Here is a 72,089-nt window from a genome sequence, read left to right on the forward strand (position 1 = left end):
TGCAAATATATAATAGTAGATTTTGTACTATGGATCTTAAGAGTCAAGATTCAATTCTTTCACTCCATGTATTATTACAAAAAGGGGGAAAAAAACTATATAACATTGCTTTAGAGTTTCGAGTGAAAGAAAAGAGTTTAGTTTTACTAATTAATTAGAGAGTTACAATTCCAATTGAGTAAGTACGATTTCAAATATGAGCAATTTGGTTCTAATATTTTAGCAATTTTAAGCATAGATTAATGAATAAGAAATGAATTGTCATCTCAAATGCGTATAGTTTCGAACCCCACCATCTTTGCTATTATTAAACTAAAAAAAATCCTAATGTTTTAAAATAATTCTAATTCATCTTTATGTTTAGGCTTCATTCCAATTTGATTCTTATAATTAAACACAAGAGTTTCAAATTTGATCCCAACAATAATTTAGTTGAACCCCACAACTAAATCACTAACCATTCTTCACTCACCCAAAAACCCATCCATCTTCCCTTAATTTTGTACTAACTCAACCCCTCATACAATGAGATTATCATAGTCAACAATATATATAATGACAGTCTCCTCTTCCAAAAACATTTTTTTTTTCTCTCTAACACTCAAAACACCAAACTCTTGTACAATCAATAACAAATATAAAAAAAAAGTTCAATTGGCATACAAGATGATACATAAACTTTTGACGAGTATATCACATGTTTAAACTTCCATTCTTAAATTAAAAAGAAAAAAAAAAAACCCAATATGGGTCTAGGACTAGGTAAAAACAAAACACTAAAAAAGGAGAGAATTTTTGGAAATAGCAATCAAAGTTTTCCTCTTTCAAAAAATAGGATTCTTTTTGACCAATTTGTTTTAATGGCTCATATCTCGGCCATGATCGATACAACAAAAATTGAACTTTATCGGACATTCAAACCATTGATTATTTTGGAGTTTCTCGATGTAATTCCGGCCCAGATGAAGATGTAAAAAGAGAATTAGAGAAGAGGAATTACCGTATTTGTGGATGGTGGTATGAGAAGTAGGGGTGGTGCGTGGAGCAATATCATGGGAGAAGGACATGGAGTGCGATCTCGCTTGGTGGACGGCCGCCGCAATCTCCTTTGTATCCCCAAAGAGAAGGCGATAAGAGTTGCCGGCGAGGCCTTGGTGTCTCAAGCACTTCTCAAGTCTTTTAGGCCTAAACCAGACCCAATTCACAACTCTCCATCCCCATAATCCCAATAACCATAATAAACCCACCGCCCATATCCAATTCCACTCCATCTTTACTTTCCCCACTTTCTCTTCCTAACACAGACTACACACACACATTTATATATATATTTTTCCCAGTTGTCTCAAATTTCTAGGCATGGACTTGAACGCCCATCACAAGATAAAGATAAAAGTCTACAACTTTTAAGATCCCCTTTTTCATTTAATATTAATTGTTTAATAATCAGTAAAATTTACCCTCTAAAGAGTTTAAACCAACGGTAATAATTTTGAGAACAAAAATACAATTTCAAAACATCGTGGAACGCACACTAAGAATAACTTTGAAACGGTTGAAATGTCTTAAATTTATTTGTTGGCACCTTTGAATAATCAAGTACGAAAGTCTCGTCGTGGTGAGGGTTTGGGGGCTACACCTCCAAAACTGATTCAAAATTCGTATTTAGCATATTTACTTATTTATAGTTATTTACGATTATGATTCTAAGATTTAGAGTAGTGCGTTATATAAACTCTTTAAATCTAAATGTATTGTTTGTATATTCAAAAAACATTATCTCTAATACTATTGTTCTCCTTCTACCTAATGGACGTAACTAATACATCATTAGTGAACCACATTTATCTGTGGGTTGATTTTTTTTAATATGTTTTATTATATTTTTTAATTGACAATTTTGCAGTAGAAATCAACAAATCAACCATACATTTTGTATAGTTTATTTAGATTTAAACCTCTTTTCTATGTGACAAGAGTATTTAGTTTCAACTGTCACCTAACCTCTAAGAAAATAAAATGGTAAAAAAAGTATGATAGGAATTACTAATAGAAGGTGTTGAAAATAAAATATAAATATTTTAAAACAATAGAGACAAAAATGGAATCCACCAGCAAAAAATAAATTTAATTAACCACCTATGATAATGATTCATATTTTATAAAAAAGGGTATTTTCTTAAAATGAGTAAATAATTTAGGCTCGATACAGTGGAAATGAATTTTAAAAAAAAATCAGTTATCCCTAAATTTTGAATACTATACAATAGACATGTAAAATTTGTAATTTCAGGCAAGTTATATAATTGAACGAAAAATGATGTGAAAACCCAGCTATAATCGACAGAAAAGGCCATGAGCCTCGTCTCGGAGAAAAAAATGGAGCCACCTAATTTGTCTTCATCGGTATTTAATTCAAATTGTACCGTAAAAGAAAGGGAACAGAAAAAAAGAAAAAAAAAACATATATATATATTGTCTCCAACTGCAACGTCATTGATTACGTGGATAACCTTTCTCAAAAATTAAGACGCTGATATTTTTTTTTTTGGTTAAATTAAAGCTATGCTGGCATGTTTAATATTTTCTCTATTAATTTATTATACAAAATAGTCATAAAGTTTAGATAAAGTTTTTTCGAATGTGAACAAACTTGTTAAAGTAAAAGTGTTACTTGAAAATATTTTAATAATTTTATCGTTTAAAATAATTATCCAAATTTTTTTTAGTTTCAAAACTCTTATTTTAACCCTTCAACTTCAAACTTAGCTGGTGTTAAAAACTAGCATTCTGTCGACATTTTTATTAAAATAGAGAGAGAAAAAAAAATCACATAGTGAAGTATCTAATTTTTTTCCTCATCCAATTGATAAAAGACTTATACTATTAATTTCAAAGTTAGGGATTCTATTCTCTCACCATATTTTTGTAAAAGAAAGTACTAATTTATTATTTTTCTTATAGAAAAAAATACTTAGGTACATCTTGAGTGACTCATTTTTGTATAATCCGAGAGAAATTTATCTTATTGTTCAACCATAGTTTATCAAATGACGAATTCTTTTTTTTTCTTTATCAAAAATATTTTTTTTAGTTTTTTCTACTAATTAGAGTGAGTTGGTACATAAATGGGTTGAACCAAAAATACATTCAAGCCACTACAAGAAATTTGGACTTTGATGTCGGTTGGAAAAATTACAAACTGATGTACAATATTAATTCCTTTAGAAAAAAGAATAGATCTTTAATGTTGGTTTTAAATTGACATTGTAGGTGGACCTATAATGTTGGTTTAAAAAATTGACATTAAAGATATGATTTTTTTAGTTTTCATTTTTTTGTTTCCCTCTCTTCTTCATTTTTAATTTCCCTCTCAAGTTTTGTTTCCCACCTAACATAATTATCAATTAAAAAAATGAAAATTTAAGTTTTTAGGAGAACCCTAGCCTCCACATTTGATTAGCTCTCCCTCTTCTCTCTATCTCTTTCCTTCTCTCTTTCATGATAGCAGTTGGCCCTCCAGTCTTCTTCATCCAGCCAGTAGACTAGCAACCAACAACGGCGATGCTTTCCTCCTCCTTCTCATCCCGATCAATCACAATCTTCACAATGTTTTCGTCTATGGAAGCCTTTTACTCGTTGACATCATTCGTGTTCTTCTGAAACACATTCCTTAATCGACATGAGTTGATTGAATTTGGGGTATCCATCTCTCTGTTTTTATGATTCTAACGATGAATGTGAGTTGTTGCATCTACTTTTTTATTTCTCTTTTTTATTTTATTTATTTATTTATTTATTTTGCGATTTCTGTTGATTAGAATCTCTAACTCAAGATTTTCCTCTATTCAAAGTGAAGGAACCCTTATACAAGAGTACCTCTATGAGTGGAAACGAATCTTTCCAATTTCATTGTGACAGAATTTTCACACATACATTCTAACAAACAGATATGCATTGAAAACACTAATTACTGGCATGCTTTAAAAGATAAAATAAAAGATCGAGAGAACATACCAGTTGAAGACTCTTCTTCACAAGACTCGGTCCAACCGTGAACGAACTTCTCTCGCTACTTCTTGTCCAGCAAGCAATCACCTAGCACTACCACGGTCATCTACATGAATAGCAGCACACAAACAAAAGGCAACGAGGATGACACCACCACTCAAAGCCCTCAATATTCTCGGAGTGAGAATCCAAATGGTGGACTTTGATGGAATTAGTAGAGGGGAGGAGGAAAAACTATCGTGTATTACGAACAAGCAAGTGGGAGAAAGGAAAGACTATCCTATAGTCGGGTGCTTGGTCGTTTAGATTGGGGTACATGATCGTGTAGTAATTGCTAAGTGATCGTCTATGAAAAGATGAGCGATCGTTTAATTACGCTCAGGCGCTAAGCGATTGTTTAAGAAATCGTGGGCGATCGTTTAGGAATGCATGGGTGTGTGATCATTTAATAGGTGGGCGCTATCGTATAGGCTCTCAACACTAAGCGATACAAGACTTTCACACCGTAAGCAATTTAGCATGTCTTTGCATGTCTTTTGCAAAATGAAAACAATTCTCATTTTATTCTTCAGTTACTAGAACTGAATTGAACTTCCCACTATCGCACGAATTTGGAGAAAACTTCGGCCAATTATCTCATAACCACCCAATTATTAAAATAATGAATATAATCATATTATATTCTTAACCTATAGTTTGATATCATATATCAACTATAGTGTTTTCTCCTCTACTTGATATAAATCATATTTTATCCAATTGCCTCCAAAATAATGTATCTCATATATTTAGTCAGTCATATCATATATAATTAACCAGTTCAATTATATCATATATAATCGAACTCCCTCTTGTCAATTTGAACATTTCAAACTGACCCAAAAAATGATTCTGCACTTGTATCCAAGTTACCAAGGAGACCTTATGGACCTATGGCTCGAAGCTCCAACGGTACATAAATAGCTGACTAAACTCTTTAGCCATGAGATCCACCATCTGTTAACTGTCAGACATTCTACTAAAAACTGGCAACTGAACTCTTCTTACCACAGATATATTTCTATATCCATCGAATATAACCAATCATGAGTACGATAACTCTTCACAGATGCTCGTAAGTACAGCTGGGCCAATTTGCCGTTTTGCCCCTATAGTTACATCTCACTCCTTAAGTACCACTGATCCCTCTAATGAACAATACAACATAGTCCAACTATGTGTGAACAACTCTTGGGCCATGAGAAGGTGTGTGGTGCCACATTGTTCAAGCTCTAGAATCAGCCTTTAAGGGAATTATCTATCTACTTGCCCCTGCTTTGGGGACTTGTGTAGCTAGTTCTCAACTCCAAAATCAGACGAATCCTCAAAGTGGTAGGTTTGAGTCGGCAGCTTGGCCACTCGCACCCATACAAATCAAAGGACCGCCCTCAATGGCAGCAGTTCTCAACTCACTCAGGATTGAGGTTATATTACCTATGGTCATCCTAGTGAAGTGAAGTCTCTGTTATGAACGGTGTTATATAATGAGATGTTAACATTTCGTGGTCAGGTCTTATACAAACTCTTTGTATTGGACGCCCTCGCTCGTTTGTCCCCTACACGAATGATCAGGATCGGACCATCTGTGACAAGTCACAACACTTGTAACTATTCCACAAAGCGGGCCGCATCCGTAGCATTACCAAGATAAGGTTTCCCTCCTATATCCATATACTACAGACCATTTTGGTTATCACTTAAGAAATGATCCATTTGTATGTCACCACATACATGCTTAAGTTACATAAAGACAACTGTGAATTTTAGGTTTATTGGTTTGTGGTAAAGCAAATAAAACAATCAGATGAGCAAAATCAAGAAGTGAAGTAAATATCATATAATATATATCACAAACGTTCGTACAAACTATTTACAAACTATATAGGATACGAGACTTTAGGGCATCAATCCCAACACAAAGAACATGAGCCAGGTCAAAGGTAGTTAGTTTAGTTCAATTCATTTTAAATTAGTTCAAAAGTTGGAAATTTGCATTCACTTTATCGATACTGAAGATTCCATTGGGAAGTTGTGAAAATTTTAAGCAGGAGAGAGTAGTATAGTGATATGTTTTTGTGTTAAATGCGTAATACCGTCGTTGTACAAAATAAGATCTCTTTGGTGCTTTCTTAACTATGTTTCTAAGCTTTTATAAACGATTTTAGTTCGAAACTTGAAGTTAAATGAAAAACTACACGTTTGTACTAATAATTTCGGCTTCATAGGAACCAATTTATCGTGATTAGCTTGCGGCTGATAGTAAACCGAACCACCCATCATCTAGAAAGATCGGTGCTCGCCTTGTAATTCAGTCTCAGTTTCCGGTTTTGTCGCTATGTTTTTCATGCTTTGCCATTAATTTTGAATAATCCTTTGCTTGGTGGTATCTGATGCAAGTAGAAGTGAGTTGATGAGAATTGTGTTTGTGGAAGTAGACACTGTGCATAGACCTTTTATAACAAGATAATCGATGTTGGTTTTTAACCGATATTATATTCCTATAATATCAATTTTAAACTGACATTAAAATCTAATTTTGTAGTAGTGACTGTAACTCTTTCTTAAAGCCTTCATTTTCCTTTCGACTCATCGTAGTCGAACCACTAAAACCTTTATTTATTTATTTATTTTTGCTAATCTTCCCATTTTATTTTTAACTTATGGAGAAGTCAATGAAAAGTCATTTTAAAACAAGTTTGTCCAAAATTATGGGTTAAAATAAAAGTTTTCAAACAATGAATGCATAATTGAAACTTAATCTAAAGTTTAGGAGCATAATTGAAATCCACTTTTATTATGTGAATTGGTGTTCTTTAAGTTATTAATTTATTGTTTCTTATTTTCTATTTTTTAAGGATTAAAAACAATAATATGTTTGATAATTATTTTAGTTTCTTATTTCTTGAAATAAAAAACAGAAATAGTAACTTGCTTGATAATTATTTTTGGTTTCTTTTTTCCCTTCTTTTATAATTATATAATTTAGTTATATAACATAAAAGTATATAATATGCATCAAAATGCATTAAAATGAAGTTATCAAAAGCTTATATTATCTACTACAAATCAATCCTGATGCAAAATTAACAACAATAATAAATTTGGTTTGATCCTTCAAACATCTCCTAAATTTGATCTGTAATATTATTTTTCACTTGAATCATTTGTCTCAAATGAATTCATCTTAGATCCAACTCAATTATATTATTTTGTGAATCCATGTCATAAGTTTTGAAAAACAAGTACGTACTCCCATGCCAATAGTCTAATATAAATAAAAATAGAATAAGAAAAACTACATACTTTTTGTAGTTTCTCAAATTTGACTCTTTTTTAGTAATTTTTTAAAAATTTAGAAACAAAAAACAAAAATGGTTACCAAGCAAGTTTCTAAAAAATGAAAAACAGAAATAGGAAACAATAGACAAGAATGGTTATGAATAAGTTTCTTTATTAAAAAAATGAAACACAAAAAACAAGAAACAAGAGACATGACATCATTAAAGTAGCCTTTATATGTCACCTTTTAATTTTCATTTTAATATATGTAAAGCTAATGTAAGAATTGTTTGAACAAATTAAATTTCAATAGTAAAAGTGAAATTTTCAAAAGTTTAGAACAGTACTAAAATTTACCTTAAAAGTTTAGAAGTATTTTTTTTGGATATTTATAATAGATAGTAAAATAAGAGGAAAAATCTAAAAATATATTACATCTTTTAAATATTTACAAATATGAAAGTGTTGACTAGTCAATTTTTTAATTTTTCTAATTTTCAATTTCATCTTCCCTTGCTTTGTCTTTTTGCACACCTTGTTTGTCCCTTTCTTTTTTTCTTAATTTTTTTAATTATTTTATTTTATTTTATTTTATTTCTTTTCCTCGGTTTTTGATTCTTTTCTTTTTTTTTTTAATTTTATTTTCTTTCTCCGATTTTTACGCCTTCCTTTTTAAATTTTTAAATTTTATTTTCTTTCTCTGGTTTTTGCTTTCAGTTTTTGCTTCTTCTCGTTATTTTTTATTTTTTTATTTTCTTGGTTTTTGCTTTTTCCCTTTGCTTTTTTAATTTTTACTTTTCTTTCATTTTTTCAGTTTTTGCTTCTTTTTTTTCCTCCAATTTTCTTTTATTTTCTCCAATTTTTGTTTATTCTTTTTTTTTTTCATAAGAATTATGAGGTTGAATTTCGTACTGAATTTCGTACTGAAGACTTGAAAGTATCCAATTCATAAGTGACTTAACACCAACAAGTCGATCATCAAGTTTTATTATTATAACGAAACATTAAATATAAATAGAAAATGAAAATGGATATGAAAGAAACTACTTTTTTTTACTGCACAAATTTGGACTATTTTTAGAAGCATTTCTTAAAAGTTTAAAATAAGAAACGAAAATAGTTATTAAACAAGTTTATTTATCAAAAAATGAGAAATATGAACGATATCAAAAAGGCTAATCACTTTTTTTTTTATAGGACTTTAAGAGTATGATGTCTATCAGAAATAAATTTGAAAAAATGGCATAGATGACCCAAAATGAAGTGCACAAATTGAAACATTTGTTAATTTATGTACCATAATATTTATGTACTGATAATATCAATTATTAATGACATTAGTGATAGAACTTAGATAAATATCAGTCAAATTCATGTATTAGTGACATCGAATTTAGATAGATATCAACAGTAGAAGTCTATTAGTGATAAAAGTATATTATTTATAATCATGATAAAAGTTTCTCAATAATAGTTATTGATAGATTTAAGTGTTAATCTTTCAAAATTGATATTTGTTGGCGTTTTGGCCCTTAGTCTCAAATTAATTAATTTGAATTAATTAATTAATTAGTATTTTGATGATAACAAATTTAATTTTGTTTACGGGTAATTTTATTGTTTTGAATAGTCCATAGTGGAGAGCTGAGAACAGCGATTCTGACGCATCTTGAATCACCCAAATCGGAGTTCGGATGAAAAAGATATAGCAAAAAGAAATATAATGAAGAAATATCCGAGACGATGACGTGACAAATTAATTACCAAATTGGACCAATTAGAGAGTGTCGCTTCGAATTATAGAGTGAATAACACATGGGGTTTCATATTGCAATTGGTGAATTTTAGTTTTTAATTGAAATAAAAGAGAATGAAAAGAAATTGATTTTGTAAAAAAAAATGATTTTGTTAAATAAAAAAATGAATTTAAAAAATGAATTTAATATTATTTTATGCTTGTGTCTAACAGCTAGTTTTGGACAAATGGTGGACTCTTATTTTATTTTTATTTTTATTTTGTGTTTTAATAGAAATGATTTTAAAGGATATATTATTATTATTATTATTATTGTATCCAATGGCTAGTTGAGTTTAAATCTCTACTATTCAATTTAACTTTTTAAACACTCCAATGATCCAAATTAAAATCAATTTTTTTTCCTTACTTCCCTCTCTTTTTATACTTTATATTCTCCACAATTATTTCAATTTTTTACATTTTACAACCTTCAAAATTAGCACAAAAAAAAAAAAAGAAAAGAAAAAAAAGAAAACCACCATTGTTATTCTCTCTACAAGCTTCCACTTTTCTTTCTTTTCTTCTTATTCTTGAGAGAAATTTCTATTGTATTGTGAGAACTAAAGTGTGTGAGCTCAAGCTTGTTACCCACTCTTTTTAGAGAGTTTTATTTTGTGATGGAAAGCTTAAGAAAAATTTAACGGTTGGATCCTAACCTATGGAAAGGATCGGGTTTACTCTTGAACCAGTAAAAGGTGCAAGGTAGCGGTTCGACTCTCATCCATAGAAAGAGTCGAGAAATCTCACTATAAAAATTACGGTGTCTTCTCCTCTAACTCTTTACTCTTTTTTTTTGCATTTAATTTTAATTGCATGATTTTGTTGGTTGAGATTGATTGAGTATATTGTTATATAATTTTTATCAATCTTATTTTTTAGTAAAAATTAGAGTTTTTATTAATTAATTTAAAACTATCTAATTAGATCAAATTGTGCACACTTTAAGAAAATGTTAAATTAACCCTATTCACCCCTTCTAAGATTGTCATTATCCAACAATTGGTATCAGAACAAGGTTGCTCTCTTGAAATTTAATTTTCTTGATAAATTTTACTGTTAGAGCATTATGACAAATCTAGTAGCAAATAAAATTGTTGAAGACCAATCTACTTCTAGACCTCCTTATTTTGGTGGTTTAAATTATGCATATTGGAATGTTAGAATAAAAATTTATTTGCAATCTATTGATTGTAATTTGTGGTTAATTATTGCTAAAAGTCCTTATGTAGTCATGAAAAAAGTTGATAATGTTGATAAGCCTAAATTAGAAGAAGAGTATGAAGAAAATGAAATGAAAAAAATGTTCTTTTAATGAGCTATTAATTGTTTGTGTTGCACTTTGAACAAAGATGAATTTAATATAATACCCATGTGTTCTTAGCTCAAGAAATTTGGAATACTCTTGAAATTACTCATGAAGGAACAAATAGAGTTAACGAGTCTAAAATTAGTATGCTTGTTCAGAATTATGAATTATTTAAGAAAGATGCTAATGAATTTATAACAGATATGTTTACTAGATTTACTAACATTATCAATGCTTTGAAAGGAGTTGGTAAGGTCTATAAAACATCCGAAAATATTAGGAATATTCTTAGGTCTCTACCTAAGACTTGGGAAGCAGAGGTAACAACAATCCAAGAAGCAAAAGATCTCACCAAACTTCCATTGGAGGAACTCTTTGGTTGACTAATAATTACAAACTTTAAGCAAAGACAAATATCATAAACATTTTAAAAAATTAAAAAATCACAAATTAATCAATACAAAGTAATTAAGCTTTAAACAAAGACATATATATATATATATATATATATATATATATATATATATACGGGTCGGGTTGGGTCAACCCAATTTTTTTTAACTAACCCGCAAACCCAACCCAACTTAACAAAAATAGAAAAAGTTTAATCAAACTCAACCGAAGAACAAAACTAACCCAATCCAACGCTTACATTTGGGTTGGATAATCTAGGTTGTTCGGGTTGTTAGGTTATTTGAATACCTCTACTCAATAGATTAACTCATTTAATACATATTACAATTGTCTTCTACGAGTTTTTATGTTTTGAAATCGATCCAAATTTCTTGAATGGAAAAATATGATTATGAGGCTGACAAAGACTTTGTTGTCAGTATGCTCTATGAATTTGATCTTAAATAATCATTATATTTAAAAAATCTAGTTCTTAGATCAGGATCTACAAGTAGTTCTCCTAAATTTATTTCTATATAAAATCTATTAGAATCAGGGGTATGTTTTCTTGTTGAAGATGATGACTCTATGGTCTATTGTTAATTTTATTTTAAAATATCTCTCCACATTGATATAGAGTTAACTCTACAAAACTATTATCAATAAAAGCATTATGATTTATTACATAGATTTAAAAGTAATAAAATTAAAAAGATTGAGAAAAATTTGGAACTTACTTGTTAATGGTACGATACTTATATCCAGACAGGAATGGGAAAATTATCTTATAACTTTAACTCTTAATTAAAATAAATATATGCTAATTAATAAAAATCTAAAAGTTCAGATTTAAAAAAAGTTAAAATACCTTATCAATAGAATGTTGTTGAGACTTGAGCGTGGAACTTTGGGTTGAAAAAAATATCTATAATAAAAAAAATTTGTTGCTGATTTTTTCTTAGATTTTTGTTGAGGTGATGGCTAGAAAATTTAAGTTAAGTATTATTTTTTTTCCGGTTAAGAAAACCTAAATTCCTTTTTCAATATTGTCTTTTTTTAAGAAAATATAGTCTTTTTTTTATTATCCTAAATTCCCTTTTTAGGCAGACTACAACAATAGGATAGCCCTACTAGAATTCGATTTTAAAAGAAGCATCATCATGTACCTCATTACCACAACACCACCTTTTTGGTTTTAGCAAAAATGTTGGTTCTTTTATGCATATATTGTTAAATATTATAAAATATTTATATACATAATAATATCAAATATTGGTAATTAATTATAAAATTAAAAGGAGACATGAAATATTTATATACATAATAATTATAAATTTTGTATTAAATTCTTTATTCTAACATGTAAATGTATAATACCAAGAAAGGACAATAATCCTCCACACTAACTTAAATAATGAACCTTAAAGTAAATTAGAAACAAAAACTTCTAGGAAGACCATTTTAATGTTTTTATTATAAATATTATATAAACCCATTAGATGTTCATGCTTAGTGTCTATTGATCATGTGTCATGTCTTCATTTTTCAAAGTGTTGTCCATGTGTCCCAACATTACACATTATCGGTGTTCATGTAATCCACCCCTACTTGCCAAATTGCCTATAAATAGTGGCATTTGGTAGGTTTTGAAAGACATACATTGGGTAAATTCCATGAAAATTAGAGAAACCGAAGAATTTAGAGAAATTTTTTATTTTTTATTTTACTAATTTATTTTATTTTGTTTATTTATATATTTTGTTTAATTTATTTTATTATTATATTATATTATATTTATTTTAATATTATATTTTATTGGTATCTGTATTCCCGTTGTGCTATTCAAGTTTACAACACGTTATCAACACGAGCTTCTTTCATTTCCCCTGCTAAATGTAGGTCCTAAAGATATGTCACTTTTTCCCTCTTCGTTATAAATAATAAATTAAATGTTGTTTTGCATATTTGACATAGATAAAATTTCTAATATAAATATAATATTTTGTAGTGGTGTTACTATGAAAAATATTATAAAATTAGAATTTTTAGCATTTGATATTAATAGTAATAATTATTTTTCATTAGTGCTTGATGCCAAAATTGTTGGGGTTGATGTCCTAAATCTCGTAGGGTCCTATAGTTTGTAAACCTTGTATGAACAAACTTGTAAGTGATTTATAATATATGATATTTTATTCACTTTGTCTATGAAATATGTGATATTTTAGTTGCATCAATCATAAACCAATAAACTAACATCCAAGGTTATCGTTGTAACTTAAACATATATGTAGAGACATATAGGTGGATCATGTTTAAGTGATAACCTAAGTGGATCATGTTTAAGTGATAACCTAAATGGTCTGTAGTAATCATTCGTGTATTAAACATGCGAGCAGGAATATTCTATACAAAGTAGTTTGTATAAGACAAGACTATGAAATGCTTAATCTTATTATATAACGTTGTTCATAATAGAGACTTTCATTTCACTAGGATGACCATAAGTAACATGATCTTAATCCTGAGTGAGTTCTGAACCCCTGCCTATGAAGGCGGTCCTTGGGTTTGTATGGGTGAGAGTGGCTAGATCGCCGACTCAACAAGCCTACTATTTTGGGGATTCGTCAGATTGAGGAGCTGAGAACTCAACTACACAAGATGGAATTCACTCCTTTCCCGAAGCAGGAATAAGTAGATAAATTGCTCCCTTAATGTCACACCCCACACCAGATTACCCTCTTAACCTGGACAGAATGGTGACTGCAGCAGTTACCAACCCTTTTGCTGGCACTTACTGCCTAACTTACCTTAAAATAATATTTAAAACCCTGAATTCATACATAATAACACAGAGCTTAACACATTTACATTACAGGGTTTCACAACATTGTTTTTACATAGATAATACAACGTAGTGAGCCCTATCAACAATACTAGTCACTAGACAGACATAAGTGTATTAATTAATACAGGTCTTCGATTACGCTTCCTTCAACCTGTTTCTTCGAGTGGCAGAGCAGTTGCAGAAAAGTCTTTTGGGAACTGACCACTACCTGAAATAAAATATTTGAAAACGTGAGCTAGAAGCCCAGTGAGTGACTTAATATAAATATAAATCTCATGCTCAAAACCGAAAGCTTGGAATCATAATACTGAAACTAAAGTATACCATGCAAACATGTACATAAAACCTTTAAAACTATTGCATTTGAAACCTGAATCTCAGTTGAGAATGAACATTCATTGCTCTATTTCCCAACGCCAAACCATGGCCATATGAGACCTCTACTTTGACCTGTTCACATTAAACTATGGCTAAGAGATACCCCTATGTCGATTTCTTTCAATATATCGATGGGCATCTCAAGAAATTTCCTTAAAGCATTAGCATTGATAACCACTCTTAAACACCATTAAAGATCATTATTCTCCAGTTGAGAACGAGCATACATTGCTCTAGCTCCCAACGCCTGTTATCGGCCAAGAGACCCATATTTCAACCTTCTTTTGCTGGTGTATGGCCTAGGAGATCCATACTTGGCCTTTCCTTCAAAACTACCCACGTGTACGTGGAGGTTTCTATATACCGTCACCACCTTAGGTACATTTATCCATATACCTTTCTTACCTTCAGTACTCCTCTTCATTGTGTTTAGGAATATCAACACATGTACTTTAGCAATCTTAGGTATATAAACATAGCACACCAAGCTAAATTTTACTAACGCATGCTTCATACTCTATAAAATAAGTTGGCTTAAATCGTGTTGAATTAGCATGTAAAACTATTGGCATGTGTTAGATATGGAAAACATACTTGGAAAAACTCATATATTAGTAACATCATGCATTGATAAGCATTCATAAGCATTAGCAATTCCAAACTATCCTTCTAGTCTATAAGAAGATACGACTGTCTTTATCCTTAGTTGAGAGTGAACTACTAAATCTAACCCTCAACGTCAACCTTAGTCGGGGAGAACTCTTTTGTTCAATCCCTCGACGTCGTATTACCTACGTGCACGTGGTTATAACTGAGTACCGTCGTACTTTATGTACCAGACTAGGATACCTTCTCATTGTCCTTCAGTATCCTTAGGTACTTCTACTCAGATACCTTCTCAAACGTCCTACAGTATCGAGCTGCTAAGATACCTTCTCAAATGTTCTTCGGTATCAAGTTGGTCTGTTACCTTCTTTATTGTCCTTCGATACCAAGTTGATCAAATACCTTCTCAAATGTCCTTCAGTATCGCGTTTAAGTAAAACTAGTCATAAACATTTAGTTGAAAGGATACATTCTCATTGTCCTTCAGTATCCGTCATATAACTAGTAAAAAACATTTAGTTGAACACTAAAGCTTAGTGCTCAAATCATCATACTAATTCATCCATCATACTGGTTCATCATGAAAAATGAGTTACTTAAACATACTGAAAGTATTTGGACAAGATAACATATCTACATCAATCCCATGGAAAACATGCTTGACTTAGCATGAGAAATAGTTTCACAAATATGTTGCTTGGCACATCGTTTAAACACTTAGCATGAGAAATATTTTCAAAAAAATCATAATTTCTAAATTATTAAAACAGTAAGCCATTATGTAGTCACTCACATTCGATGGCCTCTTAACGGGTTATACGCCTCTTCTAGCTCTTCTTAGCCTGAAAGAATATAATTCCCGATTAAACTACTTAGAAATCTTAGCAAAATACCTCAAATAGTTCATTTACTAATGGAACTTTCATCGTCAAAGACTGCCTTACTAGCGAGATCCCCTAGAGCGACACCAGCGAGATCCCCATGAGCGACACCAGCAAGATCTCCTTGAGTGGCACCAGCGAGATCTTCATGAGCGACACCAGCGAGATCTCCATGAGCGACACTAGTGAGATCTTTATTACTAGCGATGCGAGCGATACCAGCCCAAATTCTAGCGAGATTTCCTTCATTAGCGAGATCCTCTTCACAAAATTAGCGAGATCTCCTTCATTAACGAGATCCTCTTCACAAAATTAGCGAGATCTTCTTCATTAGTGAGATCCTCTTCACAAAATCTCACTATAATCTCCACGGTGAGCTGTTTGTTTGTTCTTCCCAAGCAGCTGTCTGCTTATGCACAGATTCTCTATTACAAATTTAAAAATCCCTAACTCAAAATCCAGACATCTTTTGAAGAAACTTCCTTCTACAAACATGTTTAGAATTGAGTTAACTTTCTTAATTTCAGCCATAAATTTCTTATAGTTTGGCCCAGAGCTCTCAATCGTCACCTCAGATCCTGATTAACTCGAGATTTTGTCTATTCAGTAATTTCATCACTATCTATTCTTTTTCTCCTGCCATCTTTCTCCAGCAAGACAACTTTGAAAACTAGATTCTCCCAGCTTTCAAATGGCACTGATTTCACTAAATTTGCTCATGTAGATTGCTAAAACCAAACTTTTGAAGTTCCTTTTCCCTTTTAATCTTCCTGCCGCCTCCCAAATTCAAGGATTAATCACCACGTGTCAAACCAATAAGTGAGCTTCCTTATTTTGTGTTTTCCTTTTCCTTTCTCTACAACTTCTTTAAATAACATGGATTTTCACTTATATGATATTTAATATATATTCCTTTAGCTAAACTTGCTTGTTTAGGACACTTTGAATTCGAGGTTTACACTTAGCTACACAAGAGCTTATTTCTCCTTACTTCCAGCCTCTAACCTTCCTAAAACATGGCTTCATTTGACTCATTAGGAGATATCTCATTACTTACTCTTATTTAAAGTAATTAGGGTTTGGACTTTACAAATTCTTCCCCCCTAAAAGAAATTTTGTCCTCGAAATTTGCTCGAACCTACTTATAACTTAGACTTTGACAATGTCTTTTGGTCGTAAACTTTACAACCTTCTTCCTTTCTTTCTTCCTCTTCTTTTACCATGCTTTCGCTGTGTTACTCTGATATTATCTTTGTTCATATTAAATAATACTAGTATATATGAACAACTTGGTTATCATAGTTCACTGTATTTGTCACGTCCCCTAGTGACTCTTTCATTTTCCACTGAGTCATAGTTTTTATTTATTACTAAGGTGGTTGTTTTTCATTTCCCAGCACTGGAACATTCTTTTCTAGTTGTCACACCTTTGAATTACTTGCTAGTTGTGAAGTCATATTTGTGCCAACTAGACTTCTCGACCTAACCAAGAGCACTATTTTAGGATGTCCTTTCTGTCCACACTTAGGGAAACACATTCTTTGTACTATAACATTCCCAAACTATGGTTTACCATACAGTATACATAAGGTTTTCTTAACTGTACCAGTCCCTAGCTCAGTTACAATTCAAACTTCGAGCTATTACCTGGAACATAAGCAAACCTGGCCTTTTCCTTTTTGTCTTCTGCTGACCATTTGTTCCTTACTTTTATACTCAATCACAACTTTTCCCTTATTTGTACAATTTGAGTTCAAATACCATCATACCTTAGGTACTATTGCTCAGATACCTTGTAACGTCCCAGATTTGTACGCATACAGGAAATTAAATATCAAATAATAAGCAGGACGAAATTTTATTTAAAGGGGTTGAAATTTAGAAGGAAAAAAAATAAATAAATAAATTGGAAATTGGAAATTTATTCATTATCCAAAAGATAATGAATAAGGGAGCGAGCGGGAGCGAGAAAGTGGGAGAGAGCGAGAGCCACACCAGCGAGAAAACTGGAGAAAATGAGATTCTGAGAAGAGAGTTGCACGATCGAAGAAAGAATTGGAGAGCGAGAAACCCAGCGAGCGATGCTAGCGAGATTGAGGCTGGCGAGAGTAGAGAGAGCGAGATCCCTAGAGAGAGAGCGAGATTGAAGGAAAATTGGAGAGAGCAAGAATTGTAGCAAGGAAATTGGAGAGAGTGAGAGTAAAGATAGCTATTCTTAGCGAGACAGTAGGAAAGAGCGGGAGCGAGAGCGAGAAAGCTGGAGAGAGCGAGACGGAAGAGAAAATTTGAGAGCGTGAATGAAGAGAGCGGGATTACCAGCAAGAAAGCTGGACAGAGTAAATTCCTAGCAAGAAAACGGGAGAGAGCGAGATTTTAAGAGCAGAGTGAGCGAGATTTGGACAGAAGCACAAATTATGCGTTGAATTTGGCCACGATCTTATAGATTATACATCGAAAAACCCTAAAATTGAATACAAACAAAGAATGATGACGTAAGGGCAAACGTTAGCCAAGATTAGGTGTCTTATTGAGAGGAATCCATAAACCATAAGTAATTTTAAAGAAGCCACCTGTACGATGATTTGTCACACTGAGAAGAGTTGAAAACTACTATAAATAGGACCCTTTGCTAAAGATTTAACCCATTCTCAAACAAATCTCACTAACAAAGAATCGTGTGAAAGAGTAAGTGTGAGTGAGGAAGTTCTGTGAGATTAAAAGAGAAAAGCTTGGGTAAAGTGCTGTCCAAATTTCCTTCTAGTTTAGAAAGGGAAAGCTCTACTGATCAAATCATAAAGAATAATAAGGAATAATTATATCACCGTCAAGGTAAGTAGTTTATTTCACCCTCTCTTTAAATGTTCTAAGGTAGTGTACCTTTATTATGTTGCATGGTTATGTTAATTGTTATATTGCATTACATGTTTAGAGCATGTTTCTCTACAAGGGACCCCATGCATTATGTTTGTTCACGATTACGTTAAAATCAAGTTTTAATTAGGTGTAAGTTATGCTTCCAGTCTAATCTTACGTTTATGTTAATGGTTGATGTTGGATGCGATTCTGGTATTACTGACTGCATTACCCGCTAATCATCAGATGGGTTAGTTTCCGCTTAAGTCCTCATCTTCCTATCAGGGCGGAGAAAATTATGCTTCTAGGGCTGACAGGGCATGTATGGTTGCACCCTTCCAGGCCTAATCTTACGTTATGTTTATGCTAGAGACTAGCAGGGTATGTATGGTTGCACCCTTCTAGTCCAACATTATGTTTATGCTAATGGTTGATGTTGGTTGCGACTTTGGCCCTACTGACTGCATGACCCGCTAATCATCCGATGGGATAGTTTCTGCTTAGGTTCTCATCTTCCTATCAGGGCGGAGAGATTTATGTTGGAAGCATAACGTTTATGCTAATGGTTGATGTTGGATGCCACTCTGGCCCTACTGACTGCATGACCCACTGATCATCAGATGGGTTAGTTTTCGCTTGGGTCCTCATCTTCCTATCAAGGTGGAGAGATTTATGTTGGAAGCATAACCGACCACCACATGTTATTATACGTTTTCGGTTCCAATCATATGTTTTCATGACATGTTGCTTGTGATTGTGCATTTGGTCATTACCCTACGTGAGAACTACTTACTGGGTATATTATATACTCATTCTATATTTTTACAGACTTTGTAGGTAAGGACATAACGTAGATGGCAGAGTTGGACGTCGCTCAACTGGCCAACCATCAAATTCACTCAACAAGGCTTCCAACGTTCACAACGGCAAGCAAAAATTTCCCAAAACACTCAGGGCATAAGTCACAACAGGAGAGTCGAACATTCACATATTCTAAGTGTAGAAATTGTGGAAAACACCATCAGGGGCAATGTTTTCAGAACATAAGGGTGTGTTTCAACTGCGGCCAGACGGGTCACTATGCAAGGGCTTGCCCAAAATTCATTAACCAAGTATCAACTGCCCAGGCCACCCAGCCTACTAGTAACAAGGTTACCAAACAATAGAAAGGACGGGTGTTTGCTGTTACACGTCAAGAGGCAAAAAATCAAGATGTAGTGGTTACAGGTACATTACCCATCCTTGAGTATTATGCCTTCACTTTATTTGATTCGGGCTCTAGTCATTCATTCATATCTACAACATTTGCACAACATGCTCAATCAACATCAAAGCCCTTAGGCTACATTCTATCTATAGCTACTCCTGTCGGAGTATCTATGTTGGCCCACTCAGTAGTAGAAAACTGTGAATTGTCAGTATCAGGACATAAACTAGGGGTGACCCTTATCATTCTAGACATAAGTGATTTCGACATAATACTAGGTATGGACTGGTTAGCAGCAAACTATGCAAGCATAGATTGCCATAATAAAGAGGTTATATTCACCTTTCCAGCAGGAACCAAGTTTAAGTTTAAGAGTTCTAATACACAATCAGTCCCAAGAATAATTTCAGCCTTAAGAACTAAGCATTTGCTCAACCATGGAGCTTGGGCATATTTAGTAAGCGTAGTAGATTTACAAAACCAAAAGGATGAAATTAAGGCCATCCCTGTAATAAGAGAATTTGAAGATGTATTCCCAGAAGAGCTACCGGGTTTACCATCGAATCGAGAAATAGAATTTTGTATAGATCTAATTCCCGGAGTTGAACCAATATCTAAAGCACCATATAGAATGGTACCTGCGGAATTAAAAGAACTCAAAATACAATTACAAGAATTGTTAGATAAGGGATTTATACGCCCTAGCGTGTCTCTATGGGGAGCACCTGTTTTATTTGTTAAGAAAAAGGATGGATCAATGCGTTTATGTATAGATTATCGGGAGTTGAATAAGTTGACAATAAAGAATAAGTAGCCACTCCCACGCATTGATGACCTATTTGACCAATTACAAGGAGCCTCAGTATTCTCCAAAATAGACTTACGATCTGGATATCATCAACTACGAATCAAGGAGTCGGATATACCCAAGACTGCTTTCCGAACAAGATATGGGCATTATGAATTTGTTGTGATGCCCTTTGGATTAACGAATGCCCCAGCAGCCTTCATGGACTTGATGAATAGAATTTTTAAGGACCATCTTGATAACTTCGTGATCGTATTTATAGATGATATTTTGGTCTATTCCAAGTCTGAGGCAGAACATGAAAAACATCTTAGGGACGTTCTTTCCATATCAAGAAATGAAAAGTTGTATGCCAAATTCTCCAAGTGTGAGTTTTGGAAGCGATAAGTTGCCTACCTAGGGCATATTGTAAAGCAAGAAGGAATCTCAGTAGATCCTGCTAAAACTGAAACAGTTAGCAAGTGGCCTCGCCCAACAACAGTCAGCGAAGTGCGCAGCTTCCTTGGATTAGTAGGATATTATAGACAATTTGTGAAGAATTTCTCAAGTATAGCATTACCTTTAACCAACCTCACCAAGAAGAATAATCCTTTTTTTTGGAACCAAGCATGTGAGCAAAGCTTCCAGGAACTAAAGGAAAGGTTGACCACAACCCCTATTCTCACTATACCTGACGGATCAGGGGGTTTAACTGTGTACAGTGACGCATCGAAGAAGGGGCTTGGTTGTGTATTGATGCAACACGGAAAGGTAATAGCATATGCTTCAAGACAACTAAAATCTTATGAACAAAATTATTCCGTTCATGACTTGGAATTAGCTGCCGTAGTCTTTGCCTTAAAGATATGGAGACATTATTTATATGGGGAAAAGATCCAAATTTATACAGATCATAAAAGCCTTAAGTACTTCTTTACCCAAAAAGAGTTAAATATGAGGCAACGAAGATGGTTAGAATTAGTCAAAGACTATGACTGTGAGATCCTCTATCATTTAGGAAAATCTAACATTGTTGCTGATGCTCTTAGCAGAAAGCCAGCACATACAGCAGCTCTAAGTACTATCTCCAAACACATAATAGATGATCTTGAAAGAGCTGAGATCTCACTAATACCAGAAACCTTCACAACTCAAATAGCACAGTTAATTGCAAGACCTGCGTTAAGGCAAAGGATAATTGATGCACAACAAATAGACAAATACCTAAACAAACAACGACAATCAGAGAATGGAGAAACCAATCAATTCTCTACAGCCCCAGACTCTGCACTTTTCTATCGTGGACGACTATGTGTACCAGATAATGAAGAAATCAAGAAAGAACTATTGAAGGAAGCTCATGAGTCATGCTTTTCAATACATCCTGGGAGTACCAAAATGTATCGAGACTTGAAAGCACATTGCTGGTGGGGTAACATGAAAAAGGATATAGCCGACTATGTAAGTAAATGTTTGGTTTGTCAACAGGTGAAAGCTCTACGGCAATGACCACAAGGACTCCTCCAGCCTCTAAATGTTTCAGAATGGAAATGGGAACATATTTCTATGGACTTCATCTCAGGACTCCCGAGAACTGGTAAATTGCCACAACATGATTTGGGTGATTGTAGATCGACTCACCAAATCGGCCCACTTCCTACCATGCAAAACTACTCACACTACGGAAGCACTAGCTCAAATGTACTTAAAAGAGGTCATCCGGTTACATGGAATCCCAGTATCAATTATTTCAGATCGAGATACTCGTTTCGTCTCCAAGTTTTGGAAAAGTTTACAGAAAGCAATGGGCACACAACTAAATTTCAGTACAACCTTCCACCCACAAACTGATGGCCAAACAGAACGAGTTAATCAAATCCTAGAAGACATGTTGAGGGCATGTACTTTGGATTTTATTGGAGCATGGGATTCGCAGATACATCTTATAGAATTTGCTTATAATAATAGTTATTAGGCGACAATTGGTATGACTCCCTTTGAAGCCTTATATGGAAAGAAATGCAGATCCTCTGTACACTGGGATGAAATTGGGGAGCGAACACTACTAGGACCTGAATTGGTGCAATAAACATCAGAGTCAATTAAGCTAATTAAGGAAAGAATGTGAATAGCTCAAAGCAGACAGAAGAATTATGCTGATAACCGTCGAAAAAAGCTAGAATTCAAAGTAGGAGATCACGTATTTCTAAAAGTAGCACCAATGAAGGGCATTATGTGTTTCGGACGAAAAGGCAAGCTTAGCCCTCGCTTCATTGGACCCTTTGAAATATTAGAACGTATTGGCCAAGTAGCTTACCGATTGGCATTACCACCCACACTTTCTACAATACATAATGTCTTTCATGTATCGATGCTTCGAAAATACGTGTTTGACCCATCACACATAGTAAATTATGAACCTCTACAAATAAGTGAAAACTTGGAATATGAGGAGACTCCGGTTTGCATCCTGGCAAAAGAGAAGAAGTCGCTTCGTAATCGGAAAATAAGTTTAGTGAAGATTCTCTGGAGAAATCAGCAAGTGAAAGAAGCTACATGGGAATGAGAAGAAGAGATGAAAGACAAATACCCTTATCTTTTTAAGAACTAAGAAACTTTCGAGGATGAAAGTTCTTAAGAGGGGAAAAAATGTAACGACCCAAATTTGTACGCATACAGGAAATAAAATATCAAATAATAAGCAGGATGAAATTTTATTTAAAGGGGTGGAAATTTAGAAGGAAAAAAAAAATTGAAATTGGAAATTTATTCATTATCCAAAAGATAATGAATAAGGGAGCGAGTGGGAGTGAGAAAGTGGGAGAGAGCGAGAGCCACACCAGCGAGAAAACTGGAGAAAACGAGATTCTGAGAAGAGAGCTGCGCGATCGAAGAAAGAACTGAAGAGCGAGAAACCCAGCGAGCGATGCTAGCGAGATTGAGGCTGGCGAGAGTAGAGAAAGCGAGATCCCTGGAGAGAGAGCGAGATTGAAGGAAAATTGGAGAAAGCGAGAATTGTAGCAAGAAAGTTGGAGAGAGCGAGAGTAAAGAGAGCTATTCTTAGCGAGACAGTAGGAAAGAGTGGGAGCGAGAGCGAGAAAGCTGAAGAGAGCGAGACGGAAGAGAAAATTTGAGAGCGTGAATGGAGAGAGCGGGATTACCAGCAAGAAAGCTGGACAGAGTAAATTCCTAGCAAGAAAACGGGAGAGAGCGAGATTTTAAGAGCAGAGTGAGCGAGATTTGGACAGAAGCACGAATTATGCGTTGAATTTGGCCACGATCTTATAGATTATACATCGAAAAACCCTAAAATTGAATACAAACAAAGAATGATGACGTAAGGGCAAACGTTAGCCAAGATGAGGTGTCTTATTGAGAGGAATTCATAAACCATATGTAATTTTAAAGAAGCCACCTGTACGAGTATTTGTCATACTGAGAAGAGCTGAAAACTATTATAAATAGGACCCTTTGCTGAAGATTTAACCCATTCTCAAACAAATCTCAGTAACAAAGAATCGTGTGAAAGAGTAAGTGTGAGTGAGGAAGTTCTGTGAGATTAAAAGAGAAAAGCTCGGGTAAAGTGCTGTCCAAATTTCCTTCTAGTTTAGAAAGGGAAAGCTCTACTGATCAAATCATAAAGAATAATAAGGAATAATTATATCACCGTCAAGGTAAGTAGTTTATCTCACCCTCTCTTTAAATGTTCTATGGTAGTATACCTTTATTATGTTGCATGGTTATGTTAATTGTTATATTGCATTACATGTTTAGAACATGTTTCTCTACAAGGGACCCCATGCATTATGTTTGTTTACGATTACGTTAAAATCAAGTTTTAATTAGGTGTAAGTTATGCTTCCAGTCTAATCTTACGTTTATGTTAATGGTTGATGTTGGATGCGATTTTGGCCCTACTGACTGCATTACCCGCTAATCATCAGATGGGTTAGTTTCCGCTTAAGTCCTCATCTTCCTATCAGGGCAGAGAAAATTATGCTTCTAGGGCTGGCAGGGCATGTATGGTTGCACCCCTCCAGGCCTAATCTTACGTTATGTTTATGCTAGGGATTAGCAGGGTATATATGGTTGCACCCCTCTAGTCCAACATTACGTTTATGCTAATGGTTGATGTTGGATGCGACTCTGGCCCTACTGACTGCATGACCCACTAATCATCAGATGGGTTAGTTTCCGCTTAGGTCCTCATCTTCCTATCAGGGCAGAGAGATTTATGTTGGAAGCATAACGTTTATGCTAATGGTTGATGTTGGATGCGACTCTGGCCCTACTGACGGTATGACCTGCTAATCATCAGTCGGGTTAGTTTTCGCTTAGGTTCTCATCTTCCTATCAGGGCGGAGAGATTTATGTTGGAAGCATAACCGACCACCACATGTTATTTCACGTTTTCGGTTCCAATCATATGTTTTCATGACATGTTGCTTGTGATTGTGCATTTGGTCACTACCCTACGTGAGAACTACTTACTGGGTATATTATACTCATCCTATATTTTTACAGACTTTGTAGGTAAGAACACAGCGTGATGGCAGAGTTGGACGTCGCTCAACTGGCCAACCATCAAACTCACTATTATAGGCACATGCATTTTGTACCACCACGCTAATGTTTTATGGATCCTGGTGTTTTGACAAATAAATTTTTATATAGTTTTTCTACCTAATTAATAAAATTTAGATATGTTCTTTGAAATTTCAACCAAAACTCATCTCATGATAGAAAAGTCTAAGTATGCATGTTGTAGCGGTCGGATCATAAGGTGTAAGGATCCGGGCGTTACATACCTTCTATGTGTCCTTCAGTATCGAGCTATTCAAATTCTAAGGCAAAGCCTCAGTACCTTCTCTATGTACTTCAGTACTGAGTTATTCACATTCCAATCTAAGCTCCAGTACCTTCTTCGTGTATCTCAGTACTGATCTATTTATACTTACTTGCTTGCACATTCTTATCTCTTAATAACGTAGTTGCCCAAACTCATTCCTTACTAACGCATCCTCATGGTCATTTTAAGAACATAGTATAAATACAACATCAATGTGAGATGCGTTGCTTGGTAACTATTTGAGAATAGTTGTCATAAACAGCTTTTAGTAAGCATACATCGCTAAACATTCATAAGCTTCAACAATTTACTTAAAACATTTAAAGCATTTAGAGTCATTCATTCTCGCTACTGAAACCATATAACCAAGAAATACAACCTAGTCTAACCAAAAATCACATTTGCTGATCGTGGCATACAACTGTTTCTTTCACAGTGTCTGCAAAACTATCCTCAAATGGTTCCCGTGATCTTCCCTACTGCTTGAATACACCAATATGTCATCAAGGTGACACTCTGGATCTGTTGTAACCCTTATTTATTAATTCCTGTATCTGAACTTTCAACTCCTTAAATTCTTCTGGTACCATGCTTAATGGTACCTGAAAAATAGGTGTTTCTGGAATTAAATCAATAGTAACCTTCGACTTCCTTGTTAGATTGTAAATCTGATAACTTTTCCGGGAAAACATCCAGGAACTCTTGTACAACTGGTACATCCTCAGGTTCCATCTTCTCATCCTATAAAACCATCATATGGCTAAATAGACTTCACACCTTTTAGTTAGCAGCTTCTTAGCCTTCACTACTGATATGAGGCTTCCTGAAAGTATTCCTTTGCTTCCTACAAATACTGTCTTTTGTGTAATAAATCTCTCGAACATCATCTATCCTTAAAACAATTCATATGGTTGTAATATTTATTTGGAAAATCCATGCTCTAGAGTGACATCAATTCCAGAAAATCTAATGGAATCACTTCATAACTATACTTATCAACAACTACTCCAGAGCTTGTAAAACTCTTATACTATTACAACCTCTCCACAGCATAATAATAACTACTTAGGGCATGCTCTCTACAATCTTTCCTACAAACAGTGCAACATGCTAGATAAGAATAAAAGCATAGCACCATAAGCAACTATTTCGTAAATATACTGGTATATAAAGTTACTTTACCATTCACAACATTAGGTGACTACTCTGCCTCCCAGTAGGACACTTCATAAAACCCGCCCTAACGCTGAGGTCGTCCTGCTTCCTTTCTCATTTTTCTTATTTTGAATTCCTTCCTCGGCTCCTGAGCCACTAGGCTTATCTATCATCTGTAAAGTCAGGCCGTGTTCTATCTGAACTCCTCGACTTAGCTGGCCATTCTTTCTTGAAATGTCTTGCCTGTCCGTACTGGAAACATACGTTTTTCCCTTTATAACACGTCCCTCATAGATGCTTACCACAATTCGTACATAAGGGTTTTCTTATCCGTACCAGCTACCAGCTCGGTAGGATGCCAAAACCTTGATCTATCATTCATACTAATCACAAGTCTTGGCTTCTCTCTTCCTACCCTATGCTGACTTGTAGCTCTCTGTCCTTTATCAATACCTATTAGGTCATTCTCAATACCGTACTTCCTTTCCGAATCTGCCAGAATGGATTCAACACTTTCTGCCAACCTCTTGGCGATCCTGTTAAATATTATGTCCTCTAACTAAGGATCTGTTCTTGTCTGCGGAATCCTCGACTTCCCCTCTGAAATCGTTTCCTGATTTACCGGGTCTTTACCTTTTCGATCACCTACACTTGGATTCCCTCAAATCTCGGAGGTTCTAAAGATAGGGCCAGGGTTCCCGTTGTCTGTCTGCCTGCACTGTTTGCCATTTTTCTTAACATCTTCCTCTTACTTAAGTAGTACGCATGCTAAGGACTCAAGACTCAGACTTATATATATATAAACCTTTCCCCTCTCTTCCCAAAATCTTTTGCTCTAATACCAACTTGTCACACCCCACAGCAGATTACCCTCCTAACCTGGACAGAATGGTGACTGCAGCAGTTACCAACTCTTTTGCTGGAACTTACTGCCTAACTTACCTTAAAATAATATTCAAACCCTGAATTCATATATAATAACACAGAGCTTAACATACTTACATTACAGGGTTTCGCAGCATTGTTTTTACATAGACAATACAACCTAGTGAACCCTATCAAGAATACTAGTCACTAGACAGACACATGTGTACTAACTAATATAGGTCTTCGATTATGCTTCCTTCAACTTGTTTCTTCGAGTGGCAGAGCAGCAGCAGAAAAGTCTTTTGGGAACTGACCGCTACCTGAAAGAAAACATTTGAAAACGTGAGCTAGAAGCCTAATGAGTGACTTAATAAAAATATAAATCTCATGCTTAAAACCGAAAGCTTGGAATCATAATATTGAAACTAAAGTATACTAAGGAAACATGTACATAAACCTTTAGAACTATTGCATTTGAAACCTGAATCTCGGTTGAGAATGAACATTCATTGCTCTAATTCCCAATGCCAAACCATGACCGTATGAGACCTCTACTTCTACCTGTTCACATTAAACTATGGCTAAGAGATACCCCTACGTCGATTTCTTTCAATATATTGATGGGCATCTCAAGTAATTTCCTTAAAGCATTAGCATTGATAACCACTCTTAAACACCATTAAAGATCATTATTCTCTAGTTGAGAACAAGCATACATCGCTCTAGCTCCCAACGTCTGTTATCGGCCAAGAGACCTATATTTCAGCTTCTTTTTGCTGGTGTATGGCCTAGGAGATCCATACTTGGCCTCTCCTTCAAAACTACCCACGTGTACGTGGAGATTTCTATGTACTGTCAACACCTTAGGTACATTTATCCATATACCTTTCTTACCTTTAGTACTCCTCTTCATTGTGTTTAGGAATATCAACGTATGTACTTTATCAATCTTAGGTATATAAACATAACACACCAAGCTTAGTTTTAACCCTAATGCATGCTTCATACTCTATAAAATAAGTTGGCTTAAATTGTGTTGAATTAGCCTGTAAAACTATTAGCATGTGTTAGATATGGAAAACATACTTGAAAAAACTCATATATTAGTAACATCATGCGTTGATAAACATTCATAAGCATTAACAATTCTAAACTATCCTTCTAGTCTATAAGAAGATACGACTGCCTTTATCCTTAGTTGAGAGTGAACTACTAAATCTAACCTTCAACGTCAACCTTAGTCGGGGAGAACTCTTTTGTTCAATCCCTCGACGTTGTATTACCTACGTGCACGTGGTTATAACTGAGTACCGCCGTACCTTATGTACCTGACTAGGAAACCTTCTCATTGTCCTTCAGTATCCTTAGGTACTTGACTAGGATACCTTCTCATTGTCCTTCGGTATCCTTAGGTACTTCTGCTCAAATACCTTCTCAAACGTCCTTTAGTATCGAGTTGCTAAGATACCTTCTCAAATGTCTTTCGGTATCAAGTTGGTCCGGTACCTTCTCTATTGTCCTTCGGTACCGAGTTGGTCAAATACCTTCTCAAATGTCCTTCGGTATCTGGTTGGGCGAATACCTTCTTAAATGTCCTTCGGTATCACATTTTAAGTAAAACTAGTCATAAACATTTAGTTGAACACTAAAGCTTAGTGCTCAAATCATCGTACTAGTTCATCCATCATACTAGTTGATCATGAAAAATGGAGTTACTTAAACATACTGCTATTTGGACAAGATAACATATCTACATCAATCCTATGGAAAACATGCTTGACTTAGCATGAGAAACAGTTTCACAAATATGTTGCTTGGCACATCGTTTAAACACTTAGCATGAGAAATATTTTCAAAGAAATCATAAGTTCTAAATCATTAAAACAGTAAGCCATTATGTAGTCACTCATAGTTCGATGGCCTCTTAACGAGTTATACGCCTTTCCTAGCTCTTCTTATTCTGAAAGGATATAATTCCCGGTTAAACTACTTAGAATTCTTAGCAAAATACCTCAAATAGTTCATTTACTAATGGAACTTTCATCGTCAAAGACTGCCTTACTAGCAAGATCCCCATGAGCAACACCAGCGAGATCCCTTAGAACGACACCAGCGAGATCCCCATGAGCGACACCAGCAAGATCTCCATGAGTAGCACCAACAATATCTTCATGAGCGACACCAACGAGATCTCCATGAGCGACACCAGTGAAATCTCTATGAGCGACACCAGCGAGATCTTTATTACCAGTGATGCGAGCGATACCAACCCAAATTCTAGCGAGATTTCCTTCATTAGCGAGATTCTCTTCACAAAATTAGTGAGATCTTCTTCATTAGTGAGATCCTCTTTATAAAATTAGCGAGTTCCTCTTCAAAAAATCTCGCTATAATCTCCTCGGTGAGCTGTTTGCTTGTTCTTCCCAAGCAACTGTCTGCTTATGCACAAATTCTCTGTTGCAGTTTTAAAAATCCCTAACTCAAAATCCATACCTCTTTTGAAGAAAATTTACTACAAACATGTTTAGAATTGAGTTAACTTTCTTATCTTAAAATTTTAGCCGCAAATTTCTTATAGTTTGACCTAGAGCTCTCAATCGTCACCTCGGGCCCTGATTAACCCGAGATTCTATCTCTTCAGTAATTTCATCACTTTCCATTCTTTTTCTCCTGCCATCTTTCTTCAGCAAGACAACTTTGAAAACTAGATTCTCCCAGCTTTCAAATGGCACTGATTTCACTAAATTTGCTCATGTAGATTGCTAAAAGCAAACTTTCAAATTTCCTTTTCCCTTTTAATCTTCCTACCGCCTCCCAAATTCAAGGATTAATCGCCATGTGTCAAACTAATAATTGAGCTTCCTTATTTTGTGTTTTCCTTTTCCTTTCTCTACAACTTCTTTACATAACATGGATTTTCACTTATATGATATTTAATATATATTCCTTTAGCCAAACTTGCTTGTTTAGGACACTTTGAATTCGGGGTTTACACTTAGCTACACAAGAGCTTATTTCTCCTTGCTTCTAGCCTCTAACCTTCCTCAAACATGGCTTCATTTAACTCATTAGGAGACATCTCATTACTTACTCTTGCTTAAAGTAATTAGGGTTTGGGCTTTACACTTAAGGACTGATTCCGAGTCTTGAACAATATGGCGCCTGAGAAGGGTTTAGTCATAGTAGGACCATGATCTATTATTCATTAGAGGGATCAATGGTACTTAAGGGGTTAGATGTAACTATAGGGGCAAAATGATAATTTGGCCCAGTTGTACTTACGAGCAATTTGTGAAGGGTCATTGTACTATTGATTGGTTATATCCAATGGACATAGAAATATATCTATAGTACGAAGATTGTACCTCTCAGTATTTAGTGGAGTGCCCGACAATTAACGAATGGTGGATAAGGTAATTAAAGAGTTTAATTAATTATTCACGTACCATTGGAGTTTCAAGCTACAGGTCCATAAGGTCTCTTTGGTAGCTCAAAAAGATTTAGTTGAGAATCAGTTTTTGGGTTAATTTGAATTGTTCGAATTAATAAGAGAGAATTTAATTATATATGATATAATTAAATTAATTAAATTATATATGATATAATTGACATAATGTATTTGACACATTATAGTTTAATTGGAGGAATAAATATTTGAACGTGATTCAAATATATTTTCTATGTATTAGATTCATAGTTGTGAAATTTAATATAAATATGATTTATATTAAACACCATGAAATAGAGAAAAAGAATTGTAGTTTATATTGTATATGATGCAATATTAAAACTATAGATTATAAATATAATATGATAAGTTGGTTATCATATATATTTATATTATTTATTATTTTGGATGACTAATCTATTTTTATCTCTAACCACCTTAGTAGGTGGTTAGGTGGTTTTTGTGGCAAATGGAATAAATAAAATAAGATTTTATTTTTCCAAATAATAATCTACACGGAATTATAGAGTATATACGATATACTCTTTACACTACACGATTAAGTAGAAGCTATACGATAGTTCTTCCTCAATCGTCTTCCATCTCCAAACTCTCAAACTCCCTCCTAACCAAAATAGTCAGAGCCCACCACCACTCAAGCGTTCTCACCTCGAACATACCGAGGAATCCAAGTGGTAGTGTATTCAATCTTTTGGTTCAAGTTTTCTTAAAGAGGGTCTTCAAGTTTGTTGTTTATTAGAGGTTCGTGATAGTTTGAGGGATTTACGAAGAAGTGTTCTTCAAAGGTATAATCACTCGATCCCCATTTCTAGTTTAAAAGCATGCTGTAATTTTTTGCTAAAATGCATAATCTGTTGGTGTTTACTGTAAATTTATGTTTTCAATAAAAATGAAATTTGGACGATCCGCTTACGCTCATGAATCTCTTTGTAAACGAGTTGCTTAAAAAATACACCTAGATGTCATAAAAATGTGATCATCAGAAGACAATTTTACTTAAAGCTCCTCGTAAATAGATGCACTTAAGACTCCAAAATTTTAAATCAATATGTTAGAGAAGACATTTTTCTACATTTCGGATACAATAGCAATATCGAGAGAAATATTTTAAAAGTATTATGCGATGTCTTCTCGTTATTGAATGAAATAACGAATTATTGATTAAAAAAAAAATATGAATCTCAGCCAACTAAAACAACATTCCTTGAAGTGAATGTTGTAAATTTTAATAATCTTGAATGAAATATCATGAATCTCGACCAACTAGAACAACAATATTTCTTGAAGTGAATATTGTAATTTTTAATAATAATCGTAGTCGAAGTCGTGGTCGAGGTTGAGGTCGTGACCATGGTAGAGGAAAAAATAATTATTATTTTCGTTGTGGTCGTTCTAATAATTCAAATTTCAAAAGAATCACACAAAATGATGATCACAAAGGAAAATCTCCCCAAGATAAGAGTTAAAAAAGTGTTGAAAATAAATGTTTCGATGCAGAATGACTAGGCATTGGTCATGTACGTACATTAAAACATTGAGTTGAAATTTTGCATACTAGGATAACAAATTTTGTAAATATCATTAGTATCACCAAAAGAAAATAATAATAAAAACAAAGGACATATGAAACTACTATAAAATAGGGTTTGCCCATTAGCGCATTCACAAGAAACTCAGATAACTAAATTCATCAAAGGTTTCAAAAAAATGGTGAGGCAAAGAGAAATTATTTTGGTTGAGTATGTTGGCATTCATAGCAATGTGTGAGGGAGTAAATGAGTATGACTTCTTGCGAGTTGTGTTTCAATGGCAGCCAGCCACTTGTGGTGTTGCGACGAAGCCTTATCCTTATTGCTATCAAACCCCACAAAATAGATTCGGCTTAGACTATACAATGGCCAAACCCAATGTTCAGGTAGTCCCTTCGATATAAATCAGGTAATTACATTTTGGTTCCCAAAGTTTGATAATAGATTGATTAAATGGGTGGTTGATTTAATTTTATAACTCTTCCTGTTTCAACCTCCTCCTTTTGTCTCCCTCCTTCAACCCTTTCCCTCTTTCTCAGTGAAGATAATACAAAAGGAATTGATGATAAAGATAACAAGACCTCCACATATCTCCACCATAGTATGATATTGTTCACTTTGGGTGTAAACCCTCATAGCTTGCTTTTTGTACCACCCAAAAGGCTTCATAACAATGAAGATAATTGTCCTTACTTATGATCATTCTCTCTCTAACCAATGTGGGATTTTGTTAGCACTCTAACAATCTTCCCTTTGAACAAAGTACCATTTTGAACCTCCCTTCAAAAAAATCTGTCCATGCCCACCCATGAGAGCTTGCTCTAATCCCAAGACAACTCTAGTTCATTTTGGATCACTTGCTCTTCATCTTGAAACAGGCTAGTTCATCCCAAGTCAACTTGCTCTTCTATCCCAAGGCACATTTCGTTCAAACATCCAAACAACTCACACGAGCACGAGCACATATCACACTTGTTCTATTCAAAGGTAGGGAAAACTACAAGGTTACCCAGATAGAGCACGAACAAGGATCACTAAATTTCTTACCCACCCAGCTAGATTTATGCCAAGACCAATTATTGGGAATTTATACTAAAATATAAAGAAACGCAGAAACTAAATTATATCCTGAATTTTCATCTCCAGAAATTAGAGCAAAAAAAAAAAAAAAAAAAAAAAAAAGTTAACAATCATAGAATAACAAATAACTAAGAAAAGGAAAAAGGAATAACGACACCAAAAATATATAACAGGTTATACTAACCACAAATCTCTTACCAAAATAGATCAAACAGTCCAACGCAAACGATTTGGTTTTGCTACAATATGGTATATTGGGATTAACAAAAAAATAAAGAAGCCTAAAATTCAAGAGAATACATATTTAAATTCTCTCCATTATTACTGTCGCACCCAAAAATGAACGTTAAAACCCAGGAATCTGCACTTCAAAACTTGCCGCTTCAAAGTTGGTCACTCAGGGCCCTCTCTGTTTTTTTCTTCAACATGAACATATATATAAGTAACCTAAGGCCCACAATGGGCTCAAGCCCAAAAGCTTTATAAAAAAGAACCTTTAGCATGAATTGGGTCGGGGTGTTTTTCCCCCTCAATTTTGACTTTGGTCAAAATTATATATATATATATATATATATTCTATTAATATGGAGTTTTGTCACCACAATTAGATAGACTAGATGAAAGCCAACCAATTGAAGGAGATAGTAGATACATTATAGTTACAAAAAAGAGAAGATTTAATACCTGACATAGCAGGCATATAAGGGAGAATAATAATAATAATCTAGCCTATAATAACAATAACAACAACAATAGTAATAATTTAAAATTATATATATATATATATATATATATATTTGGAGTATACATCAAAGGTTGGACGAAAGATTTTGACTTTAAAGAAATGGATAGATGTTCTAATAAATAAGTTATACTCAATGTTGATATATTATATTAACTTTTTTGTTAACAACTTTTAACAGTATTTTGGGTTATAGGGCCCAACTGATCAATTCTTTTAACATATCAACAGTAAATTTGAACATTTTAGAAGATAAAGAACCAACTATATTATTACGATTTTTTTGGTTCAGCTATGCAGGAATGATATGATTCAAATATCAAACATAACGGTTATCAAAAGGAGCCTAAGAGATTAGGAACGATCCTTTGGTTCTTTAACCCAAATTAAACTCTCTCATATATATAACTTGATATATATTACTAACTCCAGGTTAAGGTTCTAGAACCCAGACTGAATGAAATGTGGGGAAACGTCATCACAGGAGACAACCAATGGCTATGGAAACCTGAATGGGATAAGCATGGAACTTGCATAGAAGACATTTTATTTGATCAATCAGGATATTTTGAATATACAATGAACACACTCTATTATTTCAATCCTGAGGAGATTCTAAAGAACGGTGGAATTTGGCCTACCCAAGAAGGATACTACACATTGGATGAAATTAAGAGTGTAATCAAAGCAAGAACTGGAAAATTACCAGCCGTTGGATGCAATTATAATCATTGGACTTCATATCAACAATTGCATGAAATAAGCTATTGCGTCACTAAAGAAGGTCAGACTTTTGTGGATTGCCCCTCCAATGCCAACAAATGCAATGGTCATTCCGCCATGTGGTATCCCCCTCCCTACTAGTTCATCATATATTGTAGCAACTTGTATAAGCTAAGGATAAATAATATGAGAATCATAAATTAAAACAAAATTATATACGTATGATTATGAAATTACATTTTGGTTTTTCAGTTCAATTATAATTATTTGACAGGCTTTAATAGTATTAAAAGAGAAGATATGGAAAGAGAGAGCGAGATATGACATGTTTGAGTGTGATTCTAAAATTTACTTTTGTCATTTTTAAAATCATTTAGAAAATGATTTTAATATGTGTCTGAAAGTGATAGTTAAAGTAGTGATTTTAGAAAAGAAGATTTACGTACAATTGATTTTGTAAAATTGATGTTGTAAAATTGATTTTTAAACGATCAAATTGAGCTTGGTTCTAAATTTTTTAAAGTGTTTCTAAATTTTTTTAAGTGATTTTCAAATATTTAAAAGTGAGTTTTAATTATTATGTTTGGTTCCAAAAGTAAATTTAGAGTTACCCAGTTATTCAAAATTGTATTTTCTATTTGAGAAATTATTATTTAACTAAATAACTATGGTAAATATTTATTTATTGTCTATTTTATTGTTAAATTCTTATATGCATGGTTGATATTTTGTGCAATGTGAATGTTTATAATAGATATTGAAAAAAATTCAAAATAAATATAATTGTTTGTTTTATTAACAATTTTGAGCAATGTGAACAATGGCCGTCATCTTTTGTTCCAATATTTAAAATAAAAAAAATCACAAATAGCTAACCAACAATATTTTAACAAAAATTGAATTAGATAACCGTTGATTCCTGGTTAATCAATTAATAAAAAACACTATGTTGAATAAGAAATTTTGGATCAATTAGAAGTTGCCACGTCATTTACTAAATTAATGATGAAATTTCAAATCATTAAATTTGGGCTCGATTAGGAGTTGACATATGATCCGAATTGAAGTTGACGACCAATTTCGATGACGCCACCTTGTTTTATCATGACCGTTGAATCAAATAAGATTAATTTGGCCCAATTTGATATTATTATTTGGGTCAAGTCCAACTAAGCCCAAAAATAGGTTGAATTTACAGGCCCAAGTACAACTAATTGGGCCCAAAGGCCAAGCCCATAGATCAACCAAGCCCAAATCCACCTGTGAACTTTATAAATAGAGAAGCTCTCCAAATGTGGAGAGGTCAGCAATTCTACACTCCAGAAAACTTAGAGGGAATTCACTCTTGAAGCTGACCACGCTTGAAGACTGAAGTCCTGGAGATACAAGCATTCTGAAAACCAAAGTTCTTTGAAGATACAAGCATTCTAACCATGCTTAAAGACTGAAGTCCTTTGAAGATACAAACATTCTGATCACGCTTGAAGATTGAAGTCCTTTGAAAATGCAAGCATTCTGAAGGCTGAAAAAGATACAAACATTCTGAACACACTTGAAGACTGAAGTCCTTTGAAGATACAAATATTCTTCCAAGACTCGAAGTTCAAGAACATCCACACGCCCCACTCCTATACATCAAGCATTCAACCGAGAGAGAATCAGAGGATCAAGTACTAGAGATTGAACCACATCGCATAAAATCAACATCAACTCCAACTAAGTTCAACTTCACGAAACAAGTTTCTCTAGAAGCCTCGTGCGGACACTAATCTTCTTGAGGCCGATCATCCAAGAAATCAACAAGTCCAAAGGCCGATCGTCCAAGAAGATCATCAAGAAAATCAACGAACCCAAAGACCGATCATTCAAGAATATCAACCAACTTAAAAACTATAGTTTATTTTAAGAGCATCAAAATATTATGTATTAGAGATTGTATTCACTTTTCACAAAATTAATACAAAAACAAAGTTCAAGTTTCACGAAATAAATTTCTCTTAAAATCTCGTGCGAACACACCTATCAACTAATTCTTCAAAAATTAATTTGAAATAATTTTAGATTTTTCTAAAATCAATTTTAGCTCATGCCAAACAACATCATTATGAGAAAATGTGATTCTGACAAGAAGAAAAAGTGACTCTGACCATCTCAAAATCACTCTTAAACATACCCTTAATCATTTAAAATCAATTTTAAATTTACAGTTTTATAATACTTTTTGCTATTATGCAACTCTCACAAAAATAATGTGTGTAGGTCCACCCCATGACTAATTAAGTATATATTCAAACTAAAAAAGGTAATAGTCATCTCAAAAGTATAATTGGAATTTCGCTTCTTAGTCCAAAATTCCCAATTTTGTTATATGTTCTTTTAAAATTTATGGATTTATTTTTAAAAGTTAAAATGCACAGTTACATTAATTTTGTTTATATATAAATTTAGTATTTTCATGTTATAAATTCATATAAATGTGAAATTTGAATGTGTATATAACATCACATATTATTATAAATTATTGTAAAGTATGTATGATGACAATTATATATATTTTATAGCATAACACTTCGTTCATAAAATTAATAATAATTGATCATAATTAATCAAATATTTTGTTGGTAAGTATAATTATCTTATGTATTACAACTGTATTAATGAACACATTTCAGGATAAACCTTTTAAATTTACTACTAATAAACACATCTTTGAAAACACTAAAAACATGAAATACAATTTTTTTTTTTTAAATTACTATATTCATTATTTTTAAATTTTTGTTATTAAATCACCGAGCAAACACACTCTAAAACTATAAGAATTAAATTAACAAAAAATTTAAACAATAAGATCAAAATTGAAAATATACTCAAACATTAGGGACAACTAAAACATACCTTAACCTTGACTATTAATTGTTTCCATTAGTGAACAACAATGACATGAAAATGTTCATGAATGGTATCAATATTCTATTATTAGTTTGTTAACATAAAGCTGAAAAATAATTAAGTAAAATAATTAAGTAGCCAAATTTTAAGTGGCAATATATAAAGTCAATTAACTTACAGAACTATCAAAAGATTCAAAACCCAAATACGAACAAAAGGTTTTCAAATTATGTTTCACACAAAACGAAAAAAAAAACATGTAAATTAGGCTTCAAATTTCTCCATCGAAAATCATATAACCATAAAATCCTCATTCAGAACCATGCTGCTCCATATCAACTCTTCCTTGATAGCGTTTTTATATACAAGTTTTTTTATTTGTTATATGTTAAAGCTTTTTTTATTAATATCAAATTATTATAAAGAACGATTATAAAATGCTATGAACTAATAAAAAAAATAAATAAATACTATGAACGGTAAACTATAGATGTCGAACAGTTGTTGCGTCGTGGAGGAACTACTATCGTAAAAGCAATGATGGCGCGACTTCAGTGACAATCGCACATTCAGTTTCAGGCGTGCTTTCACCGAAAATTGGATTGGAATGGAGGAAAAACAATGCTCATAACAGATAAAGGAAGATCAGAAATCAGATATTAAAAAACAATAAGAAAAAATGATGTTCTATTACAGATCTGTGTATGAATTTATGAAGAAGATGAAGCATATGAAATGACTAGGGCTGAGGAGAAGACAAACGAGCATGATGGGAAGAAAACAGTCAATGAAACCAAAACTCATTTAATATTAAAATGTTTAATTTTTAGGTTAAAAAATTTAAATGGATAAGTAATAAAAAGTTTTTTCTTTTTCCTGCAAGTGTGGGAACCTGAACTCACCAAATAGACGGCGGCGGCGACACGTGCGTGTGGTGAAAGGGTTATTCTTCCACCACCACCACACTTTGGAGTTACCTCTAGCGCCTTGGTATTTAAATATGGGACAACATTCTCCCATTCCTTTTAACTTTTGTGAGGGCCTAGGCCTAAGAGTCATTTCCAACAATCCCCCACAAATGATAAATGATTGTTATAGTAAAATTAAATCAAAATAAAATATTTGAAGAATATGTTTTGAGGAAAAATAAGAAAACAAACTTGAACATCAATATCTAATGATTTGAATTGATGCATAGTGAAGCGGGGCAACAACTTTATTAGAGAAAGTGAGTTACCTCTTGAACTGTCAATAACATTGGTTGAGACCCTACAACATGTTTTACTCCAAGTATTTTTCCTTGATTCCATGATCTAGGGTGTGCTAATTAAGGTCATGCACACAAACCTCGGGTCACTGTGAAATTTCTAGAAAGAGACCCTTAAACTCTTTCATAGAAGATGACCACACCTTCACTATCACATCAAATGCTTCATCAATTCAGTTAGAGACAAACCACTCAAAACTAAGCTATGAAGACTTCATCATTTAGTCCGTACTAGGACCAACTTCATCAAGTTTGTCAAAGACAAACCACTCAGATACTGAACTATGAAGATTTCATTATTATCCATCAAATTCATATCAGGACCACCTAAAGAAAGAATTATGGATCATTTAAATGTTTTAGTTTTATCCATCAAGTCCGTACTAGGACCACCCAAATAAAGAGCTATGGATCATCAAATCTATCGCAATAGATCTCCCAGAAAAAGGGTTATGGACCATCAAGTCTATCACAATAGACCACCCAGATGAAGAGCTATGCACTACTATAGGGTTTTAAGCCCCATGTTCACTGAGGATTCTAAAATTATTTTCCATGTTAGTCGTTTGTTTAGATAGTCAGCCAGATTCCTCTTAGATCTTACAAATTCCAAGGAAATAACTCTTCCATTTAATAACTGTTTCACAGCTCCATGTCTGAGACAGATATGCCTCCTTTTGCCATTATATACACTATTCTTGAAAATTCCTATGGCAGTTTATAAGTCACAATGCACTGAGACTTGTACTGATGGCCTCCACAATGGTACATGTCTTATTAGACTTCTAAGTTGCTCAGCCTCTTGTCTTGCTAACTCTAGAGTAATAAATTCAAATTCCATGATAGATCTAGCTATGCACATTTGTTTTGTAGACTTTAACGATATGGCTCCTCCTCCAAGTAAGAATACATATCCATTAGTAGAATTGACCTCGTCATTATCTGTTACCCAATTTTCATCACAATCTTCTAAACAACAGGGAATTTATTGAAATGCAAACAATAGTTTATTGTGCCCTTAAAATATTTCAACAAATGACGAAGAGCACCTCAATGATTTTTATTAGAATTATGTGTGTATTTACTCAATCCACTTATAGCGTATGCAATATCAGGTTTGGTATAGTTCATTAGAAACATAACACTACCTATGATTTTTGCATATTCAAAATGAGACACACTATCTTTTTTATTTTTTTTAAGACTTATACTAGTATCATAAGGTGTTCATACAAGAGGATCATCAAAGCAATCAAATTTCTTTAATAGTATTTCAATATAGTGTGATTGACACAGAGAAAAATCATTTTTCAGTTTTTCTTATTTTAACATCAAGTATTACTTTAGCTTCCCTTAGATCTTTCATTTAAAAATGTGACGATAATAACAACTTGGTATTATTTTTTACCGGTATGTCTATTCCAAAGATGAGCATATTATCAACATAAAAACATACATTCACACACTCTACTCTAAACAATTTTGAATAAATACACATATCAGAGGAATTCACCTTGAACCCATTATTTATTAAAGTATTATTGAATTTTTTATACCATTGTTTGGGAGCTTGTTTAAGACCATAAAGATCTTTTTTAAGTTTACATACTTCACTTTCCTGACTGGCAACTATAAAACCTTCAGGTTGTACTATATAAATTTCTTCTTCTAGATCACCAATAAAAAAAAAGCTATTTGTACATCCATTTGGTGAATTAGTGATGCGTTTTGTTATTATGATGAAATAATGGAGTAGAATGCGATGGTGGAAAATGCATTGTGCATGTAAGTTTTCTCAGCAAGACCCAAGTATAAATCCTACTGAGTTGCTTGGTAAGCCCAGGGTCGAACACAGGAACTAAGGAAACAGTATGCGATGATAATTTTTGACTACTTTGTAGTAACAAATAAAGCAATGCATTGGTTGGTAAGTTGTTTGAAGTATAAAAGCTATGCGACGGATTTGAGAAAAAAGTTAATAATACGAAAGATGCGATGAGTATGCGGGGGAACGAGTTAAGAAGGAGTTTAGCTAACACTTCCTTGGATTGCGTTCATGTTATGCGATCATGCTACATACATACAACAACAAATCATCTCTCAATGCAAATGCTATGGCTACTAGTTTTAGAATGCATGCGATGTATGCGATGGTGTCTATAGGACCTACGTTTAAGCCTCTATTCTTGTCTATACGATGACAAATGACACACACATACACAAGGCGACCGCATACTACCATAACCTATCTCTAGGGTACATGCGATGCATGTTGGCAAACAAAGTTTATCTCTAAGTCTCTATCTCTTGCTTATGCAGATCTAATCTTGCTCTTTCGAGTCTAGATTCTAACCTAGCTCTCTCAAGTCTTAGGTTCTTTCTTTAGACTCTCTCTCGTGTAGCTCTAAAGGGGTGATGGACGCAACATAAGACAAGTTGATCGCATGCAATGAAGATCCTAGGTCATGTTAGCTAAGTACTTCTCAACCCATTCGACAGTTTTAGCTACTCATGCATATTTTAAAGAGAGTGAACAGATGTAGAAATGCTTCTATATATATATATATATATAAAATCGAAGTACAGAATGACAATGTGAAATAAGGATAAAGAGCCTGGTAGCAATTTCTTGCTTCCCAAGGCTTTTACACTGTTCTGCTCTACTCTACTCAAAAGATATTCTTGCTCTCGCAAGAGTCGGGCCTCTCTCTGTTTTCCACACTCCTTGGCACTCTCTCGAGCTGACCAAGACGATCTTCTAGCTTCTTTTCCCTTCTCTCACTTCCGCCTTCTAAGTATAAGGAATGAAGAATAGAGGCTAACTATTATCGATATGGCTCAGCTGGAATGAAAAACCGAACTCTTTAATGAAGGTGGCCTTTGGTATTTATAGCGCGTCAAGGTGAAGAACTTTTCTCTCAAATGATTGCACTGATTGGATGTCATTAATTCTCTATCTGATGCACCAAATATTTGTCATCGAAAAGTTGAGTGTACTTGCTACAGTATGTTGTTAATGGCTTGTCAACTTAATTCAGAATCGACCGTCATCAGCTTTCTATCCCGTCGTGATTTATTAAGCTTTCACCTTGATGCGCCGACTTTATGCGGCCACCTTCTTGAGCAGGTTTTCACGAACACAAATGATCGTATAGCCTTGCGGTCGCAATCTTTTATGCGCTCAGACGCTAATTTTCCTTGATCGCAATTTCACTTTGCGTGAACGCATTTTCCTGCATAAGTTGAAATTTGGCAAGCGTTTGCTCAAAAACTTTTTATTCCTTCTCCGCAACCTTGCGTTTAGCCCTTGAGAATGTGTTCATTCAAAACAATTCAAGATTATGCAATTACTTATCCAAATGCGACATTAAACCTGGTTACGCTCTTCGTTTTGGCTTACCCCCACGTGTGTCATGCGGGCATCCAACCTCGGTTGCGTTCCATATTCATCTCAACTCATGTCTTGCTTAATTTGATTTGCGCCCGATAGAGGAGTTGCGTTTATGCGTTGGTCCTGGCGACTTACCTTCATTTTGGCTTGCCCCCATGGGTGTCATGCGGACATCCAACTACGGGTAAATGCCTTTCATAACTTAACTCTAATCAACATGGGTTTCTCTATTGCGTTGACAGTGGAGTTGTTATTTTCATTTTTTTTTTTTTAAGAGAATGACCGCAATGTAATGAACGCAATTCTCCGAGACCGTTGCCACCTCCAAACTTAGAGGGTGACAGCGTTCTCACTGCAAGCTAAAAACAAACTCAACAAGAATGTGATAACAAATGTTTGAGCAAGGGTTTGCACATAATAAAACTATAGACTTTCACAATTTGAAGAAGCTATTAAAAGTATGGAGACCCTTGTGATACTAGTTAGAGGATGCAGTGAATTATTTGTACCATTATAGATGCATTGCAAAGAACCGCAATCAGACAAGGAGAATTTCAAAAGGATAATACGTAAAAGATAACAAGAACAGAACCTTAAGTAGAATAACGCATGCGATAATGAGTTGGAATTCATGCGATTGAAGCCATGCGTTGAAGGATGTGGAGGATTCTTCCGTTGTAACTGCGCACCGAGGAGAGTTATTATCGCACCTAGAAGGAGCAAACGCACTATAACCAAGGAAGCAGCTGCATATCCAAAATAACAATAAATAAAAATAATAAACTAAACTAAGAAAGCAACATAAAGATAGAGTAGAAGACGTCCCTGGAGAAATTTGAGTATTGTCACCGAAAGGAGTCTCCCATGCAGGAGATGACTCTCAACTGGTCAAGGGGCTCGCCCTGACCATTGGAGCTTCCAGCAATTGTTGGACGCATGATGGTTGACATGCGCCTAAGACTGCTTCCAACTGATACGAGAAATAGCCTTTCTATCTCAGGGTTAATATTTGACTTTCGACGCATCGCCTATACTTCAAATATTGTTTACAGCTTGGTCGCACAAGCTACAATACGCCTAAGATTGAAAGGGTGCCTGCAAAAACACAAAACTTCACAAAACATTAGCTGCCAAGTCCCCGGCAACGGCGCCAAAAACTTCTTGGAAGAAAAATTAGGGACGGATGGGATTGTACATGAAATCATGTGTTAGACATGGCTTAAGCTATGCGTCTGAGGTCATGCGTCAGAACGAAAATGTGTTAATCTAGTATGCAATGACCACGCGTTCCTATCACAAGTTTTCTTACGCTCGCAACAGGTATAACGCGAACGCAAGTTTCTCGAGTAATCCGAGGTCGAACACAAGGACTTGTCACTCAATAATGCTTGTGAAACAATGAGTTTGAGGCGATGAATAAAAATAAAAAGAAGAAGTTTAATGGATTTACACACTACTCCTACTCCTAACTAAACAGATTGAGCAATAGAAGACTTGCGATGAGAATAGGTAGATGCCCAACAACCATTAACGCATAGTAATGTTTATTATCTTAAATCGCCCGAGTAATCCCAGCTTGTCACACTAACGCATCACACACCTCTCGGTGGTCAGCCGTATGACTATATCTCTAGAGTGTATGGTTGCGTCGAGCATAAGATTGTGCTTACCTTTAGGAACAATGCATACTTTGCTTTAGTGCGTTCCATCTCTTATCTTTTCAGGCGGTTAGACGCGACTATTTAACTTATAGATAAGCATTGCAACAACCCATAGACAAGCGTTGCTATAGCCTTTCACCAAGAAAAGAGGGTCACTATACTTGCACAACGCACATCTCTCGGTGGGTTGCTACATGAGTCCTATCTCTAGGCTACACAGTTAAGTATGCGATCGTCTTTGATAAATAAAAGATGAAGGTAAACGATGATAAAGATAAAGATGATAAAGAAGATGGCATTGAAGGAATCAAGATATGCATTGATTACAAAAATGTCTTAATATCTTAAGCTAAAATGTAATACAATACAGAGGTCAGAAGAGAAATGAAGGACTCTGCATCAAGGCTGCCGGTGGTGCCATGGATGAATGGTGGAGATGTCTCTCTCGAGCTCTATCTCCGGCGAAAGCTCCAGTCGTCACTCGGTCTGGTTTGTGGAGGTGAAGAATTCTCACTGAAAATCTTGCTCAAGCTCTCATCTGTGATCACAAACCTCTTCCTTGAGCTAGAATTTCGGATGCTTTGAAATGAAGGTAGAAGGGGCTATTTATAGGGTTTAAACACCGACATCTATCATGATTGCGTTATGGCTTACTGCTGCTTTTGTCACGGTATGGGCATTGTCACACCGTCTTATCTTGTTGATACTCCCAAAGTATGCATCCGAGCTTGATTCAGCTAAAGTTATCAACGTGTTCTACCCATCTTTCGATCTTTTATTATGACTATCACTCCGTGGCCACAATCTACAAGTGATTACCGTATTCGCTTTGATCACCACAACTTCCATTTGATGGACGCATGTGATCACCGCATGCATTCGTCTATGCAATAGGTCGATTTTCAGCGCATGCGTTTGTCTTTGCGTTCGCCTGGCTTCAACGCATGCATTTGATTGTGAGTACTTATTTCCAACGCACGCGTTTAATTCCTCCGATGGCTTCAAAAATAGACATTTTGGCACAGAGTAACACATAATATTGGGTTAGTGAGGATTTAGGTGCTAATCGACGCAAAACTCAATTTTTCACAAGTTCTAAGTATTATCACCACATTTTCTACTTGTTAGCCCTCTTAATTCTAAATAAACGGCTGATAATAACTGGCATTTATGCCAGTTATCAAAAACTAAAGATTTTCTTTAGAAAGTCGATCGCCTTCTTCTTTCCTAGATTTCTCAAGGTTGCCTTATTCAAATCCTATGTACCAAAATCTCCTTAATTCTTATCCAGGTCTCTTTTTGAAATATTTCTAAAATTTAGGGACCGCAAGTTTAACCTTCAAAAAGACTTTACTTGTTTCCAGGGCATCGCATGATTTATTTCATAAAAACTTTTTCAATTGGGGTATTTCCAAATGATTTTTATCCTTGCGTATTATAGACATATATTATTTTATTATTTTATTTTATTTTTTTTATGACCTTACACTGATCCAAGTGCCTAACCTTTGTTTTGGCTTGCCCCCACGTGTGTCATGCGGACATCCAACTACGAGCAAGGTGCTCTTCCTCAGTCTAAACTCATGCCCATTTGGCAGCAGAGTTGCGATCATTTATTTATGCGTTGATCACGATTCCTACCTTCGTTTTGGCTTGCCCCCACGTGTGTCATGCGGATATCCAACTACGAGTAGGATCTGATTGCAACGTTATGATATTTTTTTTATTTATAATTTTTTTTAATGCCTAAAAATAGCAAAATAGAAAAAGAATACCGCACCCTCAAATTTAAACCCAGCAATGTCCTCATTGCTGAAAGATTGAAAGAAGTTATGTGATGCTCTTAGAAAATTCCGTAAAAAGTCGGTTTGAAAGGAAGCTGGCAAACCACTAACTGCTAGAAATATTTCATGATATGACTGTCCTAAAATTAAGTTGACTCTAGTATATACAAAGAAAATAGAGGCATGCGTTTCATCATTGAAATCATAATTGGCAAAGAAAAATAATGTGGTGACATACTAAATTAATCAATGTTAAATGATTACGCCGACTAAAGAGGATGCACTAATAAAATTTTCAAAGTTAAAATGCGACACGAGAATGCAAAATTTGGAATAGAAAAAGTCAAGGAAAGATACAACCCCTAAATTTTCTTTGTCGCCCGCATTATTTGTGGATGCATCATTCTCTGCGGCGAATTGCTCCCTTCGATTGCGGTGGTGGAATAAAGTAGTTGCGTCTTTCGTGCAGCTCCTCCACAATCGTTCACCTCGATCGTTGCAAAGAAAACATTGAGAGTGTCAAATAACAGACAGAGTTAACAAAATCATTTACCACGATCGTTCAACACGATTGCGGTGCCAATTTTTTTTTTATAGAAGAATGCAACGGATAACGAAATGATAATAACTGTAAGAAGATAGAGATACGTTCATGAATTAAAGATTTTAACAGATACTTCATAAAACTTGTGTCCCTGATGAATTTGAATCGCATGATTGTGCAGGGACCGCCCACTTCTTTTTTTAGTTAGAGTTCCTTAGGTACACGGAGGCGACCTTGCGATGTACGTCTTCTTCGCGATATATTTTGACTCTTTGTCCGTTAACTTTGAATCCGTTGGTCCTGTCTTCATTTGATAACTCAACTGCGCCATGTTCAAGAGGTTTTTTGGCATGAAGACCTTTTTCAAAAAAAAGATATTGTTGTCGTTTTTCCCTCAAGACATGATTCATATGGAGGTAGGGAGATGTCTTCTAACTGATTTAGATGACCATTTTTTTTACCAATCTCTCAATCCTGTTGAGATTAATGTGACCAAGCCTGAGGTGCAAAAGATAAGCGTTAGGGGAAATTTTCCGCTTTTTATTATGAGTTTCAGCCATTTTAAACATCTCTCTATTTAAAATAGCTTTTGCTTCCGTTGGTTATAATATGTATAAGTTATTTGCAAGTCTAGCAGAACAAATATGAACACCTCTTGAATAAACAAACACTTCATTACATTCAAAAGATACACTATATATATTCTCTAAAAGACAAGAAATGGAGATCAGATTTCTTTTCATCTTAGGTACAAAGAACACATTTTTGAGTGAGATAAAAGAATCCCCAAAAAACAACTTCACATCTCTCACTACTTCAGCTGAAATGACTTCATTTGTGCCCACCTTGAAAATCATCTCATATTTAGAAAGTCTTCTCCAAGAACTAGTTTCCTGTAGAAAAGTACAAACATGATTAGCGGCGCCTGAATATAATATCCAAGTAAGATGAGAATTTTCAACTATACATGTTTCAACAACTAGTAAATCATATTTACCTTATTGATTCTTTTCTGTTTTCTTTGTAGCCAGATATTTTGGGCAATTACGCATCCAATGCCCAACCTCTCCACAATGGAAACATTTTCCCTTGAGCGTTTTGTTTTTGTTTTTCTTCGCAACGGTTTTCTTTTTCCCTTTTCTTTTCTTCTTCATTTGAACAGTTTTATCCTTAGAAAAAGAAGGACCAACTTTCTTATCATCAATGGATTTTGTACCAGACGTGGACTCTTTGTAGAAACTTTTCGGTTTGAAAATAACATTTATTTCTTTTTCCTTGAGTTTCATCATCGATTTATAAGTTTGCAATTCATTCAAAAATGTCGTTAAGTTATGTGATTTTGTTCATGATAACATTTGTCCTGAATGATAGATAGCTCTCTAGAAGAGATTCCAGTATCATGCTCACTTGACTTGTTTCGTCTATCATAGCCCCGTGAGCCTCTGCAATGATAAAATGTACCATCATGTCGAGAATTTGTTCTCTTACGTGGGTCCCATCCTTCATACGTGTCACATACACATATTTGATGGCTTCATATCTAATAGACGATGACAGTTGCCCGAAAATCTATTGTAATAATGTCGTGATTTCACGAGCTGTGGGCATGACTTCATGTTTCTTGTTGAGTACATCAGATATACTCGCCAAGATATAGGCCCGAGCTTTTTCGTTCGCCCTCAACCACCTATCATAGAAATCCCGAAGATTTTGGGTCGACGTTGAACTAGGAACTACATGACGCTCCTTCATTAACACTAACCTTAAATCATCTACTACTAATATTCTATTGATATTCGATTTCCAATTTGAGTAACCCTCTCCATTAAATTTGCACTAGAAGAAATTTGGGACCGACATTAAAAATAGTGTTATTAAAGCCCTTGTCGGTTGCCTTTAATGTCAGTTTTAAACCGACATTAAAGGGCTTCATTAACACCAATAACACAGCCTTTAATGTCGGTTGCAACCGACATTAAAGGTCTTTAGTGATTAAAGCCTGTCGGTTGCAATCGACACTAAAGGTCTTTAATGTCGGTTGCAACCGACATTAAAGCCAGTTTTTTTTTTTTTAATTCCTAACCGACATTGAAATCCGAATCTGTCCGTTGTTTTTAAATTCCATTGTCGAATCCATTTTTTTGTCAAATAAGTTAAAAATGACATTATATGTCTCGTGTTGAGTTAGGAAATGTCCGTCATTATTTTATATTAAAAATTATAAAAAAATTTACATGGCGAGCCCATCAATATTTGTCTTCCACCTATGAATTTATCCACAAACAAGAATCAATATTTCCAATCCATTATATATACTCATCAATATTTGTCTTCCACCCATGAATTTATCCACCAAAATTTGCAAAACAATACCAGAACCAGACTTTCATAGAATACAGCTTACACTAAAGTCATCATTTCTCTCATTCACAAATATCAATTAGTACTAATTTCATGAATAAACAAGAATCACAATACCAGAATCAGAATACAAGAACCGGACTTTCATAGAATATAGCTTACACCAAAGGCATCATTTTTCTATTTCACAAATATCAATTAGTACTAATTCCATGAATAAACAAGAATCACAATACCAGAACCAGACTTTCATGGAATACAACTTACACCAAAGCCATCATTTCACTCATTCACAAATATCCATTAGTACTAATTCCATGAATAAACAAGAATCACAATACCAGAATCACAATACCATGAATACAACTTCCAATAATAAACAGATCATGTCTTCCACCTATGAATTTATCCACAAACAAGAATCATAATACCAGAGCCAGACTTTCATAGAATACTTACACCAAGCCATGATTTCTCTCATTCACAAATATCATATTATTACTAATTCCATTCACAAAGATCATAATTAGATAAATTTACATTCATTCTAAGTTACCATTTACATTCTATTGAAACAAAAAATAAAAAAAACATCCTTACACAAAACTTGCCCATTGGGTCCGAATTACGTCGATCTCTCCTTGCGTATATGCATCTTTTGTAATGAACTACAAAAAGGGAAAAAAAAAATTCAACATAAGTTTACATCCATTTATTAAATTAAAGCTAGTACTATATAAAAAAATAAATAATTTATGTATGAGGCTAGTAATGAGAGTAGTAGGATTATGCACTATTTTGTATATTTACTTTTGCACATAGTACCCGCATCCTACATAATCTAATTGATGAGGGCATTGCATATAAAAAAGTTGAAAACAATTGTTAAATTTTTATAAAGAAGTCGAATGAACATAAATTGTTAAAAAATGAATACAAATTTACATTTACAAGTTTCCATTTTGGAGAAGACCGATAGTGTAGGAGATCGTGCTTGGCTTGCCATGTTTTCAATCCACTAAATAGTTTAAAAATATTAGTTAAACATAAATACTTCAATTAAGAACTAAGAAATTTCAATTACATTTACATAGTTATAACTCCATGAAAATCCTCTTGAACCTTACTTCGAAGAGAGTCCAAAATATAAATACAATTTTCTTGTAGATTGATTACAATCAATATCCAATGATAACTATAATAAGCAACAATTTTGAAATATTAGTACGTGTATAATGCAAATTAAAAATAACTTAAGAACTTGTATCTACTTACCATGTGTTATATGGAATGAGGACTAATTAGTCTAAATTAGCAAATTCTAGTTGATTGGCTAAATTTCTGGATCAGATATCTTGAGACTTCATGTGTGGCGATATTCTTACTTGATCAATTATAAAAAACTTCTTCGTAATATCACAACCACATTCATCCCAAAGATATCTAAACAAAGTAAAAGTTTTTATTTATCAACATGAAACAAAGTATACATGAATGAATCTAGATGAATAATACTTACGCATGAACTTATATGTATGTAAATCTAGATGAGTATACATTTCGGTGAGAACATCTTCACCTTCATGAACTTCAGCCAATTTATCCTGTAAAACATATTACAATTTTCACACAATATCTATATCATCTTAAACTTATATATATGTCATCTTAAATTTTGCATAATATATACTTACAATCCGATTGGCACATTCTCGAGTAACTTCATCAAAGTATTCATTATTCTTTCCTTTTCTTGCTTCTTTCCATAAAGTCGCCCGATAAGAAGGGTCATTCAATAGGTTCTACATGAACATACATATTTAATTAGCATAAACATAATAGAATAAAAGATTTAATTTAAGTCGAATAACTCACTAAGTCTTGGGTAAGATTCGCATAGCCCTTCCGAGAAATGTGGTGGTTATATACACATTTTGCACGTCTTTCTTTTTGAACACGACTGATTTTCTGTACAACAAATCTAGTTGAAGTTACCTATCAAAACAATGATAACGTTGACATGTAATTTATTGTGAATGACTTATCTCCCATTCTTCACTCAATCGTTCATTGACAAACGATATCCAATGATCTTGCTCTATATGAGAATATTGTCGGGGTGGAAATTGCAAGACCGAGGGTTCATCCTTAAATGGAAGTATGAACTTTTGAGTCAATGTTGTCTTGAAAGTCTAAAACTTCCTAGATGCAGACATTAGTATACAATGTTTGGACTTAGAGTCCACATTGAACGACATTTGCACAATGAAAAAAGTAGTTAAACAATAAACTAATAAACTACTATGCACATGAATTAAAAGTTTAGAAAACATACCGCTACACAATAAAAAAATTTGTCTTTTAAATGGTTTGGAACTTTTTTCCAAGAATCATACGTTATAGGAATTTTTTGTCGAACACAAACTCCTATATAACTCTGCATCTTCTTTGCTCTATATCCAACCGCTTGTCCATGTTCATTATAATCGATGGTCAACCGTTGCCCAGATGTCCTTATTTATGCCAACTCAGATATTGTAGTTGGGCCACGTGGTATACTTATTCTACTATGTTTTTGTGGGATCATATTTCTATCATCCTCGCTGCTATTTGTTGAAGTTTCCATGTCAATCTGCAAAAAAAAAAAAAAAAAAAAAAAAAAAAAAAAAAAAAAAAAAAAAAAAAAAAAAAAAAAAAAAAAAAAAAAAAAAAAAAAAAAAAAAAAACAAAAAAACCAAAAAAAAAAAACAAAAAAACAAAACAAAACAAAACAACCAAAAAACAAAAAACAAAAAACATATAATCTTAATATTTAAATACATATAACCATAGTAAATGACATACGTATTTAATACATTATTTATCAACCCATCGACTCTCACAATCATGTCTAATGTATGTGGATGTTGTATCATCAATCTCAGTAAATGTATCAACATTGGGCATTCTTTACATACCTCCATAACCACACTCTTGTAGCATATCTCCTATTTCATCTTCATAAAAATCATCCTCAATTGTTCATTGTGGAGATGTTAGAATAATTGACCAACCCAAATTTGTAGGGTCTTTTACATAAAACACTTGTTTTGCTTGAGAGGCTAAAATAAATGGGTCTGATTTATGTCAAATACGATTGAGGTCCACAATAGTAAACCCAAACTCGTCTATTTTGACTTCAGTTCTATTTTCAACCCAATTAAATTTGAATAAAATAAATAATAATCCATGATAGTCAAGCTCCTATATTTCTTGTATTACACCATAAAAGGTCATATCTAACATGACCGGCCTTTTATCTTTAGCACTAGAGACTTGCATTGTAGTAGCCGTTATACTAGCTCCACTATTTTGAACCCTCCTAACATCATCACGATTCTTTGTGTGATAGTAATAACCATTGACCATATAACCAGAATATTTTACCACAGTTGGACAAGGTCCATTAGCTATCCATCTCAAAGAAGGCGATATGGAATTTTCAGGAACTTCGAGAGGTAGTGCAACCTACGATATATTTCATAATATTTTAGTAGTTAACATTTAATTATACATCAAATAGTAAGTCTCTAGAGATAACCCGTGTGGACAACCACCGGCTGAATGTACGATTATGCTCTTCTTGAAGCCACTTTCTACTTTTATTTTTACCAGAATTGAGCTTAGACAAAATATCCATATGTTGCCTATTATAAATGTCAAAGTTAGTAGATTATTGAATAATCAAGTAACCTAAAACGAGAATAAGATGGAGATCTACATACTCGACGTAAGGAAGTACATCATTTACATTTTGAATGACATAAAGATGAGCTTAATCCAATTCATTCTTACTCGATCTGCTAAAAGAAACAGCTGACAATCTCTATCAATGTTTGAATTCACTTTCTTCGTTGATGAGTTTAGCCCAATAGAATTAACACCAGATACGAATTCAGAACAAAACTCTATAGTCTCTTCAACAATATAATTTTCTCCAACACATCCTTCTGGTCGATTTCTATTTCGTACATAAGTTTTCAACACTTTTATGTATCGTTCAAAAGGATACATCCACCTCAAATAAACATGTCCACAAAACTCAACTTCTATTACGAGATGCACTACAAGGTGTACCATTATTGTGAAGAATTATGGAGCAAAATACTTTTCTAAGAGGCATAGAATGACAACGATATCCTCTTGCATACCCTTTAACTGAGATGAATCGATGGCCTTACAACTTATAGCATTAAAGAAGAAGCATAGGCGAGTAATTGCAAGTCTTACATGTTTGGGTAAAATATCATGAATGGCTACTGGTAATAATTGTTGCATAAGAACATGATGGACATGCGACTTAAGTCCATAAAGTTTCAAATCTGTGAGCGACACTAAACTTTGAATGTTCGATGGATAGCCTTTAGGTACATTAATTTCTGATAGTACCTTACAAAAGCTCAATTTCTCAGCTCATGTTAATGTATAACATGCGGGAGGTAAAAAGACTTTTTTCTCTCCTACTTGAGGGGCTAACTCTAATCTAATGTTCAGTTCCACCAAATCTAATCGAGTCTTTATTCCATCCTTTGTTTTATCAAGAAAATCAAGCAATGTGCCAATAAGATTTGCACATATATTCTTTTCAATGTGCATCACATCTAAACAATGTCGCACGTCAAGATATTCCAATATTCTAACTCAAAAAGAATAGATTTTTTCTTCCAATAAGTTGAAGTGCTATCTCCATTGTTATTTTCTTTGATACTTTTCTTATCAAATGAATATTGATACTTACGTGTTTCTGCAAGAATTTCTTCTCTACTCAATGGTTCTGGACCAAATTCTAATTCTTGTGCACCATTAAAATCTTTCTTTTGTTTCCTATATGGATGATGGTGGGGTAGAAACTTGCGATGCCCGAGATATGCCATCCTCTTCCCCTTTGGTAAATAAGTGGATGAAGTATTCTCTCCACAAATTGGACATGCATGATATCCTTTAACCGTACAACCACACAAGTTACCATACGCAGAAAAATCGTTAATGGTCCATAATAAAGTGGCTTTAAGCATGAAATGTTGTTCTTCAAATGCATCATAACATTCTACCCCATCTTTCCAAAGTTTTTTTTAAGTCATCTACTAACGGAGCTAAATAAACATCTATGTCATTTCCCGGTTGTTTAGGATCAGATATCAGTGCAGTCAACATAAAAAAATTTTGCTTCATGCACAACCATGGAGGTAGATTGTACGTCCCTAACATCACTGGCCAACAACTATATCTACTACTAAGATCTCCATGTGGATTTACCCCATCTGTCGAAAGAGCAAGACGAAGATTTCTAGGTTCTGACCCAAACTCTGGCCACAAATTGTCTATTTCTTTCCACGATAGGGCATCTTTGGGATGTTTTAATAAACCATCTGTTTCTTTTTTTTTTTAGCATGCCACGTCAATAAACTTGTTATTTCTTTATTTTTAAACATTCTTTCAAATCTTGGAATTGGGGGGAAATACCACATGACTTTTGCTGGGATATTCTTATCCTTTTCATTTAAATTTTTTTGAAGCTTCCATCTTGACGTGGAGCATACATTTGCATTAGAGAGTTCTTTTCTAAACAAACAACAATCATTTCTACATGCATGAATCTTCTTGTACTTCGTTCCAAGAGTACCCAACATCTTTTTTGCTTCATAAGTAGAAGTTGGAATTTCATTAGGACTAGGTAATATGTCATGAATTAATTCCAACAACTCAGTGAAACTCTTATCGCTCCATCAAATTTAGTTTTTAAATTATATAACTTTACCAATGTAGATATTTTGGAAAAAGTTTTACAATTTGGGTACAATGGTTTCTTCGCATCATCTAATAATTCTTCAAAATTATGGATTTTCCACTAAAATAGTTATTGTATGCAGCCTCAAAACATTCCAATTGTGTCATCAACATTAACATCATCCTCATCAACTTCGTCTCTTTCACTAGTAGACACATTTTCATTGTTTCTCTTAATCGGTAATGATTCACTGTGAAAAATCCATGTCTAATAACTTTGATCTATACCATTAAAAAATAAATGTTCTCTTATTTTATTCACATCTTGAGTCTTTGCATTAACACACTTCGAACATGGACAACTCATGATATTCGGTATATTTGAATGTTGTAGACCATTTTTAATAAACACCTCGACCCCTAAACCATACTCAGCTGACATTCTATTCATTTTCATCCCTGACTTATCCATGATTGTAAAATATGCAACTTAATCTACAAAAAAAATATAAAAAAAAACAATAACAAGGGAAAATTTAAAAGCATAAAATTATGATTGTAAAATATGCAACATCAACAAATTTAGAATAAATAGACTTTTAAGATAATCATCTTATAAATATTACCTTGTCCTTGTTATTAATGTTATTATGAAGTCCATTTTGTGTTAGGTGCACCTTCTCCACTTGTCAACCTTCTTAAAACACGTCCAATGCAATCTTCCTATCTTCCTTTCAAATCCTTAAGAATCAAAATTTAGCCTTACACGTCAAACTTGAACCTAACAAATGAAAAACTTCACTCAAAATCAAGTATTGAATCAAAACAAATATCAATCCAAACAAATATCACAATAAACCGTGTCCTTAGACCGTGTTTTGAATGAGTCAATATCAAGGACTCAGTTCCTATCGATGAAAAGAAAAGCCAAAAAACAAAATTCTAGGGTTATTCTGAATAATAAAGTAAGAAGTTGTGTTTAGAAAATACAAGTAATATCTAACTGAAAGCAACAAATGTTTAATTCTAAATATGCAGTTGAACAAGCAAACTCAAAGGCTAAAAACGTACTTCACTAACAATCCAAAGTTTGTACTCTTTAATTTTAAGCGAATTAATCATAGAGAAAACGAGATAGTGAAACCAATATCTAATTAGTTCACACATCTATTAAGCAAAATAAAAGAGGCATACCAATTAAGAGCTACATTGATAATTGTTGCATAATACATCACCTCATTTTCCATGTTTTATGAAAAGGAAAAAGAAAAATAAACTTTCATCTTTCTTACTTGTTTGGCTCTTTCAATCTCTAAAAGCTCACACCTGATAATGACTCACAAAAGCGAAACAAAGATTTAGAGTCAGTTGAATTCAAGCCTTAATATCATTAGAGTTCTCCATCATTTAGCAAAAGGAATCAAAATTATCCTACTAGTTTTGAACCATCTTATCTATAAGAACCATTAACATAATAGAATTAAGCCAATACAAACTAAATAAATAAAACCAAGGCTTCCTAATGAGGTGGAGGAGAATCCAATTCTCAACACACCACCAGCTTGACACTTAAAAAGTTTATGGAGAGAGAGAGAGAATTGGATGTCAATTTATGGATTTGATTTGGTGGTTTGCAGAACATCCCAATAGGAGAGGATTAAACCAGAAAGTAAACTAAAAAAAAAAAAAAACATGAAAGGAGAGAAAAAGAAGTACAAACAAGAAAAAATTACAACTTAGAAGTAAAAACTTGAACATGTCTCAATGACTAGAGGGCTTAATCTATAAGTTTGGGAGATGTCATTTCCTCGAGTAGGCAAGCTAAAAATGACTTCAATTATCAAGCCTAACCATCTAACAATCTCACACTCTCTCTACTAAAACTATTGGATTTTATTCAGTTAGGCATTATCACAAACAACAATTGAGAAGTCAAATTAATGCCATCAACATAATCTATAGAAATTGCGAATTTATATAAGAAAAAGTAAAATATACATCATCTGTTGAGTAATTAACACTCCTAATAAAATTTCCCCTTCTCCTTTGGTTCTATTCTTGAAAAACTATAGCAACCAAAATCAAATGAACAAAATGTTATCAACATAATAATAATAATAAAAAAAAATTAAAATCTTCTGCAATTTGGTAATTAATAAACTCATTTTACAAGCTAAACGATGAATTCAAAAGAAATTTTCTTACAAACATGTATATAGTTTACATTGTATCGAAATTTTCACTTGCTGCTTTTATCATTTGAATTCAAAGATTATTCAGAATAACCCTGTAAATGGTTTTGTGAAAGAATGTGTATGGAAAGGAAAAAATAAATTAAACAACAAAAATTGAGGAGAATTGAAAAACTAATGAAAATCAACAAAAACATCAAAATTCCAACACTGCTCAAACATACCTCATTCAATGTTGGAGACTTCGAGGTCTACAGTCCTCATTCACATCTACAGCATGAAGGTGATCGACGGACACGGGCGTGAAGGAGATCGATGGACACGGGCATGGCGTGAAGGAGATCGACGGACGAGCGAAGAAGGGTGAAGCACGGGCAAGCAAGATAGGGTTTCGGCGTAAGAGAGAAGGAGGCAACAGATATAGGGTTTTATTATTTAATAAAATAAGAAAAAAAAAATTACACCTTTAATGTCGATTTTAAACCGACATTAAAACCCATCTTCAATGTCGGTTTAAAGCTGACATTAAAGCTCTGTTTTTTTTTTTTTAAATCGACATTATACATCCGATTTCACTTTTTCCAACCGACATTAAAGCTCAAATTTCTTCTAATGTTGTCAGAAGCAAGTAGTTGTATAATTGAGTTCAACATTGCTGAAACATTTTAAACAAACTCTATTAAATATGCATCTAAATCTATTTTAGCAAAACTAATAAAGTACCCAATAAATCTTTTATTTATTTGCAACGATACTTAAGTGATTTAGAATAAGTGCCACCGTGGGGTAGTAAAAAATTCCTTCACATAAGCAAGACAGTTCTTGACCAAATACTATTATCTAGAATAACTCATATTCCAATAGTTCTTTTGGTTATTGTTTTCGGTCAAGATCTTAATTAATACTTAGTAATTCTTCTAAGTGTGACCCGCCATTTTCAGATTTTATAGAACGGTATGAGTATGCCTCCGAGATAGAAGACAATATCCAAGACGGAACTATAAAACCTTATTCATTTTACTGAAGCCTGGGTTGTTCTGAATCCTATGTTACAACCCTCAGTAGGGATCGCTGCGGTTAACGACTAACTAGTGCCGCATAAAAACGACAGCAGGCGCAACATAGGAATCTCACAGTTCAAACTAATGGAGGAAATCGTAGGACAATGTTGACACATTTCCTTCACCCACTTACTATGAACCACTTCCTTTATTCACCTTGTTATTGACCCATGCAAACACTTTCCATATGAAGCAGTTGAGGTAAAATCGACAATGAGTCGAGCATGGATCTCACAGTGTGAACTCTCGAGGACGTGAGAGCTAATAGCTATATATCAAATATATTGTTAATCTCCCACTAAAGTGTTCTAAATGTTTGGGTAATTTACTTAGGCATGATGGCTAATTTCATACAACCTAAGTCTAAGTGATTTATCCAAATATAACTCTTATAATTGAATTTAACCTACAATGTCTAGATGATAAACCATTTATTACCTCACATCGCTCATGCAAGCTCATAAAATCAGTTAACAACTCTCAATAGTTCGGTCATAATCCCCAAGTAGGAGGTGTTCCATAAACCATCAACTTAAGTACCCCTAACCTTAGATAGGTTTATGAACCGATATAAGTTTGTAACCGTGTTTTATAAAGTAACAATCTATTTTAACGTTTAAAATTAGTTGTTAACCTAAGTGAGCATGCAAATATTCTTTGTTTTGGATTTTAAACGTCTAATCACGTCTAACCAATTTTATAACGACTTACAAAATTTAGACATGCTTAACATCCACAACATTCAACAAAGGTATCTAATATAACTATTATATTAAACACAACACTGACATGCATACTATATATTATAACAACTATAACATACTTTCAATGCATGTAACATGCTTCCTATGGTGGGGTTTTAAATCTACATGGCATACTGTATGCATATACATGAATTATTTAATCATCACATATATCTCATGCATAAAAAATTAAATACAAACTGTTATGGTTTTCGTTTTGACATAAACAAGCAAACAGATAACTAACTATTACAAACAGCTAACTATTACAAATAGCTTCATAACCATCTTTGAATCGCTCGAACGGCTCCAAACTGAACCCAAACAACTTGAACCGAGTTGGATGAGTCTGAATCGGACCAACAAAGCCTGAACCGAACCAACCAAAACCATTTGAGGCTGAACCGGATTGAACCTTGAGTAAACTGGTCGAACCGGTTGCTCTCGATCCAACCTCAAAATGCTGTTAAGGTCGATCGTGTAGTGCTAAAGATAAATGTCTAGTATCATCACCTTCAGTTGAGAGGAAGTACATGATCGCTTAGTGTTTGCTGAAAACTAAACGAACGTTTAGCTCTATCGCATAGGACTAGACGATCGCTTAGTTTCATCGTCGTGCAATCGCTTAGCTCCATCGCATAGTACTAAGCGATCGCGTAACACCATCACCCAGCGTATTCAAGTCATCGTTTAGTATCCGTCGTAGCTAAACAATCGATTAGCTCCATCGTATAGAGCATCATCACGTCGCATAGCATTTATCTACACGATCACTTAACTGTACAACCAAACAATCGCTCAGTGCTATCACGTAGCACTTCATCATATTGCTTAACGCGCATTGTAGCTAAACGATCATATAGCGCCATCGTTTAGTAAATTCAACGTATCATTTAGCTTCCACAACAAAGCTAAATGAATGTGTAATGCTATCGTATAGTAAATAAACGCATTGCTTAGCTCTTATAGGTACACGATCGTTTAGTGTTCAACATCACAACGACCAGTGCATATTATTAAATGACTGTCTAGGTTTTCTTCTCATCATGTAACATCTTGAGCTAAACGATCGCTTAGCAGAGCAGAAGCTGAAAATATTGGAACAGTAGCTCGGTCTCCTTTGCTTGTTTCTTCAATTACATCTTAATTTCAACTTTAATGACTCCAAATAAATTACAAACTCTTGTTAACACATAAATGCTCATCAAACAAGAGCAATTACAAATTTAATTTGAGAAATTAAAGAGAATTAAGATGCTAAAACTCAGAAAACCATAGCAGTGCATCAGTTTCATATATCTCATGAAAAAAACACCCACCCTGCCAAAATTAGACCGAATTGAAAGCTTAAAAGATGCTTTGATACCAACTGAAAGATTAAATAACATACAGCGGAAGTATGAAGGATTCATAAGCATTCAAACTCACTAATTTTGGCAGAAACTAAAGCATGCTTTTCTAAAAAGAGGGTTTTAAGATCATACCTTTGATGAACTCTCCAAGAAATCGAGTGTACAGCAGCAGTCTTCACTTGATATCACCGTGAAACACCTCAAAGCCTTCCCTACTATACTCTTAGAGCTATAAGCAGAGTTGTGGGATTCAAGAACAGCTTGAAAAGGTGAAGAACAAAGAAGAACTCACAGCAGCCGACAAGAAGAACAGTTTCTTCTCACAGTAATTTTTCTCTAAAAATTTCTGCATTAATTCTTCTCAAATGATTCCAATATTCCTTATATATTGTAGATGAACATGCAAAAAAGTGAAGTGCATGACTTACAACTGATGCTTGGAGAATCAATAAAGAGAGGATAATGGCCTTTGTGTGAGCATGAAGATGAAGGTAATGGAAAAAAATTCAATCCCCATTTTGTGCAACGTGCAAAAATGAATTTTCATTTTTATTTTAAAACATAAAATGATTTCTAAACCATTTTAATTGAAAATTGATTTTTTAAAATTAATTTAAAATATTAATTAATTTAATATCAAATATTAAATTAATTTTTGCACAATAATCATCTTCATATATTTAAATCATATTTAAATATATATTCTCTTGTTCTGTTTAATTTGAAAGTTTCAAATTAATTTCTCAAGCTACCTAAAGCCTATCCATTTACGAGCTAGTAGGGGGACCTCGCGGACCTACAGATCATGGACTCCAACGATTTGAGATTAATCGGCTAAGCTCATTAGTCCATTCTAACCCCCGTTCGTTAATTAATGGGACTCTCCACTATAGCCCATATTTGAACTCCCCTCACTGTAGATATTATGTTCACTTAATAACTATAATCAGTAAGTCGATCCTTCACAGGTTGGTCGTAATCACAGTTAGGTCAAATATACCATTTTACCCCTATGAATATATCTTGTTCCTTAAGTTCCTACTGATTCTCTAAAGAACAATTCTGATTCATAATCCCTATAAATCAAATCTTTTCTCTATCATGAGAAGGTGGGACCCCGATTATTCAAGACCTAGAGTCAATACTTAAGAGAACAACCTATCTGCTAACCCTAAATAGGGTAGAAGTGAATTCCATTTTGCAATACTATGTCTCCAGCTATTTATCCGGTTTTATCCCCAAAATGGTAAGCTTATTGAGCAGTGCTATTGGACTACTCTCACCGTTTACAGATCAAAGGATAATCCTAAACAAACAGGAGTTCATAGCTAGCTCGAGATTAAGATCGAGTTAACCTAGGTTATATATAATAAATGAAATAATCAGTTTTAACAGTAAACAGTCGTTATAAAGAAAAGTGACTATTTTTGTGGTCTAGTCTATATGCAAACTCATTGCATAGGATGCCCCCACTCTTATGTCTCAACATGAACGATTTGTGGATCACATCATTTGTAGAACCTTACAACTCTTTGTAACAACTACAGAGTGGGTCACATCTAATAGTGCTACCAGGATGAGATACCCAATTTCATCCATATACTTATTAGACCATTTTGGCTATGTTACAATTTTGACTGCCCAATAACCAATTTGGTCAGTCAACTTAATCCAATTTATGTCACTACATAAAGTTACATCATTCAGACTATAGTCAAGGATGCGTTTATTGGATTTTCATAATAAGATGCAAAATTAACATGTCATTATTATTGATAAAATATAGTGATTAACACGAACTGCGAGTTCTAGGACATTTCCAACTCTTAGGACAAATCACAACATGCTTTAGTAATCAAATACAAAAGAGAATGAGAGATATACATTTGAAGAACACTTATTCTATCAATCTCTTGTGCTCCTGAATATTTGGACAGCAACCTCTCGTTATCGTTTAGATTGAAGGAACTCTTATCAAAGTGTACCTATGAGCAAAAGTAAGATCGTTACAAATTCATTGTGACAGAAATACCGTATTCACAAACAGACAACAAGTTATGCATCTATAAAAAAATTACGGCATGCTATGAACAACTAAATACCAAAGGGTTGAGAGACATACCTCTTGAAGAACTTTTCTTCTTTAATCTCTCGCGCTCGTCAGAACCAGCAACTCTCGCTATCGTTGTGATCGCCAAGTTTATTGTCCACCAAATCTCGTTGTCGCTCACCACTGCACGGTCTTCTATAGGACAGACAACAAGGAGAACACCACCTCTCAGTAACCTCGGTATTCTTGGAGTGAGAATCCATGAGGTGTGGGCTCTGTTGGATTTGGTAGAGGGATGAGGAAATAACGATTGTTTACAACGACCAAGAAAGTGGGAGAGATTTAGTGTCTATCGTGTAAATGGGTGCTTGATCGTTTAGCAAAAGGTGCACAATTGTTTAGTAAAACGGGACTGATCGTTTAGGTTAATTGCTTTTACGCGCGATTGTTTAGAAAAAAACTATGCGATCATTTAGGTTAGTTGCACGTGTACACGATCATTTAGTAAAACTTGAGCTATCGTGTACGCTCTCATTAACTAGATGATGGGCAGTGTATTAATCGTAAAGTGATGATCCGATCTTTTTTTTTTTTTTTTTTTTTTTTTTGCAAAATGAAAACTATTTTTATTCTATCATTCGATTACGAAAACTAAATGCAACCTCCCACTTCTCAAACTATTATGGAGAAAAAACCACCAACAATTATCTCATAATTGTTTAATTAAAAATAAATATAATCATATTATATTTATAACCTGTAACTTAATATCACATCATATGGAACATATAAACCATGGTCCTTTTCTCCTCTACTAGATATAGATCATATTTATATCCTTTTTCTCCAATTAATGTATCTCATACATCATGTCAACTGTATCATCTATAATTGACCATATATATTTAAACTCCCTTTTGTCAATTTGAACACTTCAAACTGATCCAAAAACTGAATCTCAACTTGAATCCATTGAGCTACCAATGTTACAAATGATCTGATCTTGATCATTCAGTGGAGACATGTGAGTAAGGATATTCTATACAAAGGAGATTGTATAAGATAGGACCACGAAATGTTTAGTCTCATTATATAACACCGTTCATAATAGAGACTTACATTTTACCATGATGACCATAGGTAACATGACCTGAATCCTAAGTGAGTTGTGAACTCTTGCCTATGAAGGCGGTCCTTCATTTGTATGGGTGAGCATGACCAAATCTCCGACTCAACAAGCCTACCATTTTGAGATTTCGTTTGATTTGGGAGCTGAGAACACAACTACACAAGAAGGAATTCACTCATTCACCAACTCGGGGCAAGTAGATAAATTGCTCTCTTAAGGGCCGATTTCGGGGCTTGAACAATGTGGCGCCATACTCTCTCCTGGCTCGAAAGGGATTTTATTATTATGTATTTTATATTTACAAGTATGCTGTAATTTTTAAATTAAATGCATGATCTTCTATATATTTTTTTTGTAAAATCTAAGTTCTGTGAATGTTGAGAAATTGGGACGATCCGCTTCTGCTTAAGAACCTTTAATCAGATCCTTCACTTATTCTATCCCTTATGCAAATACATTAGTACCAAAGCACACTGGTTATAGATCACCAAGATGGAGACCTTTGTCAGCTGCAACATGAGATGGAAAGTGAAAGATAGGCAAAATACTTTTTTATGGTTCCATCAATGGAATCCTAGTGGGTACTTAAAACCTCACTCTCCCCAAATTCCAAGCTTTATCTACTCTTGAAAATGCTTCCGTCCATGAAGCTTGGGACGCAATTTTTGAATAATTGGAATCCTGATTTCGAAAGGCCTCTGCTAGACAGAGAAAGGGAGACTTGTTTACAAGCTTCGGCTAATTGGTCCACGCCCTCTAAACAATTTGAACATTTTACATTCTTTCAGAATTTTTGGTCCTCTTTTTATTCTTTGTGAGCTAGCAGAGGACCTAATGGACCTATAGATTATAAATTCCAATAATTTGAGATTAATTAATTGAACTCTTTAATAAAATTAATCAACATTCATTAACTATGGGGCACTCCACTAAAGACCCATAACTTCCCCTTATGCATGGTAGAACATGTTGTGTCAATGAATATAACCATTAATAGATATGTCAATCCTTCACGAGTTGTTCGTAATCACAGTTTGATCAAATTATCGTTTCATTTCTATAATCACCTCTTTATCCTTAAGTATCATTGATCATCTAATGAACAATTTGTTTATGGTCCAACTATAAACCAAGTCACTCTCCAACCAATGAGAGGATGGGGGCCTCATTGTCCAAGACCTAGAATCAGCATTCATCTAATTTCCTTATTCGATCAAGTCCCCAAAATGATAGGCTTATTGAGTTGGCCACTTGGACAACTCCCACCCATGCAAATCAAAAGACAAGCCCTCGTAGGCAGGAGTTCATAACTCAATCAGGATTGAGATTGTGTTACATATGGTAATCCAGTGAAATATTAATTTCTTAGTCAATGGTGTTATAAAGAGAGATTAATTATTTTGCGGTCCAGTCTTATACAAACTCTTTGGATAGAATACCCCTACATGCATATATCCACATGAACGATTTGGATCACATTGTTTATAATGAAGAGAGATTAAGTGTCTTATCCTGGTCACATTATGGATCACATCTCCACAATGTCACAAGGATAAGACACTTAACCTTATTAAAATTTATAGATCATTTAGGTGATTAGTTGAACATGATCCACTTGTTTATCAACTACATACTGTTCAAGTTTCATGTAATAGCCTTAAATTTTTACTGTAATGGATAATTCATTATTGTATATTTAATAATTAAATTAAATACTATATCAAATAACTAATTAATTACGAGACTTTAAGAACAAATTCCAATAGAAATTATATGGATAGTTGCACATAACGGTAACTTCTTTGTTAATGTGAATCATCTATTTTTATCTTGCCTTGTCTCTAAGCAGATCTAGGATTAATTTTGCAATCCAGCTGCTGATTACCTCCAATATATGGACAGACTTTTAAACTTCATGAACAAACTAAAGCAGGTCTCCCCAAGGTATATTTTGCGATATAATTTAATGGGTGTCACCTTGTGGTGTAGTTGGCTTGAGAGGAATAATAGAACTTTCCGAAACATTGGCAAATATTTTGGGTGACCATGTGATGAGGTTGTTTATCTTGTTGCCCTTTGGAGTATAAAATCTTCCCATTTTGAAGTTATGATCTTACTTATATTATTATGCTAAATTGAAAAACTTTTCTCTAACCTACCTTTCTTTTATCTTTTCTTTCTCTTTGGTCTCTTTGACTTTTGGAGCTCTTCTCTAGCTCATCACCTATACTTGCTTTTACTATCAATTGAATCTCTTTTGATCTTGGGATATGATGAGAGTGCTAGGAATCTATCAATCTAGTTGAGATATCTTGGTGCACCTATTGATCTCTCTTGCATGTGTATATTGTTAAAAAAAAAAAAAAAAAAAAAAAGATAATGATATCCCTTTGGTGTTAAAAAGTGGTCCTCATTTGTCAAATATTTTAAACATATTCTACAACTTTTAAGGAAAAAAAATATATAAAAATGTTGGTATGTAGAAAAACAAAACAAGAATAAAGACCACGAAGATAACATTATTCAATGGAGTCAAAATATACTCAACGACAATGTTATTAAATAGGGCCAAGATATGTTCAATCACAATGTTATTAAATGAGACCAAAATACGCTCAATGACAATGTTATTAGCATGCATTATTTAAGTGAACAAATTTGTGTCTCCCACCCTTTGATATTGATATTGTTTTGTTTTATTTTGAATTGTTTAAAAAAATGGAAAATATAAGAAATTAAAGATTTGTTTGGATTAATTAAAGATTTTTTTTCAAAAAAATCAATTTTATTTTAATTCTTTGATGAAAATTATTTAAAATAAAATTTAAAAATATTTCAAAAACTATTTTAAGTTGTTACAAAATACATCAATTTTGTTCATAATAATTTATTTTCAAAATTAAGTAATATTTTAACTAAACATACTGTAAATATATTTGTGATCGTAGCAAGTTGAAGCAATCAATCACCGCTGGGTCGTCAGCAACCCTATTTTGTGAACCATCAATCTAATGGAACATTTGGACATTTATTAGTGCGCTAAATGTAAGGCTTACACATGTGAAACCTATAATATTTAAAGTTGTAAGTAATTCATTTACTAATTGAGCAATAGTTGTGTTGTCATGATATATAGAACCCACTTAAACTTATAGAATTTCTATTTTAATATCAAATTAAAGTTCAACCATAGCTAAAAGTTGAAATTATATTAGTTCCATAATTGCTTTTAAGAGTGAGATTCCAACCTCTTCCATTCGAGTTAAAAGGTGTATATTTAAACTAGTTGAACTAACTCCATTTAGATTCATATTAATTAAAAGTTTAAAGCCCCGTGTTATAAGTATTTAATTCTTGGTTTTTGGTATTTAATTTTTAAATTTTGTTTCTATTATAAATATTATAAATAAGTGTTAGATGGCCATACTTAGTATCCAATATCAAATGTCATTTTTTCATTGCCACATATGTTGCTCATGTATCATTCAACTGCTTATGCATAGTATCCAAAGTGTACCACATACTACTTGCCACTTTGCCTATAAATAGTGACATTTTGTAGATCTTAAAAGAATACACAATTGATAAGAAATCAACTTCAAAATTCCACTCAATTTTTCATATTATCCAATTTTCATAATTTTAGTTATTTTATTTTATTTTATATATTTTGTTTATTTATTATTATATTTATATATTGTTATGTTATATTTTCTCCATATCTGTGTTCCCGTTTTGCTCATTAATTTAACAACACATTATCAACACGAGCTTCTATTGTTTTTCTCTAAAGGTAGGCCCTAAAGGATTGTTGGTTGCTCCGTTGTGCTCATTAATTTAACAACACGTTATCAACACGAGCTCCTATTTTTTTTCTCTAAAGGTAGGCCCTAAAGGATTGTTGGTTTTTCCGGCCTCTTCGTTATAATTAATAAATTTAATGTTATTTTGCATATTTAATATCTATTAAATTTCTGATATAAATACAATATTTTATGATAGGGCTACCATGACAAATCTAACAAAAAATAGAATTTGTCACCCTTGATATTAACGACAATAATTATTTATCATGGGTGCTAATGCCGGAATCCATCCGGATGCTATGAACCTTGGAGAAACTATTAGAGAAGGAAATATGATATCTAGATAGGGCAAAGCAAAAGCTATGATTTTCATTCATCACCATCTCCACAAAAGATTGAAAATGGAGTATCTTATAATAAAAGATCCCCGTATCTTATGAAAAAATTTGAAATAAAAGTATGATCATAAAAAACAATTATTCTTCCTAAAGCTCGTTATGAGTGGATGCATTTAAGGTTACAAGATTTTAAATTACTAAGTGATTACAATTCCACATTATTTAAAATCAGTTCGAATTTGTTATTATTTAAAGAGAAAATTATTGATGTTGATATGTTAGAGAAGACATTTTCTACAATTCATTTCTTGATTATGCTCCTGTAGTAGCAATATCGGGAGAAAGATTTTAAACAATATCTGGAACTAATTTCATGTCTTCTCGTGGCCGAATAAAATAACAAGTTATTGATGAAAAATCATCAATCTCGACCAATTGGAACGACACCATTCCTGAAGTGAATGCTGTGAATTTTAACAATAATCATGGTCATGGTCATGGTTGAGGTTGTGATCATGGCAGAGGAAGAAATAATTATTATTTTCATTTGGTCGTTTTAATCATTCAATTTTTTTTTTTTTAAAAAAAAAACCACACAAAATGATTATCACACAGGAAAAGCTCCACAAGATAAGAGCTCAAAAGTGTTGAAAATAAATGCATTTTATGCGGAATGACTGAACATTGGTCACATACCTGTTGTACGTTAAAACACTTAGTTGATCTCTATCAAGCATCCTTGAAGGAAAAAATGAAAAATGTTAAAGAAAATTTTGCATACCAGGATAATGACATATTTGACCCATCTCATATAACAAATTTGGATGTTGCGGACTTCTTTGAATCTCCTGGGGAGAAAATCAACAGAATTGATGGACCATTAAGTGTTTCTTTTGACTTTGAAAATATCTAGACTTAACGTTGTTTTTTCTATTCATCTCCATGTTTTTTTCCTCTTAATAGATGTTAACATTTGTAAATTCCAAATATTGTTTTTCTTATTGTAATTATTTTCTTTTAATGAAGAAACTTGGTATTCGGGTTAATCCCTTAAATCTCGTGGGTTCTAAATGAGTAGGATAATATGCATACAATACCAAGAAAGCTACTGAACTGTTAATGATCTTCTTGTAAACACAAGGTTCATCAACATTTTGATTAAAACCATAGGTTTTGACTGCAACGTCAAACGTCGTGTTCCAAGATCTAGATGCTTGTTTCAATCCATAGATGGACTGATTGAGCTTACAAATTTTTTGCTTTTGACCCTATACTATGAATCCTGCTGGTTGAGTCATATAGATTATCCCTTCAAGATTACCATTCGAAAAGGCAGTTTTGACGTCCATTTTCCATATCTCATCGTCATAATATGTGACAATAGACAAGATAATCCATATAGATTTTATTACTGCAACAGGAGAGAACATTTCTTCATAGTTCACCTCCTCAACTTGGGTATAACACTTTGCTACTAATCTAGCCTTGAAGGTTTGCTTCTTTCCATCTACACTTTTTTTCCTCTTGTAGATCCACTTGTAACCTATAGGTTTTACCCTATCAGTTTAGTCTACAAGTTCACAGACAGAATTGGAGTACATAGACTCCATTTGTAGATTCACAACCTTAATCCATTCCTTTTTATCAACATCTTCAATTGTCTTCTTGTAAGACAACGGATCCTCAACATCATCATTAATGATGTTTTAGGCTTCTGTTAAATTCACATAGCGAACAAGTGAGTTCACAATCCTCCCACTGCATCGAGGCAATCTCAACTCTTGAGATGGATTAATTTGACTAGACGAACCGATATCAACAACTCTTGTTGATATACTAGTCTCTTCGACAACTTTTGTTGAAGATTCAGTAGTATTTTCATAAATTTTTCTTAAAACTATCTTGCTTCGTGGTTTCTGGTCCCTCATGTGGTCTTCCTCCTAGTGTTTGTCGATACAAACATTTTATTTTCATTTGGATCAAAGAAGTACACATCTCTCGTTTCCTTGGGTGGCCTACAAATAGGCATACTTTCAAACGAGGTTGATAATTGAAACAAATTTTTTTAATACTACAATTAAGAAAATGTGGGATTTAATCTCCCACCTCTAAGGTAAAAGATAATGCTAATTACCACTAAGCTGAGTTTATTTTGTCAAATTTAAAAAATTATGGTCGATAATTGTGTTTTTTTTTCTATTTTTTAACAATAATTTTTTCTGTGACTTTTATACTTCAATTTTTTATAAAAACAAAATCAAACTATATTTACAATTAATTATCATCTAATAGTTATGACTATAAAATTATATCCTTATTTGAATTTGTTTAAAAAATTTACTTTGATAAAACAACATCAATATTTTAAATACATTTATTAATCACAAATAAAATGAGTAAAAATAACAAAATAAAAATATCAACAAAATATAAGAAAATAGTTCATTTTTACAAGGGAGGTTTATAATATAATAAGAAAATAATGATAACAATTAATTTGAACTCAACAAATCCACGTTATTTTTTTATGACGATCAAGGTGTCATGAACAACTTTTGTGACTGCAAGTGCAACACTTCAATTAAAAGACTCGACAGACACTACAATGTGTGAGTAATTATATATATAAAAGATGAAAATTAGCGAAATGAGAATTAGAAGAAAAATAATTCTTAATTTTTTTTGTGTTTTTTTATGTTTATAAGAAAACCACATATTTACACAATTTGTAGTAATTCAAATAGTAACATATTTTGAAAAAAATATGTAATCCTTCAATTGGATGTTATGTTGTGTTCTTTACCAAAAAAATCACTCACATGAAAGTTGTGGTTAAGGATGTTCACGGAATGAGATAGGGTCAAGGATGTCATTCTACATCCTAATCCCCACACTCTATTTCATTCTCCATTTTCGTGAAATTTTTCATGGGGATCGAGGTGGGGATTCCCAACGGAGAATTCATGGGGATCAAGTTCTCTGCGGTGAATTTTTTGGACAAATTTAATAATTTACACTATCACTAAATTGTTTATTATGGTTTTTTTTAAACAACAATTAAAATCTAAAGATAAATTACTCAAATTTTGGCGTACAAAAACTAATAACTTTTTTAGTAGAAAGAAATAAGTATAAATCAAATTATTCACACATATATTATAAATGTAAATATTCAATTTAAACATATTCATTATGTTGACCAATAAATAATCAAACTTGAAATTTAAATGTAATATTTATATAATAATAATAACGTAACATTAAATAATTGGATCTTTTTAAAAATAAAAAATATTTATACTTTATGGCAAAAAATTTCAAAAGTACAAAGCACTTTTTGGAATTTTTGCTATAAAGTCTAAATATTTTTGAGATTTTTCTATTGATAATAATTTTTCTTAAATAATTATATTAAATAAATAAATAAAGGATAACCGAAGTGGAGATGGAGAACGGGATGGAGGCAAGGATGTGCACGAGGAATGTATTCCCCATCCCCGTTCTCGCTTAAATCAGGCGGAATCCCACAGGGAAGTTGGACATATCTAATTGCGATTTTTAAATTTCTTAAAAGAATTATAACTTTACTCGTATTTTATAATTATTTTGACTTTTGAGTTTTGAAATTATTTAAAAAAAAGAACATTGAGATATTTTTTAAATTAAAAATGAGAATTAATATCCAAGTAAAGTGTAAAAAAAGAATATATTTTCGACATTATTTATCGTTCAGCTTCATGTAAATGAGTGAAAAATATTTTGAAAATATCAAAATAAAAATAAAAGTGTAAAAAAGTTACAAGGGCTGGGGTTTGAACCCAGGTACATATCACTGGACAACCCAAAATTTTCCGGTTTCTATCCATCATAAGCAAAACTTATTAAAAAATTGAACGATTTTTTTTTTTTATTTTCTTAAACATTTTAATAAAAACATTTTAATAAAAACATTTTAATAAAAACATTTTAAAATTGAAAAAAAGTTGAAGAAATAGAAAACTCAATTGACTACGAAACATATTTGTCTTTAAAGAAACTAAAGACAAAAAAATAAAATAAAATAAAAAATCAATTGGTAATTGAATGACACGTAAGTTGATAGGTTTTGATATATTCTACCTTATTCAATGAAGTATTGTTAAATTAGGTTTTGATATAGACCTAATTTTCAATTCTTTAAATCAGATTTTTTATTATTATTATGGTTTACACTTCAAGAATTTATTACATACTTAGATATTAATTCTCATTTTGTATCGTTCCAATTTTATCGAATGTCCTCGAAGGGATTTGACAGGGGTTAAATTTCTAATATTCACAATGTGATTTTTGAGAGATTTGATAATGAAGATTCCACTTGAATTTAGATTCCAATTAACATGGTCCTTATCATTGATAGAGATACTAGAATGCCAGTCATTTGATGCCATATATATTGCAAGTTACAAAAAGAATTCACAAATACAGTAAATACTTTCTTACAATATTATTTCGAATTATCTCAGGTACGATTTCTTATATGAATGATTGGAAGTGAAAAGTAAATAAGTTTATAGATAATAAAGAATATCTTAGAGTTTTTCTTAAAATTGTGTCCCTAAGATAGGATGGGAGTCTTATCTCTCCACATATACAACTCATTTTGTCAACCCCTTCCAAATTTTATCACGTGGACATTTTATTGCACACATGCTACATTCTTGGCTTATCATTGATCATATATATATTTATAAAAATTCAATTTTTTTTAGTATAAAAATTGTGAAAATGGAAGATCGAAAATTTCACCTCTAGAATAGAAGGTCATATCAATTATCACTTAACTAAATTCTCTTTGGCATTAACAAAAATCCAACTAAAGATGCATATACTTTTCGTTCATTCATATTAATTATAAACTTATTCAAGATAACAATGAACTCATTGCAAATATTTTAAATTTAAAAAGGACA

The 72,089-nt window shown here is 33.4% G+C and overlaps 1 protein-coding gene and 1 pseudogene across 1 annotated transcript in view; both read right to left on the reverse strand.

The window, feature by feature from the left end:
* Window positions 1-1,417, reverse strand: part of LOC120090436 (cytochrome P450 CYP72A219-like) — a 6,919-nt gene extending 5,502 nt beyond the window's left edge. Inside the window, exon 1 of the mRNA XM_039048098.2 lies at window positions 1,001-1,417. Coding sequence (XP_038904026.1) covers window positions 1,001-1,271 — 271 coding nt within the window. The 5' untranslated portion in view covers window positions 1,272-1,417. The remainder of the gene's footprint in view (window positions 1-1,000) is intronic.
* A 27,861-nt stretch (window positions 1,418-29,278) lies between these two features.
* Window positions 29,279-51,287, reverse strand: LOC150032993 (uncharacterized; annotated as a pseudogene).
* Window positions 51,288-72,089: the final 20,802 nt, after the last annotated feature.

The sequence above is a fragment of the Benincasa hispida genome, chromosome 11 (assembly GCF_027475165.1).
Source record: "Benincasa hispida cultivar pf3 chromosome 11, pf3_genome.v1.1, whole genome shotgun sequence".
In the NCBI taxonomy this organism is placed as follows: Eukaryota; Viridiplantae; Streptophyta; class Magnoliopsida; order Cucurbitales; family Cucurbitaceae; genus Benincasa; species Benincasa hispida.